The following is a 72,089-nucleotide window of genomic DNA, read 5'->3' on the forward strand; positions in this document are numbered from 1 at the left end:
GTGGAAGAAAGTACTAAGATTTGGAAGAAAGGGTAAGTTAAGCCCTAGGTTCATTGGCCCATATGAAGTCATTGAACATGTGGGACCAGTGGCCTATTGGCTAGCTTTACCACCAGAACTGGATAAGATCCATAATGTATTCCATGTGTCTATGCTAAGAAGATACTGCTCAAACCCTTCTCATGTCAATTGAAATCCAACCGGACTCGACATATGCAGAAGAACCCATACGAATCCTGGCTCAAGAAGTGAAGAAACTGAGAAATAAACAAATTCCACTGGTGAAAGTACTTTGGAGGCATCATAATACCGAGGAGGCAACTTGGGAAAGTGAAGAGACGATGAGGCAACAGTTCCCTCAATTGTTTGCATCAAGTAAATTTCAAGGACGAAATTTTAATTAGAGGGGAAGAGTTGTAATATCCTCACTTTAGCTAGTCCGTACAGTCTACTGTTCAAGTGACCAATGTCGATCCGGGTAGCTAGAATATTTGAAATTATAGTTAGACTAGAGTGAGGAGTTAGAAATAAACCAAATAATGATCAAAAAAATCAAGGAAAATTTTTAGGAATGAAATGCAGTAAGGTTAAATGAGCTGTAACCCCAGTGATGAGTAACCCAAAGGGGAAGTGACAGTGAAGGCCGTTAGCAACCCTAGACTCGAGAAAAACTTCATGAAATAATTTTTGGGACCTTAAGGAAGGATTATTGGGGTTCCAATGACAATAAAATGTTAAGAAAACACAAGGAAAATTTAATCAATTGGTACACACAATTTTAGCTTATTAAGCCAAACGGAGGGCATTTTGGTCATTTCTTCTTCAGAGATGATTTTTGACCAACTTTTTCATTTATGTAAGTGAATTATATGACATAAAATATGAACAAATATTAATGAAAAATTATTTAAAAATGAATAGCAAGAGAAAGAAAAGAAAATGGAAGTAAATTGGATTTATTACATAATGCTTATGTAAGCATGAGGTAATTAAATTCTTTGACCAATCAAAATAAAGAAACACAATTATAATACATAAAAACTGAAGAAAATAAGTCAAAAAATCTATAAAAAATAGTAGCCCTCTCTTTCTTCTTCAAGCCGCCCCATTGCTCCTCCATAGCCAAGTTTACCAAAGCTTAAATTTCCTTGGTTTTTCTCCAACAAAACCCTAAGTTGTCAACAAAAAATCTGGTTCTTTCATCTTGTTGAAGCTTTTGGGAGCAAAAATAAGTGTAAAGGAAGAGTTCTCACAAGTTTAGAAGTGACTCCATTAGAGGTTAGTGACCAAACTTAATCTCTCTCTTTTAATTCATGTTGAAGGAGTGGAGTGGAATGCAAATTTACAAGAAAATTAAAAAATATCATGTGTATGCCTTTCTTAAAATTTTGGCAACTTTGGGATAGGTAGGGTTTTGAAGATTTCTTGGAATGAAAGTGGTACTCTAGCTACCCCTAACACTAATCTATTGATTAGGATGGTGAAGTGCAAGTGAATGCAAAAATTAGAAATGGTAGGGCTAGGGTTTGGACCCAAATTTGAGACTTTGTTCAATTGTTGGTGAATGAAAGTTTAAATGGTCAATTAGTGACCATTTGGCTGTGTATGATGAGGAAATAAAGTGAGTCGTGGCTTGGTATTTGAGTTTGGGTGAGCTGCCTTGGCTGACCTACAGGATTGAGTATGAGTCCAGTTGGTTTGGGCAGCTCTAAATAGAGTTGTATAGGTTCAATTGGTGCAAGGCCAATTGGACATGAAATTAGACACATAATGGCATAACTTTGATGAAGAAACCCTGCCCAGAAAACCAAACTAAGTTGACCTAAAGATTACCCTCATCCGGGTGACCTGCATTCTGCCTTGGCAAAATAACTAAATGAATAGTATTTATTCATTTAGTTATAACTTGGTGTAGAAATGTCCAATTGACTTGAAACTTTACCATCAGAAAACTGAGACATAGACCTACAACTTTCATGAAGAAATCAAACCCAAAATTTGATCATAACATGTTCAAAAACTGACCTACAGTCAGTGTAAAAACACTGTAGATTTGGTTCTGTCCAGAAAATCTGGAAAGTTTGCAATCTGGCTAGTTATGGTGTTTAGGCCATAACTTAAGCTACAAAACTCCAAATGGAGTGATTCAAGAAAAAAAAAAAAAATATAACTAGACACAATAAGGAATAATTTTCATGAGGACAACTTGGCCAAATTCCTACTATACAAATGACTAATGGAACAATAAACATAATGCTTGAAATCTGAAAATTGTGAATAACTAACACTAAGTTTAGAAATAGCATTGGAAACCAATACCAACAACTTTAGAATGCAAAATGTGGTATGTTGGGGATATTAGAACCAATGTACCTATTGTCTATGCAAAAGTCAACATTTTAGTTGACTAATAAAATGAATAGTAATACTTAAACTTCAATTTCAAGAATTGTAAAATTTAAAAGTGTAACATGCCCTAGTACACCTAGTAAGATTGGTTTGGATAGGCTGGCATGCCAATGGGGTTCAGTTAGCAGTACTGCACATGGCATTATGCCATTCTGTGATTTTATGGCTTTTAGCCATTCTGATATCAGTGTGATACTTGGCCTTGTGCCCAATGTTTATTACAACTTATTAGCTGTTCTGTTGCACACCGGGAGACACAATGTGACCGATGGTGTGATGGTCCAAGGTACTTGGTACCCAGTGTCAGTTTACCCGTTTATCCAGTCCAATTGATTAGTATAGGTTACTCGGGCAATTAAAATAAATCTTACCAAATTTTAATCGAATAATACTGTAATAAATGCCAGAAATTAAGTCTACATAAAATATAAATATACATTTTGCATTTTTATTTTATTTTAGTTATTTTATTTTATATTGGCACCACTAAGCAGAATTACTTAGCGCGTCGCTTTTGCCACGCGCAGGTACTGGAGACATAGCTGGAGAGTCCAGCAGACCTCAGACCGGGTGAATTTTCAGATCTATACACGGAGTCTAGAGTCACCTCACATTTGCAGTGCATTGGTAGGACATTAGGTTATTTTTGGTATTTTGTATTTTGTAAACTTTTGTAATTAGACTTTTATTTTGCCATGTATATTATAAACTCATGTAATTATGTTTTGATATAATTTTCTATAAACCATGCTCAGTAATAAATTTGAGTATTTCTTATTGAGTTGAGTATGATACGAAACAAATTAAATTTTGAAATTATTGAAGTCATTGGAGAAATTGTGGAAATATGTTGGTGGTTGACTGAGATTGATAATATGATTATATTGGAAGTGTTTTTAATAGATTCAGAAGAACTATTTTTTCAATTTACAGCCGGCACTCTGCCGAATTTTCTATAAAATTTGCGGTAAATTCAAATTAATCAAAATTATAAGTAAATGAATTAAAAAGGGTAAATTGTAATGGAAATATGATTTGGTGCTCCGGCACACTCTGTGGCATATCTTGCTTGGCTACACTGTAGATGGGTAAGGGGTGTCACAGAAACTCACTATGCTAGCACTAACATATGAGTGGGTTGAACCCGTATCAAACAGTATAAATACATCTTGATCAGAGATAGAGAATGTACCGGCTATAACATCGGATGTCTTAGCCTCTTCCCACTGTCTCATCGTGTAAACCCTGGTTAGAGCACTCCCTTATGCTGACTGGCTAAGAGTACCCTGACTGCCAGAAACATTACCTTTACCTCTGCCTCTTCCTCTGCTAACCGGTTGTGAACCTCTGATAGCAAGACTCTAAACAAACCCTTCTGTAGTAGTAGGAGCTGGACTAAATCTAGGGGCATTGGTGCAGTCCTTAATGATATGGCCCTCGCCTCCTCAGTTAAAGCAAACTCTTGTTGCCCAATAGCATTCTCCCTCATGAATCTTGCCACAAGTCTCACAGGGGCGGGGAGGATGTGAACCCCTGGTCAACTGCTGACCAGATCTAGGGGGTCCCTATCCAGAGAATCTGCCCCTTCCAAACCTTCCACCTCTACCTCTGCTAAGTCTCCTAAATTTCTTCTTTTTTCTAGATGTACCACTGGGACTTTGTTCAACTGATTTTTCACCTTTTTCTTTCTCTGATTTTTCAGTCTTCTCAGCTTCTTCTTTCACTGGTGTTGCTTCTAATTTAATTCTTTCTAACTCAAGTGCCTGAGAGATGAGCTCTGAGAAGTTACTGTGTCTGAATCCCACTACTTACATCCGTAGGCTGGGCTTCAAACCCGTCTCAAATCTCTTGCACCTTTCTTTGCTGGTAGACAGGAGACTCCCAACATAGTGGCTTAAGCGGGAGAACTCCCTCTCATACTCTGCCACTGATCTGTTGCCTTGTTTCAGACTAAGAAATTCTTGCAGTTTCTGATCCACATATGCATCTGGGACATATTTCTGTCGGAACTCTCTAATGAATTCATCCCAGGTCAATACTGGCGGTTCAGCCAAGCTATGGGGGATGGTCTTCTACCAGTCATATGCATCCCCTTGCAACAAGGACACTGTGTATTCAAATTTTAGTTCATCTGGGCAGTGCAGCTTCTTGAACACTTGATCCATCCTCTCCAACTACTGCTCTGCCTCTAAAGGGTCTACTGTACCCTTAAATTCTGTTGCTCGATACTTCAACAGCTCGTCATACTGTCTGGCTGGAGGCTATGGTTGTACCACAGGTGTTTGAAGTAGAGCTTGAGTACGCATGCTTCCAGCCATTTGTTGAAACATTGCCGCCATCTGCTATGCGAATTGTGCAGGAAACTGCAGCATTTGTGGGCCTGGTGCCACCATCCCACTGATATTTTGGAGAGCTGGGGTTTCCTCTTGGGCCTCAGCCTTTACAAACTGCTCAACAGAGTGATCCCCTTTTTCCATTTCAAATTGGAGTTGAGATATCTCCTGAACAAATAACACAAAGAGATTCGCTCCGTTAGTTCATATTTATGATGTAAAGCACTGTATGTAACAAATAAGGACATTGAGCAGCAGTACTTAACAAAGAAAAGACACAAATTCACAAGTTAAAACATGCTTTAAAAATTTACACTGATACCACTAAAACATATTACACCTTACCCCTCTGTAAGGCATAACATGATCCCGTAGAATACCTAATAAACTACCGAACTTCACCTACCAATAAATCATTAAGTACCCTACAAGGGATTTTAAAAACCTTTTTCTTATTTTTTGGAAGTGGTGAGCATTTTCTTACATTTAATATAAGTTTAAAAGCTAGCTAAAATTTTGGTCCATTTTTATTTTTACACAAATTTTGGAAAAATTTCTGCAGAATGCCGTCTGTATTTTAAGCAAACAGTTCTTCAAAAATCTATAAAAACACTTCGAATAATTTATTTCATCAATTCAACAACCACCACAACAAACTTCAACATAATTTTTCAAACTCTAAAATTCAAATCAATAATTCACAACTCAATATTTCCATTCATTTTTCATTAAAGTAAAAACAAATTTCATTTATCAACCACTTTACATTAGCAAATCCAAAATGATATTATTACAATTTTATATAACTGCTAATTACCAATTTTTACATATACAAACAGTTACATACACAAATATAAACATTACATTGAGGGCATAAATTTATACCCGACAAAACTTCAAGAAAGGTGGCTCTAAGATCCTCAGCAGCTCATTCTACTGCTCCTCTAGTCTCTATATCTGCGACAGCAATAACAGCAATAACAGCCATCGCTAGTACTATGACTCGGTGGTGCACAACATACTAAAATAATATTTATGCATAATTTAAATCATACTTATTCAAACACATTGCTGAAAATGGAAGACATATGCAAAACATGATTTATAAACTTTTAGTCCAATAATTTCATTTAGGAATTCTCAAATCAATTTCATAAAAACACATAGTTATATCATGCCATTCAAAACATTTTCATCTCAATAGCCGGAGGCTTATGAGAAATCACAAGGCTAGCTAGCTCAAATATATGGATATCCATTCAAATTTCTTCTTCTATTGGCACACACCTCAACATTTCAGCCAGAGAAGGAAACAAAATTCAAAACTAATTTCCCCCACAAGTCATGCTAGTGAGGCATTCAAATATATGTTCATGACACTGTGGTTTCAAAACTGTCTTAGCAATTTAATAAACATTTATTGCCATTTCAAACACATACAAATAAACTTTCAATAATTTAAGTCAAAAGCATAATAAACATTTCAATACAATTAATTCACAATTTAATATCACAATTCGTTCAAAACAATTTGTAGAAGAAAATTTGCAAAAATTTCTATATTGTGCACAAACCTTATATGAGTCGCCTCCTGGCCTTGACTCGATGCTTCGGGTTCTTTCTCGGTATTCTTTTTCACTGAAACACACAATTTCACAGTGTTTTAGTACCATAAATTATCATAAGTCCAAAAATAATTTCAAATCTAACTTTAATATGCTTAATTTGATGTTCTTTGAAATTTGTATTTCAGGGTTACTATTCACGATACTATTCAAGTCAATTTGTTGACTTTTTAATGCTTAATAGGTATGGGAATTCTAATTTCACCCACATACCACATTTTGGTTACCTAATTTATTGGTTTTGGTTGTTTTCTCAAACTTTAAGTCCCTTAGGCACAAATTTCAAATTTTTAGTTTTGGTGTTCAGTTTTGCACTGTTCCATTGGTCATGTTGCTGTGATAATTTGACTAAGTTTTCTTCATAGAAGTTGTTCCTTATTGTCTTAAATTTATTTCTGTTTTTGAATCACTCCATTTGGAGTTTTGTAGCCTAAGTTATGGCCATTTGAACATGGCTGGTCAGATTTGGTGTTACCCAGAATTCTGGGCAAATTCTGGATTTTGGCAATTCTTTTGGTTAACTGCAGGTGGATTTTCAAATAGGTTATGGTTAAAATTTGGGTTTGTTTTCTTCATGAAAGTTGTAGGGCTATATCTCAGCTTTCTACTGGTAAAAATTCAGGTCATTTGGACCTTCCTAGATCAAGTTATGGTCATTTTTGTACAGGCTAGTATGCCAATTCCAGATTTGGCCTAATTGTTCACTAAGTTATGGTCACTTTCTGGGCATGGTTCCTTAATGAAAAATGTGTCATTTTGTGTCTAGTTTCATTCCCAATTAGCCTCAAACCAATTGGGTTCGTAAATTTTTAGTTTTAGATTACTAACCTTGTGTGAGGCTTTTCTATCCTTTTAATTCTTCAAATTTTCTTCTCTTTCTTGTGCCCAATCTCTTGTCCAAGCTTGATTATCAAAGTTATATTGAGAGAGCTACTAATTTTAGGGTGAGAGTTTAAGATTTGTAAGAGTTTTTAGGTTTATCAATGGTGGAACTAAGGAGAAAGAGAGAGGTAGAGAGAGATAGGCAGCTGATTTGCATGAAAAGAAGAAGTGTAATTTTTTTTCTAAGTTTTTATCTTTATTAATGTGTAATTATCCTTATATTTTCTTAAGTTAAAATTATAGTTTTAATGAGATCATGCTTATGTCATGCATGATGTCATAACCTTTGATTTTTGGATTTTTCATTTCTTTTCCTTTTACTTCTTTAATTCAATTCTTGATCCTGAAATTTTCTTTTCTCCGATTTTATTGGACAGTTAGGTCAGGAGTCAGCTCTATGGGTGAATTGACCAAATTGCCCCTCGCCGGTTCGATCCGGTTTGCAAGTAATTTAATATTTCTTTCGGATCTCTGACCTAATTATTTGACCTGCTTAACAACTCTTTTTTGTAATTTTCTCTTTTTCACTGTGTTCACAATGGTTCTAAGGACCGCAGCGTCACATTTTACGGTTCAAAATTTGAGTTTAGACTAACCTCGTAGTCATTCCCGAGAAGGTCACCCATCGTTGTGACTCCCGGCTCATTTAACTTTTTGTGTTCTGTTTTTCTTATTTATACTTAATGATTTGGCAATTACTAATTATTTGTGTTCAGGGCTTATCTAGGTGTCTTAGATGTGATTCTAATTTTCTTAATTGTCCGGACCGACATCTGTCACTGGAACAGTAAAATATACGAGGCTATGCAAATAGGGGTGTTACAAGAGGAGAAGAAGCTATGCTAGTCACCAAGCCCCAATCAGTTCCCTACATAGAGGCAACTGAGTAGGCCTTGGAGAGTTCATTCTAGGCATTGAAGTTTCAAGGAACCATTTTGAATGAAGGTGGAGCCACAGCCATGGTTGCAAAAGTGATGCTAAAAAATGGTTACAAAGAGGGCAAGGGATTAGGCACCACGCTACAAGGGATTGTTGATCATGTGGTGGCTACTCAGAGGAATGGCCATTTTGGGCTAGGATATGAGGAGGATGCTTTGACAGATGGAAGGTTCTAGATGAGAAACATGCTCCAGGATCGGAGATTTGATAGATAATTTGGGAAGGTGAAGAGCGTCCCTCAAATTGAAGATGTTTTCACCAGGACAATCATTGAAAATATAGGAGAAGAAGGTGAAGAATCTCTCGCGGAGCTGTCTTTCAATGTCTTACAGTCAAATCCTGTACCTGAGATGCTGATTTTGCTAAGCGCAGAAGACCAAGAGCTAGATAATTGGGAAGCTGAGGATATCCCTATACTATTCTTCGAGTAATGTATATTTTATTACCAACACTTGATCACTCTGTCTGTGGTGACAAGTGTGATTCTTTAAATGGACCTTTTTATTATGACAGAACATTAATAAATTAATAGCGCATTTTCCAAATTCTATGTCCAATTTGTTCTTTTAAAAGCCCATTGTTAAATTCCATCCTTTAACATACTCCATCTTTATTTCTTTAGGACTATTGATCAACTAAGACATAATAATTCAATTGACTCTGAAATTCCTTATGTTAACTTTAAAAGTCCCATAATTGCTACGAATATAAGTGATTTCGAAGAAGAGTTTTTACCTTTGAGAGAACAAATGGAAACAAATGAACCTTCTTTAGTGCCTTGTGGAGATGAGATAGGCATCTTAAATTTGAGGACTGAAGAAAACAAAAGGGAGTTCAAAATTGTAAATAATGAAGAGTTAGAAGACATGATCCAACTGTTGAAAGAATTCATTGACGTATTCTCACGGAGCTATGATGATATGCCAGGTTTGGATCCCTAAATAGTAACACATAAGATCCCCCTAATTCCTGGAACAGTTCCAGTAAAGCAGAACTGAGAAGAATAAACCCTAGCACTCTGCTCAAGGTTAGGGATGAAGTTAAAAAAATAGTATGATGCTGGATTTCTAGAGGTGGTGAAGTATCCTGAATGGATAGCTAATGTCGTCCCTGTAATGAAGAAAGATGGTAGGGTAAGAGTATGGGTTGACTGCAGGGACCTCAACAAGGTAAGTTTGAAGGATGATTTTCCTTTCCCCCATATAGATGTGCTAGTGTATAACGCAGCAGGATTGAAGAGATGCTCATGTATTGACGGAGCTTTGGGATATAATCAAATCTTAATGGATGAAGATGACAAGGTGAAGACTGCCTTTATCACTCGGTGGGGAGTATTTTACTCTTGAGTAATGCCCTTTGGATTGAAGAATGCTATAGCTACTTATCAATGCGCCATGGTCACATTATTCCATGAAACGATGCATAAAGATGTAGAAGTTTATGTGGATGATATGATCATTAAGTCCAGGGGGAGTGAAAGTCATGTACAAGTGCTAAGAAAGGTATTTCAGAGGCTAAGGAAGTACAAGCTAAAACTGAACCCGACAAAATGTGTGTTTGGGGCAAGATCAGGGAAATTGCTAAGATTCATAGTCAGTGAGAAAGGAATAGAAGTAGATACAGACAAAATTTAAGCCATTCAAGAAATGCCATCTCCGAAGACAGAAAGGGATGTGCATAGCTTTCAGGGAAAATTGAATTATATTTCAAGATTCATCTCTAATCTCACCACTAAAGCTGAACCCATTTTCAAATTGCTAAAGAAGAATAGTACTACAAAGTGGGATGAGGCTTGTCAAGAAGCCTTCGAAAAGATTAAGCAGTATTTGTCAAACCCACTTGTATTAGTTCCTCCAGTGACAGACAAACTATTATTTTATATATGGCAGTCCAGTGGAGCTCAATGGGTTGTGTTCTGGGGCAACATGATGACACCGGGAGAAAAGAAAGAGTCATTTATTGTTTACGCAAAAAGTTCAACGAACGCGAGTCGAGGTACTCATTCCTAAAAAAGACCTATTGTGCACTGGCATGGACAGTAAATCAGCTCAAGCACTATATGTTGAATCACAAAACATGGCTCATCTCCAGGATGGATCCGATTAAGTATGTGTTTCAAAGCCCATTCATACCTGGAAGAATAGCAAAGTGGCAAGTCATGCTTTCATAATATGGTATTGTCTATATGACCAGGAAGACGGTAAAAGGAAGCGTAATAGCAGATCTCCTGGCAAAAAGCCCAATTGATGATTATGAGGCTTTAGATTTCTAATTCCCAGACGAACATATTGATATAGTGAGCAGCGATGCTGAGAGGCAAGGCAATGTATGGAGATGTATTTTAACGGGGCAGTCAATCTATCCAGTAATGGGATTGGGGCGGTACTAGTATCCCCAGATGGGAAACACTTCCCAGTAGCTATCAAGTTAAAATTTGACTGTACTAATAACGTGGCAGAGTATGAAGCTTGCATGAGTGGTTTACAGGCTGCCATTAGAATGAAGGTAAAGAAATTGGAAGTGTATGGTGATTCAGCTCTGATCATTTATCAAGTCAAGAGAGAATGGTCGACTAGAGATCCAAAACTGATTCTGTACCAGAAATATCTCCTTGAGCTGATCAAGGAATTTGAAGAAATCTCCTTTACTCACCTGAGCTGTGACAAGAACCAATTCGCTAATGCTTTAGCCACTCTAGCTGTGATGACTCAGATGGAGGAAGGGCAGATAATGCAATTATTACAAATTAAGTTAAGAAGCGAACCAGCATACTGCTCTTTGATTAGAGAAAAAATAGACGGTAAGCCCTGGCATCATGACATTCAGGTGTACATCAAAGCTGGAGAATATCCTTCAGGGGCAAGTAGAAATGAGAAAAGGATGATCAGAAGATTAGCATTAGGATTGTAACACCCCTCACCTGACTACAGTGTAGCTAAGCAAGGCATGCTACATTCGATGCTGGAGCACCCTATCTTACCTTACTTTATTCCTTTAATCATTTTCAAGTTATTATCTTTTAATATCAATTATTTTTCGACTGAGAAACTAATAAAGTTTCTCCTATTTTATTAACGTTTGATGTGTTTCACTATTAACCTGTTTGAAAATTCCAATAATATTTTAAAATAAAAATTTCATCATTTCATGCATCATCTATATATTTCAATTCCGTATTCAAATCTATACAATTTCATTCATATCCATTTCCATACATTCCCATTCATGCTCAACTCATATATGAAAATTTTCAATCTTCATTAATTTACATGATATACAATTTAATCACATATAAATTAACCCATTTATTAATTTACATCACATACCTATTAATTACATTTTCATAATTTACATTACAATACTATAACTAAGCATTTTATACAACATACAAATTATGACCTATAAGGGCCCTATCTATATGCATTGCTGAAGAGGTAACAACTTTGAATACTTCAGACACTTCTGCAGATCAGAACTCCAAAATCTCTGTTTAATATTCACTGGGCTTTACCTTTAGCACCTGCGCAAAGGAAATAAATCCATCGCGCTAAGCATTTCTGCTTAGTGGTGCAATAATATAACAAAGAAAATAATATATACAAAATATAGATGGAAATAAAACATAATTTACGTAATCAAGAATTATTTTCATTTCATATAGAATTCCTAATATTAATTATCTTTTATCATATTATATTGTTCTTTGGAATCACTTGTTTCCTAAATTTATCATAGTGATATACAAAATACGAAATATATCAGTATATTACATTTCTATTCATGTTATTTCAGAAGATGCAGTTGTAATTATTTATTTAAATGATATCTATTTTGCTAATCTTTTTATCCTTTCACTCAACATTTCCTAGGTGTTTGAATCATTTCATAGTAAATAAAATTTTAAAACTAATTTTAGTTTCTTTCTTTTTCATTCATTTAATTCACATTATTCTTAACAAATTTCACTGCCTAAGTAACCTATGAAAGGCTGACTAAACTAGATAACGGGTCGTTGGCACTGGACACCTCAGTGCTTCGGGCTGTCATACCATGGGATTCAGAACGTCAACCACACATGCAATCAGAATGGCTAAAAAACCATGATAACACATAATCGGGCTTAAAAGCCATGAGTGTGGGCATAAAGCCATGAATATAGTCATAAAGTCTTTTGCAGTGCTGCTAAACAATACCCTATTGGCATGCCAATCTATCCAATCTGACACACGTGCCTAGACAATATATGAGCACATAGTACCATTAAATGTTCATAAGTTTCATTATTTCATTATAGGTTCTAATTATAATTTCTAGCATTTTAATCTTTTTCATAATAGAAACATAAATCTCTAAGTTTGATATTTACATAATTTATGCATTCATCGTAACTTATATAATCATTATGTTATCCATAATGATTACAATTCAAAACAATGGTTCTCATACACCATTGTACTCAAAATACTTTTTCTTGTCCTTTCTCCAATAATTGGAACTAAAGTCTTATTTATACATTCATATTCCAAGTAGTCCATGAATATTTCATGGATTTCAAATTTAGCTAAATTTTCCTTAAATCCTAGTGTCACTCAAATTAAAAAATTTAAATCAACTATTTACATAATGTAACACCCCTCACCCGACTACAGTGTAACCGATCAAGGTGTGCTATAATCGGTTCCAGAGCACCCTAACTTATCTTACTTTATTTCTTTAATCATTTTCAAGTTATTATCTTTTAATATCAATTATCTTTCTATGGAGAAACCAGCGGAGTTTCTCCTATTTTATTATTGTTTGGCGTATTTTAATATTCACCTGTTTGAAATTCAACAATATTTTAAAAATAAAATCTTATCCATGCTAATCATAATTATCTCATCAATCATTCTCATTATTCACATCTCATTCATATATCTCAATTTCATATTCATTTCCATGCATTTCCATTCATGTACAATTTATATATATAAGTTCTCAAGTTTCATTAATTTACATGATTTACAGATTGATTACTTAAATTCATAATTTACATGATTTACAGATTAATTACAGTTCCATAATCTATATTTCAACATACAATTCATAGTTTACATTATAAATAATAACTAATTATAATGTACAAAATACATAATATGATCTATATGGGCCCTATCTACATGTATTGCTGAGGAGGTGACAACCTTGAACACTCTGCAGTTCAGACTCCAAAATCTCTGTTTGGGATTCGCTAGGCTTTAACTTCAGTATCTGCGGGAGGAAACAAATCCACCGCGCTAAGCATTACTGCTTAGTGGTGCAATAATATAATAAGAAAATAATATAACAAGTAAAAATAATTGGAGCATATTTTCTATACTCATGAATTTTACTGGGTTCATATGAAATTTGCCATACAGTACATTTTTATTTTATTTTATGTAGTACATTTTTTTTTTGTCATTTATGTTGCTCTCTAGAATCACTTCTTTCATAAGTTTACAATAATCATTTATATAATGTATAAATAAATCTAAAATTTATACTTATATTCTTATGAAAGTCACATTTGTAATATTATTTAAGTTATAATTCTTCTACTAGTCTTTTTATCACTTCCTTGATACTTTCTAAGTTGTTTACAATCATTTCGTAATATTTAAAATTTTTAGAACTAGTTTAATTTACTTCAAATCATTCTAAGGAATAAATTTTTGGAGCTAATCTAATTTATTTCAAAATTTCTTCTTATTTAATTACTTTTTAGCATTTTTAATTGCTAATATTCATAACTTATTTTAAAAAATTAAACTGCCCAAGTAACCTATGACAGGCTGACTAAACTGGATAACCGGTAGTTGGCACTGGAAACCATGGTGCCTCGGGCCGTCATACCATGGGACGCAGAACGTCAACCACGTGTGCAGTCAGTATGGCTAAAAAGCCATGATAACACATAATTGGGTATAAAAACCATGAATGTTGGCATAAAGCCATGAATGTTGGCATAAAACCATGAATACGGGCATAAAGCCATGAATATAGGGATAAAGCCTTTCACAGCACTGCTATAACAATACCCTATTGGCATACCAAACTATTCAATCTGACATACATGCCTAGGCAATACAAGGGCACATAATATCATTAAATATTAATATATTGAGTTTTATGACTTCATTATTTTATGATAAATTTCAATTATAATTTATACATTCATTTGATTATTTATATGATCACAATTCATATTAATTATCCTTTTATACCGTTGTACTTAAAGTACTTTTCCTTTCTACAATAATGAGAACTAATGTCTCATTCATACATTAATATGGTTCATTTATTCATTCATTATGTTATTCATATTGATCATAATTTTAAACAATGGTTCACATGTACCATTGTATTCAAAATATTTTTCCTTTCTCTCTTTATGGGAACTTAAATCCCAAATGGCACTTTTATCTCATTTAAACATTCAACAATCCATTCATGTAAAGAACATTTCATACTTCAATTTGTTTTGCTAATATATTATAAATTCCACTGGTGTTGGGAGCATAAATCTCAATTACCTATTCCAAGTAATCCATAAACATTTCATGGATTTCAAATTTCATGCCTTAATTTCCTCTACCAATTTAGTTCTTACACTTTGTGTCTTTGTATTACTATTCACCTTACTATTCACTCAAATTATTGACTTTTTAATACATAATGAATTTATTGAACCTAAGTTCACCAAGATACCACATTTTGCATTCTAAAGTTGTTAGTATTGGTTGCCAATACCATTTCAAAGCTTAGTGTTAGTTATTCACAATTTTCAGATTTCAAGCACTAAGTTTACTGTTCCATTGGTTATTTGTACAGTAGGAATTTGATAAATTTGTCTTCATGAAAGTTGTTCCTTATTGTGTCTAGTTACATTTCTTTTTTTTTTAAACCACTCCATTTGGAGTTTTGTAGCTCAAGTTACAGTCATTTTACCATAACTGGCCAGACTGACCTGTACCCAAAATTTCTAGGCAATTTGGTTCTGCCAGATTTGGTGACCTAAATTTGGTTGGCAATTTGACTAGGTTATGGTCAGAATTTGGATTTATGTTCCCCATGAAAGTTGTAGGGCTATATCTCAACTTTCTGCTGGTAAAATTTCAGATCAATTGAACTTATCTACACTGAGTTATGACCATTTGAACAAATACTATTCATTTGGTCATTTTCCAGGGACAGCATGTTGGTCACCCGGATTAGGGTAATTTTTAGGTCAACTTGGTTTAGTTTTCTGAGCAGGGTTTCTTCACCAAAGTTGTGCCATTATGTCTTATAAAAATTTTTCCATTGGTTTCATTGCATTTGGATTTTTTTAGACCAAGTTATGGCCATTTTACCAAAACTGGTCGGGTGAGCTTTAGTCTAGGAAATTCTGGGCAGAATGATTTTGGTCAGTTTGGTGATCTCACTTGGGCCAGCAATTTCATTTGGTTAGAGGCATTTCTGGGCTTGGTGTTCTCAATGAAAGTTATAGTCCTATGTATAATCTTTCCAATGACACAAAATTAGGTCATTTGGACCTGTCTAGAGGAAATTATGGCCAAATGAACATATATACTATTCATTTGGTCAATTTTCTGGGTTCAATGTTTGGATTTCTGGATTGAGATAGTAAAGTGGTCAAGATTTGGACAGAATTTGGGCATGGTTTCTTCATGAAAAATGGGGTATTTTGTCCTAGGTTTCATCTCCAATTAGCCTCATACCAATTGGAGTCACACAACTTCAGTTATAGGTCAAACAAGACCTTGGACTCACAGGTTTGAATTTCCTACATATGAAACATCACTTCTAATATTCCATCCTCCTTACTCCCAACTACAATTTATCACTCATAACACTTGAAATGATAAAAAAATAGCCTCAACAATATCAATCTCAAGCCATATCACTAAGGTAACAAAATTAACTCAAACCCTAACTCCAATTTCCAAAATCAACTCTCATGTAAATTCATACCAACCAAGGGTATCAATCATATATATATATCCTTATCTAAGCTTGTATTCAAGTTTTAATTCAACAAAACACATCAATTCCTCCTCTTATGGATGCTACCCAAATTTCACCTCTCACTTTTATACATGATTTCTTTCAATCTCTTAATCATTTGCTCATATGTAAGCTAACATTCAAGGAATAAACAAGATTTAAAGGTTAATACGCACTAACCTCCATTGAAGAAATTCTCAAGCATGCCAACCCCACTTTCTCTCTTTCCTTTTCCTGTCCAAGTCTTGCTCTAGGTGTGAGGATAAATTTTTATGAAGGGAGGATGAGGTTTTATGGTGGTTTTGGGTGGAAAACATGCTTGGGATCAAGGCTTCCATGGAGGTTTTCTCTATTCTCTCACTTTTCCTATGTTGCCGACTGGTTTGGGCATGAAGGAGCAGATTTGTGTTTCATTTTTGTCTTAATTTATCCCTTGTTATTTGATTTATAATGGCTTATTGAGTTGTGATTGGTGGAGTGCATTTTAATGACATCATGGTGATGTCATAAGTCCCATTTAATTCATTTTCTTTTCTTTTCTTTTCTACTTATTTTTAATTTAATTTTTAGCAATATTTATTTATATTTTAGATCATAATAATTAATTACTTAACTGGACAAGTGGGCCAAAAATCACCTCTGAAGGCGAAATGACCAAAATGCCCTTCGTTTGGCTTATTTAGCCAAAATCGTCTGTACCAATTGAAAATTTTTTCTAAGCATTTTCTTAGCATTCTAATGCCATATAACCCTCAATGAATATTCTCTAGAGTCTCAAAAATTATTTCATTAATTTTCTCCCAAGTCTGGGGTCGGTAACTATCTTTACCGATACTTCCCCGTACGATCACCCATTACTAGGGCACCGGCTCATTTAACCTGGTTGTATTTCATTTCTAAAATTTTTCCTATATTTTTCTTGTTAATATTTGAGTTAATTATAGTTCCTCACTTTAGTTTAAATATTTTTCCAGACGTTCTAGCTATCCAGACTGACACCGGTCACCGGAACAGTATAATGTATGGAATGGTTACAGTGAGGGTGTTACACATAATTTAGTGGTATTATTCATTTTACTATTTAGGTCAAATTATTGACTTTCCAATGCATAATGGTTACATGAGTCCTAATCATATAAATTTACCACATTTTGGTTCCCAAAAGTGTTGGCATTAGTTGCCAATCCATACTTCTAACCGATGGAGAATAAATCAGAAATTTCAGTTTTGGGTGCTAGAGTTCACTGTTCTATTAGGCCATTCTACAGTGAGAATTTGGCCAAGTGTTCTTGATCAAAGTTGTTCTTTATTGCGTCTAGTTACATTTCACTTTTTGAATCACCCCATTTGGAGTTTTCTAGCTCAAGTTATGGCCATTTTACCATAACTGGCCGGATTGACCTGTACCTAGAATTTCTGGGCAATCCTGGTTCTGCTAGATTTGGTATCTTGACTTTGGTGGGCAATTCCATTAAGTTCTTGTCAAAATTTGGAATTATGTTCTTCATGAAAGTTGTTCTAAATTGTCTAATCTTTCCATTGATACAAAATTTAGGTTATTTGGACTTTTCTACTCTGAGTTATGGCTAAATGAATAAACACTGTTCATTTGGTCAATTTCCAGGACCAGCAAGTTGGTTACCTAGATTTGGTCAATTTTTAGGGTATCCTAAGTTTATTTTCTGAGCAAGGTTTCTTCATTGAAGTTGTGTCATTATGTGTCTAGTTTCATGTCCAATTGGCCTTGCACCAATTGAACCTTCACAACCCAAGTTATAGTTGCCCAAACATGGTGGACTCACATCCAGACCTGCAGGTCACTCAAGGCAGTACCTCTAACCTCATTTCCCATAGCACAATTCACTTCATTTCCTACTCAAACACAACCAAATGGTCACTAATTGACCATTAGAAGTTCCTTTCACCACTACATGAGCAAAATCATAAATTTGTTGCCCAAACCCTAACCCTAAATTTTCAATTTTTCCTACTCATGCATAACACTTGGACTTCAACCTCTAATCCATACACACTCCTCAAACACCATCATTAAACCAATTTAATTCAGATTAAATCATCAAAATAATCACTCACTTAAAGCTGCCAAAATTCATGATTGGTTATACATACATATTTTCTTTTATTCTTCAACAAATTGAACTCAATTTAGCGTTCTAAACAAAAGATAGGAAGGAAGGAAAGAAGTATATGCACTAACCTTGTTTGATGGAATTTATAAGCTTCTAAAACTCTTTCTTTTTCTATTCCTTTTTGCTGCCTCAAGCTTGCTCTAGTTGTAAGGATCAATTTTAGTGAAGCAAGCTAGTGATTTTATGGTGAAATGGAGAGGTAAATGGAGCTTTGGTTGAGAATTAATGGAGGGAGAGAGAAGTAAGGTTTCGGCAACTTTGAAGAAGGAAGATGAAAAGTGGTTTTTTTTTCTTTCTTTCATTTCTGCCCATTTAACTCATTTTAAGTGAGTTATAGCCATGTATCTCAATGTGATTGGGTGGGAGTGCTTTAGTGACATAAACATGAGGTAAAAATTACAATTTTAATTCATTTTCTATTCTTTTCTTTTCTACTCAATTTTAATTTAATTTTTAGCAATATTTATTCACATTTTATATCATAATAATTATTTACTTAATTGGATAAGTTGGTCAAAAATCAATTTTGAAGATGAAATGACCAAAATGCCCTCCGTTTGGCTTATCGAGCCAAAATCGTCTGTACCGATCTAAAAATTTTTCTAAGCCTTTTCTTGGCATTCTAATGCCATAGAAACCTCAATGACTGTTCTCTAGAGTCCCAAAAATTATTTTATGAATTTTCTCCTGGGTTTAGGGCTTCTAGTTGCTAGGACCACAACTTTCCACTGGGTTACCCATCGCTAGGGCACCAGCTCATTTAACTTGGTTGTATTTTATTTCTAAAATTTTTTCTAAATTTTTCTTACTATTGTTTGAGTTATTTATGACTCCTCACTCTAGTCTAAATATTTTTCTAGATGTTCTAGCTGTCCGGACTGACACCGATCACTAGAACAGTAGAATGTATGGAATGGCTACAGTGAGGGTGTTACAACTCTTCCCCTTTAATTTAAATTTCATCCTCGAAATTTACCCGTTGTAAATAATCAAGGAGCTATTACTTCCTTATTTCTTCACCTTACTAGAGAAAATAGATCTGCATTAGTGTCACCTCGACTCATATGAATGCAATGCATGTTATGCACACTATTCCTTTCCATCTATCTATGCCTAGGAACGCCTAAACCATGCTCTGATATCAATAAATGTAACACCCCTCACCCGACTACAGTGTAGCCGAGCAAGGCATGCTACATTCGGTGCCGGAGCACCCTATCTTACCTTACTTTATTCCTTTAATCATTTTCAAGTTATTATCTTTTAATATCAATTATTTTTCGACGGAGAAACTAATGGAGTTTCCCCTATTTTATTAACATTTGACGTGTTTTACTATTCACCTGTTTGAAAATTCCAATAATATTTTAAAATAAAAATTTTATCATTTCATGCATCATTTATATATTTCAATTCCGTATTCAAATCTATACAATTTCATTCATATCCATTTCCATACATTCCCATTCATGCTCAAATCATATATGAAAATTTTCAATCTTCATTAATTTAGATGATATACAATTTAATCACATATAAATTAACCCATTTATTAATTTACATTGCATACCTATTAATTACATTTTCATAATTTACATTACAATACTATAACTAAGCATTTTATACAACATACAAATTATGACCTATATGGGTCCTATCTACATGCATTGCTGAAGAGGTGACAACCTTGAATACTTCACATACTTATGCAGATCAGAACTCCAAAATCTCTGTTTAATATTCGCTAGGCTTTACCTTTAGTACTTACGCGAAGGAAACAAATCCATCGCGCTAAGCATTTCTGCTTAGTGGTGCAATAATATAACAAAGAAAATAATATATACAAAATACAGATGGAAATAAAGCCTAATTTGTGCAATCAAGAATTATTTTCATTTCATATGGAATTTTTAATACTAATTATCTTTTATCATATTATATTATTCTTTGGAATCGCTTGTTTTCTAAATTTACTATTGTGATATACAAAATACGAAATATATTAGTATATTACATTTCTATTCATGTTATTTCAGATGATGCAGCTATAATTATTTATTTAAATGATATCTATTTTGCTAATCTTTTTATCCTTGCACTCAACATTTCCTAGGTGTTTGAATCATTTCATAGTAAATAAAATTTTAAAACTAATTCTAGTTTCTTTTTTATTCATTCATTTAATTCACATTATTCTTAACAAATTTCACTACCCAAGTAACCTATGAAAGGCTGACTAAATTGGATAACGGGTCATTGGCACTGGACACCGCGGTGCCTCGGGCCGTCATACCATGGGGCGCAGAACGTCAACCATGTATGTAATCAAACTGGCTAAAAAGCCATGATAACACATAATCGGGCTTAAAAGCCATGAGTGCGGGCATAAAGCCATGAGTACGGGCATAAAGCCATGAGTGTGGGCATAAAGCCATGAATACAGGTATAAAGCCTTTTGCAGTACTGCTAAACAATACCCTATTAGCATGCCAATCTATCCAATCTGACACACGTGTCTAGGCAATACATGGGCACATAGTACCATTAAATATTCATAAGTTTCATTATTTCATTATAGGTTCTAATTATAATTTCTAGCATTTTAATCTTTTTCATAATAGAAACATAAATCTCTAAGTTTGATATTTACATAATTTATGCATTCATCGTAACTTATATATTTATTATGTTATCCATAATGATTACAATTCAAAACAATGGTTCTCATGCACCATTATACTCAATACTTTTTCTTGTCCTTTCTCCAATAATTGGAGCTAAAGTCTTATTTATACATTCATATTCCAAGTAGTCCATGAATATTTTATGGATTTCAAATTTAGCTAAATTTTCCTTAAATCCTAGTGTCACCCAAATTCAAAAATTTAAATCAATTATTTATATAATTTAGTGTTATTATTCATTTTACTATTTAGGTCAAATTATTGACTTTCCAATGCATAATGGTTACATGAGTCCTAATCACATAAATTTACCACATTTTGGTTCCCAAAAGTATTGGCATTAGTTGTCAATCCATACTTCTAACCAATGGAGAATAAATCAGAAATTTTAGTTTTGGGTTCTAGAGTTCACTGTTCTATTAGGCCATTCTACAATGAGAATTTGGCCAAGTGTTCTTGATCAAAGTTGTTTTTTATTGTGTCTAGTTACATTTCACTTTTTAAATCACCCCATTTGGAGTTTTCTAGCTCAAGTTATGGCCATTTTACCATAGCTGGCTGGATTGACCTGTACCTAGAATTTCTGGGCAATCCTGATTCTGCCAGATTTGGTATCTTGAATTTGGTGGACAATTCCATTAAGTTCTTGTCAAAATTTGGAATTATGTTCTGCATGAAAGTTGTTCTAAATTGTCTAATCTTTCCATTAATATAAAATTTAGGTCATTTGGACATTTCTGCGCTGAGTTATGGCTGTTCATTTGGACAATTTCCAGGACCAGCAAGTTGGCTACCCGGATTTGGTCAATTTTTAGGGTATCTTAAGTTTGTTTTCTGAGCAAAGTTTCTTCATTGAAGTTATGCCATTATCTATCTAGTTTCATGTCCAATTGGCCTTCCACCAATTAAACCTTCACAACCCAAGTTATAGCTGCCCAAACATGCTGGACTCACATCCAGACCTGCATGTCACTCAAGGTAGCACCTCTAACCTCATTTCCCATGGCACAATTCACTTCATTTCCTACTAAAAAACAACCAAATGGTCACTAATTGACCATTAGAACATCCTTTCACCACTACATGAGCAAAATCATAAATTTGTTGCCCAAACCCTAACCCTAAATTTTCAATTTTTCCTACTCATGCATAACACTTGGACTTCAACCTCTAATCCATACACACTCCTCAAACACCATCATTAAACCAATTTAATTCAATTTAAATCATCAAAATCATCACTCACTTAAAGCTGCCAAAATTCATGATTGGTTATACATACATATTTTCTTTTATTCTTCAACAAATTGAACTCAATTTAGCTTTCTAAACAAAAGATAGGAAGGAAGGAAAGAAGTATATGCACTAACCTTGTTTGATGTAATTTCTAAGCTTCTAAAACTCTTTCCTTTCTCTTCCTTTTTGCTGCCTCAAGCTTGCTCTAGTTGCAAGGATCAATTTTAGTGAAGAAAGCTAGTGATTTTATGGTGAAATGGAGAGGTAAATGGAGCTTTGGTTGAGAATCAATGGAGGGAGAGAGAAGTAAGGTTTCGGCAACTTTGAAGAAGGAAGATGAAAATTAGTTTTTTTTTTTTCTTTCATTTCTGCCCATTTAACTCGTTTTAAGTGAGTTATAGCCATGTGTCACAATGTGCTTGGGTGGGAGTGCTTTAGTGACATAAGCATGAGGTAAAAATTGTAATTTTATTTCATTTTCTTTTCTACTAAGTTTTAATTTTATTTTTAGCAATATTTATTCACATTTTATGTCATAATAATTATTTACATAATTGGACAAGTTGGCAAAAAATCATCTCTGAAGATGAAATGACCAAAATGTCCTCCGTTTGGCTTATCGAGCCAAAATCGTCTGTACCGATCTAAAAATTTTTCTAAGCCTTTTCTTGGCATTCTAATGCCATAGAAAGCTCAATGACTCTTCTCTGGAGTTTCAAAAATTATTTTATGAATTTTCTCCCGGGTTTAGGGCTTTTAGCTGCGAGGACCGCAACTTTCCACTGGGTTACCCATCATTAGGGCACCAGCTCATTTAACTTGGTTGTATTTTATTTCTAAAATTTTTCCTAAATTTTTCTTATCAATATTTGAGTTATTTATGACTCCTCACTCTAGTCTAAATATTTTTACAGATGTTCTAGCTGTCCAAACTAGCACCGGTCACCGGAATAGTAGAATGTATAGAATGGTTACAGTGAGGGTGTTACAAGGATACTTCCCCAATGGCGAAATCTTATACAAGAGAAGCTTTAATGGTTAATTATTGAGGTGCGTGGTTGCGAAAGAGGCAAAGAGGATTCTTTTTAAAATCCATGAAGGGAACCTTGCCACTCATAGTAATGGACATATAATGGCCAAGCAAATCTTATGGCGAGGTTACTTTTAAACTGCTTTGGAAAAAGATTGCATTGAGTATTTTTGGAATGCCACAAATGCCAAATCTATGCTGAACGGATAAACGTCCCCCCTTACCAAATCTATAATGTCATTGCTCCGTGGTCGTTCGCAATGTGGGGCATTGATGTTATTGGTCCAATCAATCCAAAGGCTTTCAATGGCCACAGGTTCATTTTGGTGGCCATTGATTATTTTACTAAATGGGTTGAAGCTACCTCGTATACTCACATCACTCAAAATACATTTCTGAATTTCCTCAAGAATACCATCATCTGTAGATACGGCCTTCCCAGTGAGATCGTTACTGACAATGATAAAAATTTAAATGGCCCGAATGTTCAAAAGTTGTGTGATCAGTATAAGATACGGCATCTCAACTCATCACCTTACCAACCGCAGATGAATAGAGCTGTGGAAGCCACCGACAAAAATCTCACATGAATAGTTGAAAAGATGACCGTCACTTATAAAGATTAGCACGATATGCTTCCATTTGCCCTTCATGCCTATCGGACTATAGTGAGAACATCAACCAGGGAAACTCCATACTCTTTAGTCTACGGAATAGAAGCTGTCTTACTTATAGAGGTGGAAATTCCCTCTTTGAGAATTTTAAAGGAGGCAGGGTTAGATTAGACTGAATGGGTTCAACCAATGATAGATCAGCTGAATCTGATTAATGAGAAAATATTAGTAGCAGTATGCTACGGGCAGCTGTACCAAGGTAGGATGGCCAGAGCATTTGACAAGAATGTACGGCCGCGTGAATTCCAACTAGGAGATTTAGTTTTGAAGAAGATACTCCCAAGTCAGAGTGACCCTCGGGGCAAATGGTCACCAACTTATGAGGGGCCTTACGTGGTTAAGAAGACGTTTTCTAGCGGTGCGCTGATCCTGACTTACATGGATGGGGATGAATTGTGACACCCCTTATCCATCTACAGTGTAGCCGAGCAAGTTATGCCACTCAGTGTGCCGGAGCACCAATTTATGTTTCTATTACAATTTATCCCTTTTAATTCATTTATTTTTAATTTTTGATAAATCTCAATTTTTCCGCAAATTTTATCGCAGAGTGCTGGCTGTAAATTGGAAAAACAGTTCTTCCAAACCTGTTTAGAAACACTTCCAATATAATTTCCAAATCCAAACTCCATTATACAATTTTCAAATCAATCTCAAAATCTCAATCTCAAATCACAACATTATTTTCATAATTTTTTTTCTTTTCACATCATTACTTGAAGCATATTCATAAATATTTCTCAACATTTCATTTTTCTTCTGACCTCATTTGTATTTCTGACAGGCTTCCATTCCATCACTGCTTTTATCTTTTTGGGATCCACTCTATTCCCCTTTGCTGATACTATGTGTCCAAGAAAAGAGATTTCACTCATCCAGAAGTCACATTTGGACAGCTTAGCATACAGCTTCTTTTCTCGCAGGGTTTGTAAAACAATCCTCAAATGTTCATCATATTCTTCCCTGGTCTTAGAATACACCAGAATATCATCAATAAAGACCACTACAAACCGATATAAGTATGGATGGAAGATACGGTTCATAAGGTCCATAAATGCTACTGGTGCATTTGTTAACCCAAACGGCACCACTAGAAATTCATAGTGCCCATACCGGGTTCTGAATGCAATTTTTGACACATCTGCATCCTTTATCCTCAACTGATGATACCCTGATCTGAGATCAATTTTTGAAAATACACCGGCTCCCTTCAACTAATCAAACAGATCGTCAATTCTGGGCAATGGATATTTATTATTCATAGTTACTTTATTCAACTGTCGGTAATCAATATACAATCTCAAGGTTCCATCCTTCTTCTTCACAAACAGCACCGGAGCTCCCCATGGTGACACACTGGGGCATATGAACCCCTTATCGAGTAACTCCTGCAACTAAGTTTTCAACTCCTTTAATTCAGTGGGTGCCATCCTATAAGGAGCAATTGAAATTGGTGCTGTACCCGGCATTACCTCAATAGCAAACTCGATTTCCCTTTCTGGTGGTAAACCAGGCAACTCTTCAGGAAATACATCTGGGAAGTCTCTTACTGTGGGGATATCACACAAGTTTGACTTAGCTTGCCTAGTATCAACCAAGTGTGCTAGGTAAGCTTCATAGCCTTTTCTCATCAATTTTCTTGCAACTGTGGCTAAGATAACATTGGACAGGAAATTTGTCCTTTCATCCACAACAGTAATCTCATTACCCTCAGAAGTTTTCAGAGAAATCCTCTTCAGTTTGTAATCAATTATTGCCTGATGACGTGACAACCAGTCCATTCCCAAAATCACGTCAAACTCGTGGAAGGGTAATTCAATTAGGTTTACCGAGAATTCATACCCCTGAATCCTCAATGAGCAACCTTTATACACCTTATTTACTACCACACTGTGGCTTAGTGGATTTGTGACCAGAATATCTTGATCACTCTCCTCTACTGGAACTTCCCTCTCTACGGGTAGTTTGATGCAAATGTAGGATGAGTGGATCCTGGATCCGCCAATGCATGCATAGAAGTGTTGTAGAGGGAAAACGTACCCCTGATGACATCCGGGGCATCTTGCTCCTCCTGAGCTCTAATGGCATAGGCCCTGGCAGGTACTCTAGCGTCTGGCCTTTTAACTGACTCAGATGCAGGCCTCAGTGATGGACCAGCTACCTCAGATTTACCGGGCTTCCTACCCCTTTGTGGTACAGGAGTAGGTCTATCAGCTTGTGTTGGAGCAACTATAGTAGTCCTCTTCGGACAATTCTTGATCTGATGTTCTGTAGATCCACACCATAAGCATGCACCGGTCACTCGGCAATAATCCCCTTATGCCACCTTTGATAGTACTGACAGGCAGAAGATGCTGGGGCTGGTCCCCTAAACACCGTCCTTGGAGAGCTACCCACTGATGGTGTGGACTGGCCTTTCCTAGGTGTGAACTGTGGTATGGCCCCTGAGACTAACTCTGACCCTGTGGTGGTCCTGAACTCTGAGCAGGAGGACCCTTACTCTTCTTACTGGGAGTAGAAAATGTACTGGACTGACATGGACCCCTCTTCTGCTGTCTTTCACTTCTATTTTGTTCATTTATTCAGACTCTTTCCACTTTTGATGTAGCATCTACTAATTTAGCAAAATCCGTAATCTCCAATGCTATGATCATGACTTTGATGTTGTCATTGAGCCCTTCTTCAAACCGTCTGCACCTCTCTGCCTCTGTAGGGACTATCTCCCTCCCATACTGGCTCAGTCTGACAAACTCACATTCATACTCAACCACTGACAATTGCCTCTGTCTCAGACTAATAAACTCTCTTCTTCACTCTTCTAAATACACTTTGCTAACATATTTCTTCCAGAACTCTGTGAGGAAGAATTCCCAGGTGATCCATTCCAGTTGCACCTCACTGGTTACTGTGTCCCACCACTGATATGCATCGTCTTGAAGTAGGGACACAGCACCCACCAGGTTCTGCTCGGGGGTGGAGTTAAGCTATTTCAGCACTCTGATGGTTCTATCCAACCACTTTTCTGCTGTCATGGGATCATCCTCCCTCTTCCCAAAGAAGTCCACAGCCCCATGCTTTCACAGTTTCTCCAGATGAGATTTCTGTGGTACTGGTGGAGGTTGTGGCTGTGGTTGTGGTGGTTGAATTGCCCCCATCATTTGCCGATATAATTCGGTCATTTGCTGAAATAGAGAAAACTGAGGTTGGGCAAGTGCCTCAGCTGCCGGTGGAGCAAATTCTCCCCTGCCCCAGATTCAGCCCTTGGTGGAGCACGACTCTCCACCTATTCATCAACTGCTCTTTACGAAGTAGTATCCATATCCTATTCAAAATAAGAAAACAAACAGATCTGCATCAGTGTCACCTCAACACTTACAAATGCAATGCAATGGTATGCACTCTATCTAGGCCCAGAAACGCCTAAACCAATGCTCAGATACCACTAAATGTGACACCCCTTACCCGTCTACAGTGTAGCCGAGCAAGATATGCCACTCAGTATGCCGGAGCATCAATTTATGTTTTTATCACAATTTATCCCTTAATTCATTTATTTTTAATTTTTGATAAATCTAAATTTTTCCGCAAATTTTATAGAAAATCTGACAGAGTGCCGGCTGTAAATTGGAAAAATAGTTCTTCCGAACCTGTTTAAAAACACTTCCAATATAATTTCCAAATCCAAACTCTATTATACACATTTCAAATCAATCTCAAAATCTCAATCTCAAATCACAACATTATTTTCAGAATTTTTTTTCTTTTCACTTCATTACTTGAAGTATATTCATAAATATTTCTCAACATTTCATTTATCAACATACATTATACAAAAATTTTCAATAACATGAAATTTCATATATTTACATTATTACATGATCACAAGAGTTTATAGTTACAATCTCAAAGCTAATACAAAATACAAAATACAAAATGCTACCCAAAATCCTAATGTCCTACCATATGCACTACAAAGGTTAGGTGACTCTGGACTCCGGATGCAGCTCTGAATGCTCACCCTGTCTGATGTCTGCTGGGCTCCTCAGCTAGGTCTCCAGTACCTGCGCGTGGCAAAAGCAACGCGCTAAGCAATTCTGCTTAGTGGTGACAATATAAAATAAAATGAAATAAAATAAAAATAAAAATAAGTATGCAAAATGTATATTTACATTTTTGGGTAGACTTAATTTCTGATATTTTTTTTGTAGTATTATTTGATTAAAATTTGGTATTATTTATTATCATTGCCCGAGTAACCCATACTAGTCGATTGGACTGGATAAATGGGTAAACTGGCACTGGGTACTAAGTACCTCAAACCATTACACCATCGGTTACATTGTGTCTCCAGGTGTGCAACAGAACAGCTAATAAGCTGTAATAATTATCAGGGTTAAAACCCAAGTATATCAACTCAAATAATATAGCCAAAGGCTTTTATGTCACAGAATGGCATGGGAAGCTATGAAACACAGAATGGCATGAAGCCATATGTAGTACTGCTAACAAAACCCTATTGGCATGCCAAGCTATCCAAACCAATCTTGTTAGGTATACTAGGGCATACTACACTTTTAAATTTCACAATTTTTAAATTTCAAGTTTGAATGTTACTATTCATTCATTAGTCAACTAAAATGTTGACTTTTGCATTTACAATAGGTATATTGGTTTAAATATCATCAACATACCACATTTTGCATTTTAAACTTGTTGGTATTGGTTGCCAGTACCATTTCTAAGCTTAATGCTAATTGGACAGAATTTTTAGTTTTCATGCTTTGTTTTTACTATTCCATTAGTCATTTTTGCAGTGGGAATTTGGCAAACTGATCAACATGAAAGTTGTTCCTTATTTTGTCTAGTTGCATTTCCTTTTTTTAATCACTCCATTTACAGTTTTGTAGATCTAGTTATAGCCCAAAAACCACAACTGGCCGGATTGAAATTTTGTCCAAAATTTCTGGATTGACCAAATCTACAATGTTAGGAACAGTGACTGTAACTCACCTTTTGAATATGTTTTGTTCGTAATTTGAGTTAGGTTTCTGCATGAAAGTTGTTGTTCTATATCTTAGCTTATTGCTGGTAAAATTTTAAGTCAATTGGACCTTTCTACACTGAGTTATGGCCAAATGACCAAACATTGTTCATTTAGTCATTTTTCCTAGGCAGACTGCAGGTCACTCGGATTAGGGCAATCTTTTAGTCCACTTGGTTTGGTTTTTTGAGCATGGTTTCTTCACCAAAGTTGTGCCATTATGTGTCTAGTTTCATGTCCAATTAGCCTTGCACTAATTTGACCTCTATAATTCAAGTTATTGCTGCCCAAACCTACTGGACTCATGTCCAATTCTGTAGGTCACCAAGGGCAGCCACACCAAACCCAAATCTCACTACTCAACACACTTCATTTTTTATTTCAACAGAATCAAATGGTCACTAATTGACCATTAAAACCTATTTTCATCATCACATGTTCAAAGTCCCATTTTTCCACCCCAAACACTAACTCAAACATTACAACCCATGCATTTTCATTTCATTTCATCAATTCACTTAGTAGATACATATTGTGGGCAGCCATACAAGATGTTAACTCCATAAAACTCATCACAATCATACCCTACCAAGGCTGCCTAAATTTAGGGTTAGCATACCAATGGTATTTCATGAAATTTTCTTTGTAATTTACACTCACTTAAGGTCCTTAAACATGAATTCAAAGTAAAAACCAAGGTTAGGTCACTAACCTCTATGGAGTGAGATTTCCCACTCACTAGAGTTGCTCTTTTCCTTTTCTTTTTGCTCCCAAAAGAATCACCAAGATGCAAGAATACTTTTTTGTGTTGGGAGTATAGGGTTTAGTGGGGTGAGAGCTAAGGAAATCAAGCTTTGAAAAAGCTTACTATGGTTGGCAATGGTGGATAGGTCACGGCAAGGAAGAGACGAGGAAGAAGAGTTCTGATTTTCTTTTGTTTTTCAGCCCATTTGGTCTCTTTTAAACAAAGTTATGCCATGTGTCCACATTGGGTTGGTTGGGAAAACTTTAATGACATCACTATGATGTCATAATGCCATTTTCTTTCATTTTCTCTCCATTTCTTGTCTAATTAATTTCAATTAAATTTTTAAGAACATTTATTCATATTTTATGTTATATAAATTATTTATTTAACTGTACAAGTTGGCCAAAAATCATCTCTGAAGACGAAATGACCAAAATGCCCTCTGTTTGGCTTAACGAGCCAAAATTGTCTGTACTGATTGAAAATTTTTTCTAAGCATTTTCGTAGCATTCTAATGCTATAAGAACCTCAATGACCCTTCTCTGGAGTCCCAAAAATTATTTTATAATTTTTTCCCCAGGTCTAGGGCTCCTAGTTGCGAGAACCGCAACTTCTCACTAGGTTACCTGTCGCTACGGCACCGGCTCATTTAGCTTGGTTGTATTTTATTTCTAAATTTTTTTCCTAAATTTTTCTTATTAATATTTGAGTTGATTATGGTTCCTCACTTTAGTTTAAATATTTTTCCGAATGTTCTAGCTGTCCAAACCGACACTGGTCACCGGAATAGTAGAATGTACGGAGTTGCTACAAGGAGGATGTTACAACTCTTCCCCTCTAATAAAAATTTCGTCCTCAAAATTTACTTGATGCAAACAGTTGAGGGAACTGTTGCCTCATCGTCTCTTCACTTTCCTAAGTTGCCTCTTCAGTGTTGTGGTGCCTCCAAAGCACTTTCACCAGTGGAATTTGTTTATTTCTCAGTTCCTTGACTTCCCAAGCTAGGATCTGTATAGGTTCTTTTGTATATGTCAAGTCTAGTTGGATTTCAATCTCTTCCATGGAAATGACATGTGAAGGGTTTGAGCGATATCTTTTCAGCATAGAAACATGGAATAAATTATGGATTTTATCCAGTTCTGGTGGTAAAGCTAGCCGATAGGCCACTGGTCCCACACGTTCAATGACTTCATATGGGCCAATGAACCTAGGCATTAACTTACCCTTCCTTCCAAATCTCAGTACTTTCTTCCATGGTGAGACTTTGAGAAACACTTTATCACCAACTGCATACTCTATCTCTTTTCTCTTCAAGTCAGCGTATGATTTTTGTCTATCTGAGGCAACCTTCAGGTTAGCTTTGATTATCTTCACTTTCTCCTCAGTCTGTTTCACTAGGTCTGGTCCTCCCAGCTTATCTTCATCCAATTCAGTCCAACACACTGGGGTTCTACATTTCCTCCCATACAGTGCTACATATGGAGCCATTTGAATGCTAGCTTGGTAGCTATTGTTATATGCGAATTCTGCTAGTGGGAGGTATCTATCCCAACTCCCCTCAAACTCAATGACACAACTCCTTAGCATATCCTCCAGGATCTATCACATAATTCATATTGTCACAATCATTTCAATTTATTAACTATGAAAATTCAAATAGTTCTTAGGTTTACCTGGATTACTCATTCTGACTGTCCATCCGTCTGGGGATGAAAAGCCGTGCTAAAGCAGAGTTGTGTGCCCAAGGCTTCTTATAACTTTTTCCAGAATCTCGATGTAAACCTTGGGTCTCGGTCAGATATGATGAAAAGTGGGATTCCGTGCAGTCTAATTATCTCACTGATATACAATTCTGCTAGCTTCTCCAGTGATTAGTCAGTCCTAACTGGCAGAAAATGTGCTGACTTCATCAATCTATCCACTATCACCCACACTGCATCATGCTTCCTTTGGGTGAGAGGTAGACCCTTAACAAAATCCATAGGGACCCGGTCCCATTTCTATTCAGGTATTCTTATAGGCTGTAGCAATCCTGATGGAACTTGATGTTCTGCTTAAACTTGCTAACATGTCAAACACTTAGTCACATAGTCAGCTATATCTCTCTTCATACCAGGCCACCAATAATGAGGCTTCAAATCTTTATACATTTTTGTGCTTCCCAGGTGCATAGCATAAACACTAGTGTGTGCTTCTTTCAGAATACTAGTCTTCAGTTCCCCATCATCGGGTACACACACTCTTCCTCTGTAGTACAGACACCCATCTGCTTTCACCTCATATTCAGTTTCCTTTTCCCCTGAAATTTTACCCACAATGGCTATTAATTTTTCATTTGTCTTCTGCCCATCCTATATCTGCTGTAGTAGAGTTGGCCTCACTTGTAACTCAGCCAAAATAGGTCTATCTTGAGCTAAGGACAGATAGGCATTGAGTGATCTTAAAGCTGTGATGGACTTCCTGCTTAAAGCATCAGCAACTACATTTGCCTTCCCAGGATGGTAATCTAGCACACAATTAGGAACTCAATCCATCGCCTCTGTCTAAGATTGAGCTCCTTCTAGGTTGGCAAATATTTTAGACTCTTATGGTTTGTATAGATGTAGCATTTTTCACCATATAGGTAATGCCTCCACATCTTCAGTGCGAAGATAATTGCTGCTAACTCCAGGTCATGAGTAGGGTAGTTTTGTTCATGTGGCCTTAACTGCCTGGAAGTATAGGCGACCATTTTCCCCTCTTGCATTAACACACACCCTAGCCCATTATGAGAGGCATCACTGTAGACCACAAAGTCTTTTCCTGACACTGGTTGTGTTAACATTGGTGCTTCTGTCAACATAGTCTTTAGCCTCTTAAAACTGGCTTGGCACTTGTCGTTCCAGCCAAATTTCACATTCTTGTGCAACAACATGGTCATTGGAGCAGCTATAAGAGAGAACCCCTTCACAAATCTTCTGTAATACCCAGCTAGCCCCAAGAAACTTCTGACCTCAGTTGTATTTCTGACAGGCTTCCATTCCATCACTGCTTTTATCTTTTTGTGATCCACTCTAATCCCCTCTGCTGATACTATGTGTCCAAGAAAGGAGATTTCACTCATCCAGAAGTCACACTTAGACAGCTTAGCATACAGCTTCTTTTCTCGCAGGGTTTGCAGAACAATCCTCAAATGTTCATCATGTTCTTTCCTGGTCTTAGAATACACCAGAATATCATCAATAAAGACCACTACAAACTGATCTAAGTATCGATGGAAGATACGGTTCATAAGGTCCATAAATGCTGTTGGTACATTTGTTAACCCAAACGGCATCACTAGAAATTCATAGTGCCCATACCGGGTTCTGAATGCAGTTTTTGATATATCTGCATCCTTTACCCTCAACTGATGATACCTTAATCTGAAATCAATTTTTGAAAATACACCGGCTCCCTACAACTGATCAAACAGATCGTCAATTCTGGTCAATGGATATTTACTCTTCACAGTTACTTTATTCAACTGCCGGTAATTAATACACAATCTCAAGGTTCCATCCTTCTTCTTCATAAACAGCACCAGAGCTCCCCATGGTGACACACTGGGGCGAATGAACCCCTTATCAAGTAACTCCTGCAATTGAGTTTTCAACTCCTTCAATTCAGTGGGTGCCATCCTATAAGGAGCAATTGAAATTGGTGCTGTACCCGGCATTACCTCAATAGCAAACTCAACTTCCCTTTCTGGTGGTAAACCAGGCAACTCTTCAGGAAATACATCTGGGAAGTCTCTTACTGTGGGTATATCACACAATTTTGGCTTAGCTTGCTTAGTATCAACCACGTGTGCTAGGTAAGCTTCACAGCCTTTTCTCATTAATTTTCTTGCAACTGTGGCTGAGATAACATTGGACAGGAAATCTGTCCTTTCACCCACAACAGTAATCTCATTACCCTCAGAAGTTTTCAGAGAAATCCTCTTCAGTTTGCAATCAACTATTGCCTGATGACATGATAACCAGTCCATTCCCAAAATCACGTCAAACTCGTGGAAGGGTAATTCAATTAGGTCTGCCGAGAATTCTTACCCCTGAATCCTCAATGGACAACCTTTATATACCTTATTCACTGCCACACTGTGGCCTAGTAGATTTGTGACCAGAATGTCTTGATCACTCTCCTCTACTGGAACTCCCCTCTCTATGGGTAGTTTGATGCAAATGTAGGAATGATGGATCCTGGATCCACCAATGCATGCACAGAAGTGTTGTAGAGGGAAAACATACCCCTGATGACATCCGGGGCATCTTGCTCCTCCTGAGCTCTGATGGCATAGGCCCTGGTAAGTACTCTAGTGTCTGGCCTCAGTGATGGACCAGCTGCCTCAGATTTACTAGGCTTCCTACCCCTTTGTGATACAGGAGCAGGTCTGTCAGCTTCAGTTGGAGCAACTGTAGTAGTCATCTTCGGACAATTCTTGATCTGATGTTCTGTAGATCCACACCGTAAGCATGCACGGGTCACTCGCCAATAATCCCCCTTATGCCACTTTTGATAGTACTGACAGGCAGAAGATGTTGGGGCTGGTCCCCTAAACACCATCCCTGGAAAGCTGCCCATTGATGGTGTGGACTGGCCTCTCCTAGGTGTGAACGTGGTGCAGGCCCCCGAGACCGACTCACCTCGTGGTGGTCCTGAACTCTGAGCAGGAGGACCCTTACTCTTCTTACTGGGAGCAGAAAATGTACTGGACTGACCCGAACCCCTCTTCTGCTGTCTTTCACTTCTATTTTGTTCATTTATTCGGACCCTTTCCACTTTTGATGCAACATCTACTAATTTAGCAAAATCTATAATCTCCAATGCTGTGATCATGACTTTGATGTTGTCATTGAGCCCTTCTTCAAACCGTCTGCACCTCTCTGCCTCTGTAGGGACTATCTCCCTCCCATACCAGCTCAGTCTGACAAACTCACGTTCATACTCAACCACTGACAATTGCCTCTGTCTCAGACTGATAAACTCTCTTCTTCGCTCTTCTAAATACACTTTGCTAACATATTTCTTCCTGAACTCTGTGAGGAAGAATTCCTAGGTGATTCGTTCCGATTGCACCTCACTGGTTACTGTGTCCCACCACTGATATGCATCGTCCTGAAGTAGGGACACACCACCCACCAGGTTCTGCTCGGGGGTGAAGTTAAGCAGTTTCTGCACTCTGATGGTTCTATCCAACCAGTTTTCTGTTGTCATGGGATCATCCTCCCTCTTCCCAAAGAAGTCCACAGCCCCATGCTTACTCAGTTTCTCCAGATGAGATTTCTGTGGTACTGGTGGAGGTTGTGGCTGTGTTTGTGGTGGTGGAATTGCCCCCATCATTTGCCGATAGAATTTGGTCATTTGCTGAAATAGAGCAAACTGAGGTTGGGCAGGTGCCTCAGCTACTGGTGGAGCAGATTCTCCCTTACCCCCAGATTCAGTGCTTGGTGGAGCACGACTCTCCACCATTTCATCAACTGCTCTTTGCGAAGAAGGATCCATATCCTATTCAAAATAAGAAACAAACAGATCAGCATCAGTGTCACCTCAACACTTACAAATGCAATGCACTGGTATGCACTCTATCTAGGCCAAGAAACGCCTAAACCGATGCTCTGATACCACTAAATGTGACACCCCTTTTCGGTTTATAGTGTAGTCGAGCAAGTTATGCCACTCAGTGTGCCGGAGCACCAATTTATGTTTCTATTACAATTTATCCCTTTTAATTCTTTTATTTTTAATTTTTGATAAATATGAATTTTTCTGCAAATTTTATAGAAATTCCGGCAGAGTGCCGACTGTAAATTGGAAAAACAGTTCTTCCGAACCTGTTTAAAAACACTTCCTATATAATTTCCAAATCCAAACTCTATTATACACATTTCAAATCAATCTCAAAATCTCAATCTCAAATCACAACATTATTTTCAGAATTTTTTTTCTTTTCACTTCATTACTTGAAGTATATTCATAAATATTTCTCAACATTTCATTTATCAACATGCATTATACAAAAATTTTCAATAACATGAAATTTCATATATTTACATTATTACATGATTACAAGAGTTTATAGTTACAATCCCAAAACTAATACAAAATACAAAATACAAAATGCTACCCAAAATCCTAATGTCCTACCATATGCGCTGTAGAGGTGAGGTGACTCTGGACTCCGGATGCAGCTCTGAATGCTCACCCTGTCTGATGTCTGCTGGGCTCCCCAGCTAGGTCTCCAGTACCTACGCGTGGCAAAAGCGAAGCGCTAAGCAATTCTGCTTAGTGGTGACAATATAAAATAAAATGAAATAAAATAAAAATAAAAATAAGTATGCAAAATGTATATTTAAATTTTTGGGTAGACTAAATTTCTGATATTTTTTTTGTAGTATTATTTGATTAAAATTTGGTATTATTTATTATCATTATCCGAGTAACCTATACTAGTCGACTGGACTGGATAAACGGGTAAACTAGCACTGGGTACTAAGTACCTTGGACCATCACACCATCAGTCACATTGTGTCTCTCGGTGTGCAATAGAACAGCCAATAAGCTGTAATAATTATCAGGATTAAAACCCAAGTATATCAACTCAAATAACATAGCCAAAGGCTTTTATGTCACAGAATGGCATGGGAAGCCATGAAACACAAAATGGCATGGGAAGCCATGAAACACAAAATGGCATGAAGCCATATGCAGTACTGCTAACAGAACCCTATTGGCATGCCAAGCTATCCAAACCAATCTTGTTAGGTATACTAGGGCATATTACACTTTTAAATTTGACAATTTTTAAATTTCAAGTTTGAATGTTACTATTCATTTCATTAGTCAACTAAAATGCTGACTTTTGCATCGAAAATAGGTATATTGGTTTAAATATCATCAACATACCACATTTTGCATTTTAAACTTATTGGTATTGTTTGCCAATACCATTTCTAAGCTTAATGCTAATTGGACAGAATTTTCAGTTTTCATGCTTTGTTTTTACTGTTCCATTAGTCATTTTTGCAGTGGGAATTTGGCAAACTGATCAACATGAAAGTTTTTTTATTTTTTTGTCTAGTTGCATTTCCTTTTTTGAATCACTCCGTTTGGAGTTTTGTAGCTCTAGTTATGGCCCAAAAACCACAACTGGCCGGATTGAAATTTTGTCCTGAATTTCTGGACTGACCAAATCTACAGTGTTAGGAATAGTGATTGCAACTCACCTTTTGAATATGTTTTGGTCATAATTTGGGTTTGGTTTCTTCATGAAAGTTGTTGGTCTATATTTCAGCTTGTTGTTGGTAAAATTTCAGGTCAATTGGACCTTTCTACACTGAGTTATGGCCAAATGACCAAATACTATTCATTTGGTCATTTTGCCCAGGCAGACTGCAGGTCACTCGGATTAAGGCAATCTTTTGGTCTGCTTGGTTTGGTTTTATGGGCATGATTTATTCACCAAAGTTGTTGCATTATGTGTCTAGTTTCATGTCCAATTGGCCTTGCACCAATTGGACCTCTATAATTCAAGTTATTGCTGCCCAAACCTACTGGACTCATGTCCAATTCTACAGGTCACCAAGGGTAGCCACACCAAACCCCAATCCCACTACTCAACACACTTCATTTTTTATTTAAATAGAACCAAATGGTCACTAATTGACCATTAAAACCTATTTTCATCATCACATGGTCAAAGTCCCATTTTTCCGCCCCAAACCCTAACTCAAACATTATAACCCATGCATTTTCATTTCATTTCATCAATCCACTTAGTAGATACATATTGTGGGCAGCCATACAAGCATGTTAACTCCATAAAACTCATCACAACCATACCCTACCAAGGCTGCCGAAATTTAGGGTTAGCATACTAATGGTATTTCATCAAATTTTCTTTGTAATTTACACTCACTTAAGGTCCTTAAACATGAATTCAAAGTAAAAACCAAGGTTAGGTCACTAACCTCTATGGAGTGAGATTTCCCACTCGCTAGAGTTGCTCTTTTTCTTTTCTTTTTGCTCCCAAAAGAATCACCAAGATGCAATAATACTTTTTTGTGTTGGGAGTATAGGGTTTAGTGGGGTGAGAGCTAAGGAAATCAAGCTTTGAAAAAGCTTGCTATGGTTGGCAATGGTGGATAGGTCACGGCAAGGAAGAGATGAGGAAGAAGAGTTCTGATTTTCTTTTGTTTTTCAGCCTATTTGGTCTCTTTTAAACAAAGTTATGCCATGTGTCCACATTGGGTTGGTTGGGAAAACTTTAATGACATCACTATGATGTCATAATGCCATTTTCTTTCATTTTCTCTCCATTTCTTGTCTAATTAATTTCAATTAAATTTTTAAGAACATTTATTCATATTTTATGCTATATAAATTATTTATTTAACTGGAAAAGTTGGCCAAAAATCATCTCTGAAGACGAAATGACCAAAATGCCCTCTGTTTGGCTTAACGAGCCAAAATTGTCTGTATCGAATGAAAATTTTTTCTAAGCATTTTCTTGGCATTCTAATGCCATAAGAACCTCAATGACCCTTCTTTGGAGTCCCAAAAATTATTTTATAATTTTTTCCCCAGGTCTAGAGCTCCTAGTTGCGAGAACCGCAACTTCTCACTAGGTTACCCATCTCTAGGGCACCGGCTCATTTAACTTGGTTGTATTTTATTTCTAAATTTTTTTTCTAAATTTTTCTTATTAATATTTGAGTTAATTATGGTTCCTCACTTTAGTTTAAATATTTTTCCGGACGTTCTAGCTGTCCAAACCGACACTGGTCACCAGAACAATAGAATGTACATAGTTGCTACAAGGAGGATGTTACAACTATTCCCCTCTAATAAAAATTTCATCCTCAAAATTTACTTGATGCAAATAGTTGAGAGAACTGTTGCCTCATCGTCTCTTCACTTTCCTAAGTTGCCTCTTCAATGTTGTGGTGCCTCCAAAGCACTTTCACCAGTGGAATTTGTTTATTTCTCAGTTCCTTCACTTCCCAAGCTAGGATTTGTATAGGTTCTTTTGTATATGTCAAGTCCGATTGGATTTCAATCTCTTCCATGGAAATGACATGTGAAGGGTCTGAGCGATATCCTTTCAGCATGGAAACATGGAATACATTATGAATTTTATCCAGTTCTGGTGGTAAAGCTAGCCGATAGGCCACTGGCCCCACACGTTTAATGACTTCATATGGGCCAATGAACCTAGGGCTTAACTTACCCTTCCTTCCAAACCTCAGTACTTTCTTCCACGGTGAGACTTTGAGAAACACTTTATCACTAACTGCATACTCTATCTCTTTTCTCTTCAAGTCGGCATATGATTTCTGTCTATCTGAGGCAACCTTCAGGCTAGCTTTGATTATCTTCACTTTCTCCTTGGTCTGTTTCACCAGGTCTGGTCCTACAAGCTTATCTTAGCCCAATTCAGTCCAACACACTTGGGTTCTACATTTCCTCCCATACAGTGCTTCATACGGAGCCATTTGAATCCTAGCTTGGTAGCTATTGTTATATGCGAATTCTGCCAGTGGGAGGTATCTATCCCAACTCCCCTTAAACTCAATGACACAACTCCTTAGCATATCCTCCAGGATCTATCACATAATTCATATTGTTATAATCATTTCAATTTATTAACTATGAAAATTCAAATAGTTCTTAGGTTTACCTGGATTACTCGTTCTGACTGTCCATCCGTCTGGGGATGAAAAGTCGTGCTAAAGTAGAGTTGTGTGCCCAAGGCTTCTTACAACTTTTTCCAGAATCTCGATGTAAACCTTGGGTCTCGGTCAGATATGATGAAAAGTGGGATTCCGTGCAGTCTAATTATCTCACTGATATACAATTCTGCTAGCTTCTTCAGTGATTAGTCAGTCCTAACTGGCAGAAAATGTGCTGACTTTGTCAATCTATCCACTATCACCCACACTGCATCATGCTTCCTTTGGGTGAGAGGTAGACCCCTAACAAAATCCATAGTGACCCGGTCCCATTTCTATTCAGGTATGCTTATAGACTGTAGCAATCCTGATGGAACTTGATGTTCTGCTTTAACTTGCTAACATGTCAAACACTTAGTCACATAGTCAGCTATATCTCTCTTCATACCAGGCCACCAATACTGAGGCTTCAAATCTTTATACATTTTTGTGCTTCCTGGGTGCATAGCATAAACACTAGTGTGTGCTTCTTTCAGAATACTAGTCTTCAGTTCCCCATCATCGGGTACACACACTCTTCCTCTGTAGTACAGACACCCATCTGCTTTCACCTCATATTTAGTTTCCTTTTCCCTTGAAATTTTACCCACAATGGCTATTAATTTTTCATTTTTCTTCTGCCCATCCTATATCTGCTGTAGCAGAGTTGGCCTCACTTGTAACTCAGCCCAAATAGCTCCATCTTGAGCTAAGGATAGACAGGCATTGAGTGATCTTAAAGCTGTGATGGACTTCCTGCTTAAAGCATCAGCAACTACATTTGCCTTCCCAGGATGGTAATCTAGCACATAATCATAGTCCTTTAGGAACTCAATCCATCGCCTCTGTCTAAGAATGAGCTCCTTTTGGGTTGGCAAATATTTTAGACTCTTGTGGTCTGTATAGATGTAGCATTTTTCACCATATAGGTAATGCCTCCATATCTTCAGTGCGAAGATAATTGCTGCTAACTCCAGGTCATGAGTAAGGTAGTTTTGTTCATGTGGCCTTGACTGCCTGGAAGCATAGGCGACCATTTTCCCCTCTTGCATTAACACACACCCTAGCCCATTATGCAAGGCATCACTGCAGACCACAAAGTCTTTTCCTGACACTGGCTGTGTTAACATTGGTGCTTCTGTCAACATAGCCTTTAGCCTCTTAAAACTAGCTTGGCACTTGTCGCTCCTGCCAAATTTTACATTCTTGTGCAACAACTTGGTCATTGGAGCAGCTATAAGAGAGAACTCCTTCACAAATCTTCTGTAATACCCAGCTAGCCCCAAGAAACTTCTGACCTCAGTTGTATTTCTGGGAGGCTTCCATTCCATCACTGCTTTTATCTTTTTGTGATCCACTCTAATCCTCTCTGCTGATACTATGTGTCCAAGAAAGGAGATTTCACTCATCCAGAAGTCACACTTAGACAGCTTAGCATACAGCTTCTTTTCTCGCAGGGTTTGCAGAATAATCCTCAAATGTTCATCATGTTCTTCCTTGGTCTTAGAATACACCAGAATATCATCAATAAAGATCACTACAAACCGATCTAAGTATGGATGGAAGATACAGCTCATAAGGTCCATAAATGCTGCTGGTGCATTTGTTAACCCAAACGGCATCACTAGAAATTCATAGTGCCTATACCGGGTTCTGAATGCAGTTTTTGACATATCTGCATCCTTTACCCTCAACTGATGATACCCTAATTGTAACACCCCTAAGTTCGGTAGTGCGTTCTGCTGTTCCAGTGACCAGTGCTGTCCGGACAGCTAGGATGCCTAGAACCACACTTCAATGAGAGTGAGGAGACATAAAATAATGAAATACAAGAAAAGAAAGTACAAGAAAAACAAAGGAAAAATGATAGCAAAGAAATGTGATCAAGTTAAACGAGCCGGGAAACCTAGCGATGGGTGACCGCACCGGGAAGTCACGGCGTGGACAGTTGACTGGCCCTGGACTGCGGGGAACCCTAGAAAACATTTTTAGGACATAAATAGACCCTTATTGAAGTATAAATCTCATTAGAAAGATTAAAGAAAAATTAAATAATTAGTACAAAGAAAAGTGAGAAATCGAAAAACAGACAAAACCCGGTAATACCGAAAAATCGAGAATGCCACCTGAACAGGGGCATTATGGTCATTTGACATCCCGAAGTGTCTTTTGACCTAAATTTCCATTAAAAATAAATAATATTACACTTAGAAAATGAAATGAAAAATTAATTTGGTGGTACCTAAAGTAAATAGCTAAAATCATGGGTTAATGTGGGATTAAGTGAAAGTTTAACTTATAATATGATTTAATTTTTTAGTGGACCACTAAGGGAATTAATTAAACACATAGTGGGACATGTGTACACTTAATATGCAGCTGAAACTCCATCTTCTCCACATGAATTCAACATTGCTGTGAATGAAGGTGAGAGGAAACTCCATAGCCATTTTTCATGCAAGCTTTCTTAACTCTCCATTTTCAACTCCAACCTCTTAGGTTTCTTCATTAAACTTTGTCTACACATCACAAGGAAGATATTGATACCAATTTTGAGAAGTTTGGTGAAGGTTTAGCAAGTTACAATCAAAGGTAAGTTTACATTTTTTTGAGAATTCCTTTGTTAAGTTTTGTGTGCATGTTATGGGTGTTGGTTTGGTGAAAGAAAATTTTGAGTTTGAAGAGTTATTGTTGTTTTCATTTTGGACAGCCATGAGTCACGTTTTTGATGAGATATTTGTGCATATAATTGATGAGAAATAATGTTGATCATGGTGATATAGTAACCTAGTGAATTATTTCATGTTTATATGGTGATTTATGCACTTGGATGGGAATTGGTAACTTGACGGCACTTTGATGTTGAAGAAGATTTGCGGCAGCTTGGGAACACTTGAGTAAATGTATATATTGAAGGAAGTGTAGGCAGAATATTGACCTAGAAGGATTGATGATATGTATGTAGATTGATATTGTAAAGTGTATGTAAAATTGGTAATGCTTAGGTGTGTATGTAAGGGTACTTAGAAATTGTAAATGTGAATTACATTTGGTGTGTTGAGGGTAATGGTAATCTGCCCAAAGTAATGTTAATGTAATGTAGAAAATGCTTTTGGTAATGTACCAAAACAGATTGGTAGGTAAGTAAACAAATTGCAAAGGTAAATGTGTGTTTGAAGTGGGGTGTGAAAGGCATATTGAGGGCAGTGTACATTTTAGCCTATAACCTTAAATGTGTAACCTCAATTGGTATGAGACCAATTTGAGGTGAAACTAGGCACAAAATGTGCCAACTTTCATTGAGAAAACATACCAAAATTCTTCTTGCAAGGTGACCTAAGAAAATGACCAATTCGGATTAGGTACAATTAGGACCTGAAAAATGACCAATTGGGCAGCAGTGAGTGTTTAGGCCATAACTCACTCAAAACAGGTCCAATTGACCTGAAATTTTAACCATGAATAGTTAAGACCCATACCTAAAAGTCTTATGAAGACACCAAAGCCCAGAAATGACCATAAGCAAGTCAAACAACTTGCACAAGTTCGGGTCCAAAAACTGGCCGAACCAGAGTTGACCAAATTGACCAAAAATTGACCTAATTGGTACCATTTGACCAGCAATAGTATAATGACCATAACTTGGTCTACTTCACTCGGATTGACCTGAAATTTTGCCCCGCGTGCAATAAGACCTAGATCTACAAGTTTTTAGTTTTGACCGAAACCCGAAAACCGAGGGAACTAGGCCGTCCGGCTAGGTCAAACTAGTATCCCGGAATCCAGCAATTTGCATTAAAGTGCACTAAGCAAGGAAATGACTTTGGTAAAACATACCAAATCTAAAACCCTATCGAATGTGACATATTAACGACACTAAAACCTAATTTACCTAAAACGCAACGAGGGTCGGTATATTAGGTGATTAAGTGAATAATTGAGTTCAGTGCATTATTTACCAAACACCATCGATAGAAACAATTTAATTTAGTACTGAAACACTTCAAATTGTGTTTCTCAGTTAACAAGGACTCAACAAAAGGGAAAGAAACACTGAGTCCAGACCAGGGAGGCAGTCATCAGAGGTTTGTGCACAACTAGTTTTCAACTGATTTTGTTCTGAATAATATTTCATATGATTAATTATATGTTATTGTTTTAAATTGTGTTTGTGCACAACAACTATTTCTCTTGAATTTTTCAATTGAAATAAATATTGACTATTTGTATATTATTGTTTTAAATTTTGGAAATGTGTTTGATGAACACTTATTGATTGAAAAACATGGTGAATGGTTTGAAACTGTGAAAAATTATTTGAATGATATTGATGGATACTTATTGATTGAAAAGCACTGTAAATGGTTTTTGTGGAAATTGAAGTGAATTACGAATTGTGTTGCCATTTTGTGAATGGAATTATAACTTTGGAAATTTATTGGATTCTTACGGATCATTTGAATAAAATGTTTGGAATTGTTTTGACTCATAATTGGCATGACACTGATACTATGTTCCTCCTCCTTTAATGGGGTGAGTGTGATTATTCCTCCCTCTTCGACTTATCAGTCTGGGGTGAGTATGATTATGTTCCTCCCTCTTTGACTTCCCAGTCTGAGGTGAGTATGGATGAGTACTCATTAGATAGCTAGCTTCCTCCCTCATTGATTTCGATTATTGGGGTGAGTATGTCTTGTCGTGTGTACAACACGACATATATAGAAAAATTTGTGTCATGACCTAAATTGTGTTATTGATTGGCAACATTGTATTATTCAGTTATTTGATCGAATTGTGTTATCGATTTGCAAAACGATATTATTCAGTTATTTGATCGAATTGTGTTATTGATTTGCAAAACGATATTATTCAGTTATTTAAAGCGAATTGTGTTATTGATTTGCAAAAAGGTATTATTCAGTTATTTGATCAAATTGTGTCATTGATTGGAAAAACTGTGTTATTCAGTAATTTGATCAAATTGTGTATGAATTGGCAATACGGTATTCTTAAGCTATTTGACTAAATTGTGTTATTATGAATTTTGATAATTTGTGAATTGGAGTTTAAATTCCTTATGACATTCATTGTCTTGAATTTAACTATGGTTTTAAGTATCCACTATTGATATGATTTATGAATTGTGATTTAAAATTGTATTTGGTTAATGTTGTGCACCATTGAGACATTGTCTCAGCGATAGCTTTTTATTGCTGTCGCAGGTACAGAGATAGACAGGGCAGCAGACTAGGCTGCTAGTACCGCCAGCGAGAGATTTTTGGGTATAGTGAGTATACCGCATTTTGTATTTTGTAATGTAATGTATATTCACTGTATGTATATTTTGTTTTTGGTTTTGGGCAGTTGCAAATTCAAATTGTACCTTGAAGTTGTAAATTAATTATGAGCTATTTGACTTGTAAAAACTGTATTATATTTCCTTATCTCAGACTTTGAAAAATTTCTATGGAATTGAGTTGATAAATTGTTGTGTTGAGAAATGTATTGGAGTTGAGATTTGGAAAATTATTGAAGTGTCTTTTTACAGGTTTTCTGAAGAACTATTTTATCCAAAATACAGATGGCACTCTGCCAAAATTTTTACAGAAATTCCAAATAAATCAAATGAGTTAATTGTTTCACTTCAGTTCACAAAAGTTTTTAACACCTGTAAATAGTGCTCACCACTGTAAAAGAAGTAAGAAAAGTTTTTTAAAATCCCTTGTAGTGTACTTAATGGGTTATCAGTAGACGAAGTTGGTAATTCATTAGGTATACTACGGGATCATGTTATGCCTTACAGAGGGGTAGGGTGTGACACTAATCTGAAATCAATTTTTGAAAATACACCGGTTCCCTTCAACTGATCAAACAGATTGTCAATTCTGGGCAATGGATATTTATTCTTTACAGTTACTTTATTCAACTGCCGGTAATTAATACACAATCTCAAGGTTCCATCCTTTTTCTTCATAAACAGCACCGGAGCTCCCCATGGTGACACCCTGGGGCATATGAACCCCTTATCGAGTAACTCCTGCAACTGAGTTTTCAACTCCTTCAATTCAGTGGGTGTCATCCTATAAGGAGCAACTGAAATTGGTGTTGTACCCGGCATTACCTCAATAGCAAACTCGACTTACCTTTCTGGTGGTAAACCAGGCAACTCTTTAGGAAATAAATCTGGGAAGTCTCTTACTGTGGGTATATCACACGAGTTTGGCTTAGCTTGCCTAATATCAACCACGTGTGCTAGGCAAGCTTCACAGCCTTTTCTCATCAATTTTCTTACAACTGTGGTTGAGATAACATTGGACAGGAAATCTGTCCTTTCACCCACAACAGTAATCTCATTACCCTCAGAAGTTTTCAGAGAAATCCTCTTCAATTTGCAATCAATTATTGCCTGATGACGTGACAACCAGTCAATTCCCAAAATCACGTCAAACTCATGAAAGGGCAATTCAATTAGGTCTGCTGAGAATTCATACCCCTGAATCCTCAACGGGCAACCTTTATACACCTTATTCACTACCATACTGTGGCCTAGTGGATTTGTGACCAGAATGTCTTGATCACTCTCCTCTACTGGAACTCCCCTCTCTACGGGTAGTTTGATGCAAATGTCGGAATGCGTGGATCCTGGATCCACCAATGCATGCACAGAAGTGTTGTAGAGGGAAAACGTACCCCTGATGACATTCGAGGCATCTTGCTCCTCCTGAGCTCTGATGGCATAGGCCCTGGTAGGTACTCTAGTGTTTGGCCTCTCAACTGACTCAGATGCAGGCCTTAGTGATGGACCAGCTGCCTCAGATTTATCGGGCTTCCTACCCCTTTGTGGTATAGGAGCAGGTCTGTCATCTTGTGTTAGAGCAACTGTAGTAGTCCTCTTCGGACAATTCTTGATCTAATGTTCTGTAGATCCACACCATAAGCATGTACCGGTCACTCGCCAACAATCCCCCTTATGCCACTTTTGACAGTACTGATAGGTAGAAGATGCTGGGGCTGGTCCCCTAAACACCATCCCTGGAAAGCTGCCCACTGATGGTGTGGACTGGCCTCTCCTAGGTGTGAACTGTGGTCTGGGCCCCTAAGACTGACCCTAACCCTGTGGTGGTCCTGAACTCTGAGCAGGAGGACCCTTACTCTTCTTATTGGGAGCAGAAAATGTACTAGATTGACCCGGACCATTCTTCTGCTGTCTTTCACTTCTATTTTGTTCATCTATTCAGACCCTTTCCACTTTTGATGCAGCATCTACTAATTTAGCAAAATCCGTAATCTCCAATGCTGTGATCATGACTTTGATGTTGTCATTGAGCCCTTCTTCAAACCGTCTGCACCTCTCTGCCTCTGTAGGGACTATCTCCCTCCCATACCGGCTCAGTCTGACAAACTCATGTTCATACTCAACCACTGACAATTGCCTCTATCTCAAACTGATAAACTCTCTTCTTCGCTCTTCTAAATACACTTTGCTAACATATTTCTTCCTGAACTCTGTGAGGAAAAATTCCCAGGTGATCCATTCCGGTTGCAACTCATTGGTTACTGTGTCCCACCACTGATATGCATCGTCCTGAAGTAGGGACACAGCACCTACCAGGTTCTACTCGGGGGTGAAGTTAAGCTATTTCAGCACTCTGATGGTTCTATCCAACCAGTTTTCTGCTGTCATGGGATCATCCTTCCTCTTCCCAAAAAAGTCCACAGCCCCATGCTTTCGCAGTTTCTCCAGATGAGTTTTCTATGGTACTGGTGGAGGTTATGGCTGTGGTTGTGGTGGTGGAATTGCCCCCATCGATCATTTGCTAAAATAGAGCAAACTGAGGTTGGGCAGGTGCCTCAGCTGCTGGTGGAGCAGATTCTCCCCTGCCCACAGATTCAGCGCTTGGTGGAGCACGACTCTCCACCTCTTCATCAACTGCTCTTTGCGAAGCAGGATCCATATCCTATTCAAAATAAGAAAACAAACAGATCTGCATCAGTGTCACCTCAACACTTACAAATGCAATGCAATGGTATGCACTCTATCTAGGCCCAGAAACACCTAAACCGATGCTCTGATACCACTAAATGTGACACCCCTTACCGGTCTATAGTGTAGCCGAGCAAGTTATACCACTCAGTGTGCCGGAGCACCAATTTATGTTTCTATTACAATTTATCCCTTTTAATTCATCTATTTTTAATTTTTGATAAATCTGAATTTCTCTGCAAATTTTATAGAAAATCCGGCAGAGTGCCAGCTGTAAATTGGAAAAACAGGTCTTCAGAACCTGTTTAAAAACACTTCTAATATAATTTCTAAATCCAAACTCCATTATACACATTTCAAATCAATCTCAAAATCTCAATCTCAAATCACAACATTATTTTCACAATTTTTTTTCTTTTCACTTCATTACTTGAAGTATATTCATAAATATTTCTCAACATTTCATTTATCAACATACATTACACAAAAAATTTCGATAACATGAAATTTCATATATTTACATTATTAAATTATTACAAGAGTTCATAGTTACAATCCCAAAACTAATACAAAATACAAAATACAAAATCCTACCCAAAATCCTAATGTCCTACCATATGCACTGCAGAGGTGAGGTGACTCTAGACTCGGATGCACTCAATGCTCACTGTCTCGATGTCTGCTGGCTCCCACCTAGGTCTCGAAGACTGCGCATGGCAAAAGCGACGCGCTAAGCAATTCTGCTTAGTGGTGACAGTATAAAATAAAATGAAATAAAATAAAAATAAAAATAAGTATGCAAAATGTATATTTACATTTTTGGGTAGACTTAATTTCTGATATTTTTTTACAGTATTATTTGATTAAAATTTGGTATTATTTATTATTATTACCTGAGTAACCCATACTAGTCGACTGGACTGGATAAACGGGTAAACTAGCACTGGGTACTAAGTACCTCGGACCATCACACCATCAGTCATATTGTGTCTCCCGATGTGCAACAGAACAGCTAATAGGCTGTAATAATTATCAGGATTAAAACCTAAGTATATTAACTCAAATAACATAGCCAAAGGCTTTTATGTCACAGAATGGCATGGGAAGCCATGAAACACAAAATGGTATGAAGCCATATGCAGTACTGCTAACAGATCCCTATTGGCATGCCAAGCTATCCAAACCAATCTTGTTAGGTATACTAGGGCATATTACACTTTTAAATTTCACAATTTTTAAATTTCAAGTTTGAATGTTACTATTCATTTTATTAGTCAACTAAAATGTTGACTTTTGCATTGACTATAGGTATATTGGTTTAAATATCATCAACATACCACATTTCGCATTTTAAACTTGTTGGTATTGGTTGCCAATACCATTTCTAAGCTTAATGCTAATTGGACAGAATTTTCAGTTTTCATGCTTTGTCTTTATTGTTCCATTAGTTATTTTTGCAGTTGGAATTTGGCAAACTGATCAACATGAAAGTTGTTCCTTATTTTGTCTAGTTGCATTTCCTTTTTGAATCACTCCGTTTGGAGTTTTGTAGCTCTAGTTATGGCCGAAAAACCACAACTAGCCGGATTGAAATTTTGTCCAGAATTTCTGGACTGACCAAATCTACAGTGTTAGGAACAGTGATTGCAACTCACCTTTTGAATATGTTCTGGTCATAATTTGGTTTGGTTTCTTCACAAAATTTGTTGTTCTATATCTCAGCTTGTTGCTGGTAAAATTTCAGGTCAATTGGACCTTTCTACACTGAGTTATGGCCAAATGACCAAATACTGTTTATTTGATCATTTTGCCCAGGCAGACTACAGGTCACCCGGATTAGGGCAATCTTTTGGTCTACTTGGTTTGGTTTATGGGCATGATTTCTTCACTAAAGTTGTGCCATTATGTGTCTAGTTTCATGTCCAATTGGCCTTGCACCAATTGGACCTCTATAATTCAAGTTATTGCTGCCCAAACCTGCTAGACTCATGTCCAATTCTGTAAGTCACCAAGGGCAGCCACGCCAAACCCAAATCCCACTACTCAACACACTTCATTTTTTATTTAAACAGAACCAAATGGTCACTAATTGACCATTAAAACCTATTTTCATCATCACATGGTCAAAGTCCCATTTTTCCACCCCAAACCCTAACTCAAACATTACAACCCATGCATTTTCATTTCATTTCATCAATCCACTTAGTAGATACATATTGTGGGCAGCCATACAAGCATGTTAACTCCATAAAACTCATCACAATCATACCCTACCAAGGCTGCCAAAATTTAGGGTTAGCATACCAATGGTATTTCATCAAATTTTCTTTGTAATTTACACTCACTTAAGGTCCTTAAACATGAATTCAAAGTAAAAACCAAGGTTAGGTCACTAACCTCTATGGAGTGAGATTTCCCACTTGCTAGAGTTGCTCTTTTCCTTTTTCTTTTTGCTCCCAAAAGAATCACCAAGATGCATGAGCACTTTTTTGTGTTGGGAGTATAGGGTTTAGTGGGGTGAGAGCTAAGGAAATCAAACTTTGAAAAAGCTTGCTATGGTTTGCAATGGTGGATAGGTCACGGCAAGGAAGAGATGAGGAAGAAGAGTTCTGATTTTCTTTTGTTTTCCAGCCCATTTGGTCTCTTTTAAACAAAGTTATGCCATGTGTCTACATTGGGTTGGTTGGGAAAACTTTAATGACATCACTATGATGTCATAATGTCATTTTCTTTCATTTTCTCTCCATTTCTTGTCTAATTAATTTCAATTAAATTTTTAACAACATTTATTCATATTTTATGCCATATAAATTATTTATTTAACTGGACAAGTTGGCCAAAAATCATTCCTGAAGACAAAATGACCAAAATGCCCTCCGTTTGGCTTAACGAGCCAAAATTATCTGTACCGATTGAAAATTTTTTCTAAGCATTTCTTAGCATTCTAATGCCATAAGAACCTCAATGACCCTTCTTTGCAGTCCCAAAAATTATTTTATAATTTTTCCTCCAGGTCTAGGGCTCCTAGTTGCGAGAACCGCAACTTCTCACTAGGTTACCCATTGCTAGGGCACCAGCACATTTAACTTAATTGTATTTTTTTTCTAAATTTTTTTCCTAAATTTTTCTTATTAATATTTGAGTTAATTATGGTTACTCACTTTAGTTTAAATATTTTTTCGGACGTTCTAGCTGTCCGAACCGACACTGGTCACCAGAATAGTAGAATGTATAGAGTTGCTACAAGGAGGGTGTTACATGAATTGCCTAGACCAGTGAATGTAAATGCTATGAAAAGATATTACACATAAAAAAAAGCTTGTAGGAGTGAAAACCCAAAAAGGCACTCCTAGCAAAATGTGAGAAAGAAGGCGAAAACCCGTAAGGGCGCTTTCTACAAAATGAGCGAGGGGTGAAAAACCAGAAGGGCGCCCTAAAATAGAGAGGTTCAAAAAAAAAATTCAGGGTTGAAAACCTGAAAGGGCGCTCGCAGTGAGAGATAATAGAGAAATAAGGGGGCTTAAAGTTAAGAGGCAATAAGTTACCATAACGCGAAGACTCTTTTAAGGGTTGTTTGAAACGTTGGCAATTGAGGGACTTAAAAGTTAACTAAGAAGAATTTGCAAGATTTGTCCTTGTACCCTTATCTTTTGAAATTGTATCTTTATTCCTTTAACCATTAAACCATAGTATGAATATCTCCCTATTCTATGCACAATTCATTTCTAGTTCGTTTACTTTAGTTTATGCACTATTAATTTATCAAAGTTTTATCATAAGATATAGATTTAAACATAGGTAACTCTATATACTTTGCTTTGAGATTTGCAGGGGGGTAAATAATTAGCAGGCGATCAGCACACCTACATCCAAAGATTTAATGCGTAAAAAAAATAAAAAAAAAGGCCTGTAGGAGTGAAAACCTGAAAGGGTGCTCCTAGCAAAATATGAGAAAAAAAGCGAAAACCTGTAAGGGCACTTTCTGCAAGATGAGCGAAGGGTGAAAACCCAGAAGGGCGCCCTGAAATAGAGAGGTTCAATAAAAAAAAATTCGAGGAGCAAAAAGGGCGCTCTGAAAAAGTCATTCGATGCTTCTGAATAATAAGGTCAAAATAGCTAATGAGCCATGTCTTTGGATTCATTCTTCTTTCGTCAATTATTCAGTTTCGAGATCAAGTTAAGTAAACTTTAATTGGATGAGCGTCTCACACCAAGTTTGCTTTGTATTCTGGGCATCCAGGTACATTTATAAAACTTTTTCATAACAGTCGATTTTTTATTCAAGGTTCAAGTTAATTAGTAGTTTAAATTCCTATTATCAACCTCTGGATCCAAGATCCAAGTTGATTTTTAATTTTTAGCAATTTAAATTTCAGTTATCAACCTCTGGATTCAAGATACATGTTGATTTTAAATTTTCCATTATCAACTTCTCGATTCAAGATCCATGTTGATTTTAAATTTCCTATCATCAACCTCTGGATTCAAGATCCAAGTTGATTTTAAATTTACAGCAATTTAAATTTCCTATCATCAACCTTTGAATTCAAGATCCATATTGATTTTCCTATCATTAACCTCTAGATTCAAGATCCATGTTGATTTTAAATTTCCTATCATCAACCTCTGGATTCAAGATCCATTTTGATTTTTCCTATCATCAACCTCTATATTCAAGATCCAAGTTGATTTTAAATTTTCAGCAATTTAAATTTCCCATCATCAACCTCTAGATTCAAGTTGATTTTCAATTTTCAGCAATTTAAATTTTCTGTTATCAACCTCTGGATCCAAGATCCATGTTGATTTTAAATTTCCTATCATCAACCTCTGAATTCAAGATCCAAGTTGATTTGAATTTCAACATCCCGTCCGCCCAAAATATGGTTCTAAATCTTTACATGATTCCTATATAACAGAATTTCATCCTCTTTAATAGCAAACATGTAAAGAGGGGCAGCTATAGATACTATATTTTGGTCGACCCTTAAATACATAACTTGTGTAATTAATATACAATTTTCTTTTAAGGCTGTAAATTAGTTTCAAATACTTCTTGAATGGATCTCCCATCTTAATGTTATCTGAGCTCAACTAATTACCTGGCCATAGGTCATTTTCTCTAGACTGGTAATAATCCAAGTTATCTCCCAGATGAATAACAAATTATTCAACCTTAAGCACACTCAAGTTAGGTTGTTTTTCGATCTCTTTGTCTTTATTTGGCCTGTTCAGATCGATGTCTAATCTTTGGACCACCCATTCTTACATTCTGTTATTTTTCGATCTCGTCGTGTCCAAATACTTCAAAATTCCAAATTACGGTTAGTTTTGTGATCAGGTATCTCGCTCGAATTGTTCAAACATTTCTTAACAAAGTTAATGTTTTATCTGATCTCTAAATAATTGTCCCGATCCTAATAAGGTATTCCAATTATGACTCGATCTCAAGTCATTTTTCTAATTTTACAAATCGCTCTTCAAGTGTTCCAAAGTTTCAATCGATATCCAGTCACAAGGCCTTCCGATCTCATGTTCGTGTGCAATGATTTTCTAATCTTTTTTAGTCGTTTTATATTTTATGATTGATAACCGATCTCAGGTTATGTGTTGAATCGATTAGGAGTTAATTCCATTCAACACTCACGTGAACTTGGTTTGATATTTTTGATCTCATCAAGAAAATTGATCATAAAAAGAGTTAATTCATTTGATAAGAAACGATTACAAAGTTATTCAGCGGGAGGGTCTTCCCCTTTAACACCCCAAATCTCCGAGCTCTGAATAGTATCATTTTTTGTCTGTGACTTATACTATTTAAAGACACCTTGAGGACCAAAAATGAAATGAAAATTTATTGAAATAGACACAATAAAAATTCAAGTGACCCAAAAATATAAGGACTCACTAGGTATATTAAAAAAGAGGGATTATGACCCGATGAGGGGGCACTTTGGTCAATTCACCTCAAGAGTTGACTTTTGACCAAAATGTTAATTAATTTAAGTGAAATTAATGAATTGAATTATGAAATAATTTTTTTTTAGGAAAATAATTCAAGTATAAAGTGAAAGGAAAATAAAAGAAACAAAAATCTAGAATTTTAAGTCCATTTTGACCCAATTAAAATTTTAGGACCAATGGGTTTTGGACAACTCAATTAAAATTAATTAAATAAATCAAAAATTGGGATAAGTATAAAAGGAAGCCATCTTCCTCTCTCCCTCATTTAGTTGCCCCCCCCCCCCCCCCCACACACACACACACACCTCCTCTCCCTCTCTTTTCTTTCTTCTTTCTTCATTCTTCCACTTATAACCTCTCTCAACCCTTGATTTTCCCCACTTTTTCTCCATGGGTTTTCTATCTAATTGGTAGAAAACATCAAATTTATCTTTGATTGAGAGATTAAAAGCTAAGAGAATAAAAGAGTTGGAAGAAATTGAAGATTATAAGTGGTCACTTGAGGTAAGTTTCTTTTCATGTTAGATTAGTTGTATAAGCTTTGAATGAAGTTAATTTATGATGAAATTTTATGAGAAATTGAAAGGAAACATGCATGGAACCTAAACTAGGGTTTTAGCTGATTTGGGAAAAATTAGGGTTTGATGTATTTTAATGAAATCAAGCTTAGTTGAAGTAGTGTGCATGATTGGGGTAAAGAAATTGCATGAGATTTTCATAAATTGAAATATGAAAGATTAGGGTTCATGCGAAAATTGGAACTTTGGTGCTAAAGAGTGAAATTGGTGTGTGTAGTGTTAAATTATGATCATTTGAGGTTCATTTAGTTTGAATTGACATTGGGTTTATGAATGGAAGTAATGGAATGGCATAAATTAGGGACAATAGCAAACTTGGATGTTGGAAAATTTGACACTTTTGTCCTATGAGTGTTATGGATGTGTCAATGCTAAATTATAGTCATTTGGGGTGAATTAAATGTGAATTGAGGTTGGTTAGTGGGAGTAATTGAAGAAATGAAAATTTGAACCTAGGGCTGAATTTTGCACATTGAGTTCAGTGTGTTTGACAGCCCATAAATTGAGCTACATAACTCCAATTGGTGTGAAACCAATTGGAAATGAAACTTAAGACATGGGGCTAGAATTTTCATGAAGAGACCTAACCCAGAAGCTGCCCAAAAATTACCTAAAACTTGGCTTGAACTTGGAGATAAAATTCTGGAACCTGCAGAATTAGGTACATGAACAGTAAATTTTGCATGGCCATAACTCTCTCTAGAAAACTCCAATTTAGTCAATTCTTAAACCGATGGAAATCTAAAACAAAGTATAACATTTCATATGAAGAACTTGAGGCCAAATTATGGATTTAACCCAATCAAATTGCTAAGCAAAATTTGAGTCACCAAATCTGCAGAAAATTTGGAAATCTGCAAATTGACCATATAAACAATAAAATTTGCAAGGCTATAACCCTCTCTAGAAAACTCTAATTTAGGTAATTCTTGATCTAATAGAAACTTAAAACATAGTATAACATTTCGTATGCAGAACTTGAAGCCTAATTATGAACTTAACCTAACCAAATTGCTGAGTAAAGTTGAGTTGATAAATCTGCCAGAGCAGTGAACAGTAACATAAATAGTAAACTTTAAACAGCCATAACTCTCTATAGAAAGCTCCGATTTAGGTGATTAATGAACCAATAGAAACTTAAAACATAGTAGAACATTTTATATGAAGAACTCAGAGCCAAATTATGAACTTAACCCAATCAAATTGTTAGCTAAAATTAAGTCACCAAAGCTACCACAATCAGCCCCATGTGAACAGTAAAATTCATTTAACTATAACTTTGGCTACACAACTCCAAATGAGGTGATTCAAAAAGGAAATAAAGATGAGACCTAGAGCAACAATTTTCATGAGGAACACCTCATTAAATTATTATTGAAACTAGGTAAAAATTGGATTCAAAGTTCAATGTACCAAGCTGCTAGAAAACCAAAACTTTCTAAAATTTGCAAAGCTAACTTGGGATGCATTAGACATTCATGAAATGAGTTCTTGGCAGCAATTGAGATGACTATTGAGGTATTCTATTTGCGAGTTTTTAGTATAAAAGGAAGTTGGAATGGAAAAGGAGAAGTAAGTAACAAAAAAAGGAGAATTATTGAAGGTTTGTGCACAACTAACATTTTCTTCGTTTTTAAACTTGTAAATTATTTGGAATGTGTTTATTTGAATGAGTTTTCTTTGTAAAAGTTTACTTTGACTAAAATATAATTTTTCTCTTGCATTTGAGAAATTTGGGTGTTGCCATATCTATATGCATATTATGATGATTTGAATGTGTTTACTGGTTTATAAATGTGATTGTTGAGTGGAAAACTTTTGAAAACTGTTTGAAACTATAGTTAGCATGATAGTCCCTTTCAGAACTCCCCAGTAGTAACGACTACTTGGGGTTGATAATGGATATTAATTGTGTCTCCTATTAATAACGGTTAGTGGGGTAAGACTACATGAGTACTCATTAGCTAGCTAGCCCTTCCCTCATTAATAACGGTTAGTGAGGTTGAGATTGCTTTGTCGTGGTGTACAACATGGCACTAATTGTGAAATTTTGTGTCATGGCCTAAACTGTGCGCTTGATGGTGGCAACACTAATGCTTTGTGAATTATGATTTATGAAGTGTGATTTCTCATTTGAAATGTTATTCCAATAAATGGCTCTTATGGACTTAGAACTATGGTGAAGTTTTCATGCTTAAGAAATATGTGATTTATTATGCTTTAACAAGTTGTATTTTACCTTAAGTTTTAGAATTTTAGTTGTGCACCACTGAGTGTTATACTCAGCGATAGCTTCTTTATGCTATCGCAGGTAAGGGAAAGGAGAAGGCTACTGAGTGAGAGACTTGAAAGCAGCATTTTGGGTATTGATTGTGGGTATTTACGTTAGGTATACCCTTGATTCCTTTTGATGTATTTTGTATCTATATGTATGGATGTACAGACATTGAGCAGTTTGTATTAAAAAACACTGCATTACTAAAGTATTTTGAGTTTGTAACGATTTGTATTTTATTTTGAGACTTATGGAAATGTAACCTTTGCAATATTTAGTCTATCATTATTTCCAATTAATGTTTACATTGAATTTTAACTATTCCTATGTAGTTTTCCGCAAAAAAATTGATAAGATAAAAAGCTATGATTTGTTGAAAATCCCTTGTAGCATAAGTAATGGGTTATCGGTAGGTGTAGTTCGGTAATTCATTAGGTATGCTACGGGAACATGTCATGCCTTACAAGGGATAAGGTGTAACATGTTTTAGTGGTATTAAAGCTATGATTTTATAGAAGTTTTGAAATTGCATATTTGAAAATTTTTTATAAGTACAACTGCTCAACTGTCATTAATTGATACATATAGTGCATTACATCATAAATATGGATTAATGGAGGGAAATCTCCTTATGTTGGTTGTCCGGGGAGTATAATTCTTTGTGATTCAGTATGGAAGAGGGGGATCACACAGTAGAGCAATCAGTAGCAACTGAGATACAGGGGGAGGCCCCAGCTCCTCAGAATGCCAGTGGATCAGCTGGACCCTTCCCGCCCATGTAATTTTGTGCTCAGTTCGCTCAGCAGATGGCTGTACTATTTCAGCAAATGGCTGGCAATATACCAGTCCAAGCTCCTGTGCAAGCACCTCCAGTGTAACCACCATCCCCAGCTAGGTAATATGACAAGTTAATGAAGTATGGGCCAATAGAGTTCAAGGGTACAGTGGACCCATTGGAAGCTGAGCAATGGTTAGAATGGATGGAGAGGGTATTCAAGAAACTGCACTACACCAATGATTTGAAGTTTGAATACTCAGTTTCCCTACTACATGTAGATGCATATGAGTGGTGAAAGACCATTCCCCACAGTTTGGCTGAGCCTCCAGTGTTGACATGGGATGACTTTCTAAGGGAGTTTAGACAGAAGTATGTTCCTGATACCAATGTGGATATGAAGCTACAGGAGTTTCTGAGCCTACAGTAGGGTAATAAGACAATGGCCGAGTATGAGAGGGACTTTTCTCGCCTCAGCCACTATGATGGAAGCCTACTCACTACTAGCAGGGACAGATGCAAACGATTTGAGGTTGGGTTGAGGCCTAGCATATAATTACAGGTGGTTGGTTTTAGACATGGGAACTTCTCTGAGTTGATATCATAGGCCCTTGAGCTGGAAAGGATAGAAATGGAAGGGGCATCTGAGAAGGTAACCATTGAAAAAAAGAAGAGCAGTAAGCCTACAGGTCAAAGTCCAAGTAGCAATCCGGGTAAAAGGAAGAGCTTTGGGGGACCAAGTAACAGAGGATCTAATAGGAAAAGATTCTCAGGGCAGAGGTCACCTAGATCCGAACAGCAGACATCTAGGGGTTCCTTTCCTGCTCATACCTGTGAAACCTGTGGCAGGAATCATGGAGGAGTATGTTATAAGGGCATAAGAGCCTGTTACAACTGTGGTGGAAGTGGGCATTTTGCTAGAGATTGCACTAGTGCCCACAGGTCTAGGCCGCCTACCACCACTGAGGGATCTGTTCAAGGTTCTGCTTCTAGAGGACAACAAACATTTAGTAGAGGCCGAGGCCGAGGTAGAGGTAACACTTCTGGTAGCCAGGGCACAGTGAGCCAACAAGAGCAGAGTGGTGCATCAGCCAGGGTGTACACCATGTGCCAGAGAGATGAAGCTGAGACATTAGATGTTGTGACTAGTGCTTTTTCCATCTTTGGTAGAGATTTATATGTGCTGTTTGACCCTGGTTCTACACATTCTTATGCTAGTGCCAGTATTGCATGTTATGTTGCTATTCCTTGTGTGAAATTGGATTATGATGTGCTAGTGACTAGTCTTTTAAGACAAGAGGTTAGGGTGAACAAATTATATGAAGATTGTCCTTTGGTGATCCAAGGACATACATTCCAATCAGACTTAATTAAAATGCCCTTCCAAGATTATGATATCATCCTAGGCATGGATTGGTTAGCTAGGCATCACGTCATGATTGACTGTAGATTGAAATAGTCACTTTTGGTCTTCCTGAGTATGCAGAAGTAGTGATACACAGGGAGAGGCAGTTATTGCCATCCAACATCATTTCAGCTGCACTTGCTAGAAAGATTATTAAAAAGAGATGTGAAGTTTATCTAGCTCATGTGATAGAAACCCAGGTGGGGAGTCCAGATCTTAAAGATATTCCTACAGTATGGGATTTTTCAGATGTTTTTTTAAGAAGAATTGCCTAGATTGCCTCCAGAAAAAGAGGTGCAGTTTGAAATAGAGACTATGCCTGGTGTGGAGCCAATCTCCATCACTCCTTATAGGATGACACCTGCTAAGTTGAAAGAATTGAAGGTTCAATTGCAGGAATTGCTAGATAAGAGTTTCATCTGCCCTAGCGTGTCACCTTGGGGAGCACCAGTATTATTGGTAAAGAAGAAGGATGGTACTCTCCGTCTATGCATAGACTACAGATATTTGAATAAGGTGACCATAAAGAATAGATATCCTCTGCCATGGATTGATGATCTATTTGATCAGTTGAAGGATGCAACTGTATTCTCCAAGATTGACTTGAGATCAGGCTACTATCAGTTGAGGGTGCAGGAGCAGAGTTTTCCTAAAACTACCTTTAGGACTCGGTATGGCCATTATGAGTTCTTGGTGATGCCATTTAGGTTGACTAATGCTCCAGCTGCTTTTATGGGCCTGATGAACACTATCTTCAGGCCATATATGGATCAGTTTGTAGTGGTGTTCATTGATGATATTTTGGTGTACTCAAAGAATGCAGAGGAACATGACAAGCACTTGAGGATAGTATTACAAACTTTGAGGGAGAAACAGTTGTATGCCAAACTATCAAAATGTGAGTTTTGGCTAAAGGAGATTACATTTTTGGGGCATATTGTATCTGCAGAGGGTATCCAGGTGGATCCTAGCAAAGTAGAAGTTATTCTTAATTGGAAGCCTCCCAGAAATGTCACAGAAGTTCATAGTTTCCTTGGTTTAGCCTGGTATTACCGAAGGTTTTTGAAGGGATTCTCCATGTCAACATCTCCACTGACTAAGCTACTTACGAAGGATGTGATATTTTAGTGGATCAATCAGTGCCAGGAAATTTTTGATGAGTTGAAGAGGTGTTTAACTGAGGCTCCAGTCTTAACTTTGCCCACTTTGGGTAAAGAGTACACCATATACAGTGATGCTTCTCATAATGGATTAGGCTGTGTGTTAATGCAAGATAAAAATGTCATTACCTATGCGTCTCGCTAGCTTAAACCGCATGAGAGGAATTATCCTACACATGACTTGGAGCTGGCAGCCATTATCTTTGCCTTAAAGATCTGGAAACATTACTTGTATGGGGAGAGATGTTATATATACACAGATCATAAAAGTTTGAAGTACTTGGGCACACAGAAGGAGTTGAATTTGAGATAGAGGAGATCGTTAGAGCTGATAAAAGATTATAATTGCTTTATAGACTATCAGATTGGAAAGGCAAATGTTGTAGTTGATGCTTTAAGTCGCAAGACTATGGCTTGTTTGAGGGTTTCTCCATTGTCCATGGTGCTTGAGTTAAGGGTATTGCATGCTAATCTAGAGATTGATGAAGATGGGCAGATGGTAGCTATTTAGCAAGTGAAGCCAATGTTGACAGAACAAATTAAAGCAGCTGCACAGAATGATGATAAGCATGTGAAGTTGATGGAAGAGGCTCGGGATGGTAAGAAACCGGAGTTGTCAATAAATGACAAGGGCTTGTTGTTATATCTAGGCAGAATGTGCATTCCTGATAATGTTGAACTGAGGCAAATCATTTTAAAGGAAGCACATGATTCACCTTTTGTGATGCACCCTGGTGGAACCAAAATATACAGAACTGTGAAAGAGCACTATTGGTAGAGGGGAATGAAGAAAGACATTGCAGAATATGTTGCCAAATGCCTAACTTGTCGGCAAGTAAAGGCAAAACACCAAGTGCCTGCAGGGTTGTTACAACTATTGTCAATTCCCGAGTGGAAATGGGAGAGAATCACTATAGATTTTGTGACAGAACTTCCACGTACACAAAAGAATCATGATGCAATTTAGGTTATTGTTGATAGATTGACCAAGTCTGCACACTTTTTACCAGTGATGATGGATTACAGCTTGGAAAGATTGGCCAAACTGTAATTGATGATGTGGTGAGGTTGCTTGGAGTGCTAGTGTCAATTGTGTCTGATAGAGACCCAAGGTTTACTTCTAGATTCTGGGATAGTCTCCAAAAAGCTTTGGGAAGTAGATTGAATTTCAGTACAGTATTCCATCCATAGACAGATGGCCAGTCTAAAAGGATTATTCAGATTTTGGAGGACATGCTTCGGGCTTGTGTGATTGAATTTAAGGGAAGTTGGGACTCACACTTGCCTTTGATTGAATTTTCCTACAACAACAGTTATCAGTCAAGCATTGGGATGCCTCCATATGAAGCACTTTATGGCATAAAGTGTAGAACTCCCTTGTGTTGGGATGAAGTGGGCGAGAGGAAGTTGATTGACCCAGAATTAGTGCAGCAGACAGAAGAAAAGGTTAAGATCATTAGAGACAGACTCAAAGTTGCATCGGATAGAAAGAACTCCTACATTGATTTGAAGAGAAGAGATATTCAGTATAGTGTGGGTGACAAGGTGTTCTTGAAAGTTTCTCCATGGAAGAGGATCATGAGATTCGGTAGGAAGGGGAAACTGAGTCCTCGCTTCATTGGGCCATGTGAGTTTCTGGAAAGAGTGGGTCCATTGGCATATAGACTTGCATTGCCCCCGAAGTTGGAAAAGATTCATAATGTCTTCCATGTCTCCATGTTGAGGAGGTATAGATCATACCCCTCTCTTATTTTAACAGTAGAGGAGATTGAGGTAAATCCATACCTGACGTATGATGAAGAGCCCATAAAGATCTTGGCATATAAGGCAAAGTAGTTGAGGAACAAGCAGATACCCCTGGTAAAAGTGCTGTGGAACCATCATTCAGGCCAAAAGACTAAATGGGAGTGTGAGGAGGACATAAGGAGGCAGCAACCACAGCTATTTAGAGAATGAGACCAGGTAAATTTTGATGACAAAATTTTATTTTTGAGGAGGGGAGAATTGTAACACCCCAAACCTCTGAGCTTTGAATAGTATCATTTTTAGTCTATGACTTGTACTATTCAAAGACACCTTGAGGACTAAAAATAAAATGAAAATTTATTGAAATAGACACAATAAAAATTCAAGTGACTAAAAAATATAAGGACTCACCGGGTATATTGAAAAAGAGAGATTATGACCCGATGAGTGGCATTTTGGTCAATTCACTTCAAGAGTTGACTTTTGACCAAAATGTTAATTAATTTAAGTGAAATTAATGAATAGAATTATGGAATAATTTTTTTTTTTAGGAAAAGAATTCAATTATAAAGTGAAAGGAAAATAAAAGAAACAAAAATATAGAATTTTAAGTCCATTTTGACCCAATCAAAAATGTTAGGACCAATAGGCTTTGGACAACTCAATTAAAATTAATTAAATAAATCGAAAATTGGGATAAGCATAAAAGGAAGCTATCTTCCTCCCTCCCTCATTTAGTTGCCACCCCACACACCTCCTCTCCCTCTCTTTTCTTTCTTCTTTCTTCATTCTTTCACTTACAACCTCTCTCAACCCTTGATTTTCCCCACTTTTTCTCCATGGGCTTTCCATCTAATTGGTAGAAAACATCAAATTTATCTTTGATTGAGAGATTAAAAGATAAGAAATCAAAAGAGTTGGAAGAAATTAAAGATTAGAAGTGGTCACTTGAGGTAAGTTTCTTTTCATGTTAGACTAGTTGTATAAGCTTTGAATGAAGTTAATTTATGATAAAATTTCATAAGGAATTGAAAGGAAACATGCATGGAACCTAAACTAGGGTTTTGGCTAATTTGTGGAAAATTAGGGTTTGATGTATTTTAATGAAATTGATGATGAAATCAAGCTTAGTTGAAGTAGTGTGCATGATTGGGGTAAAGAAATTGCATGAGATTTGCATAAATTGAAATATGGAAGATTAAGGTTAATGGAAAAATTGGAGCTTTGGTACTAGAGAGTGAAATTGGTATGTGTAGTGTTAAATTATGGTCATTTGAGATTCCTTTAGTTTGAATTGACATTGAGTTTATGAATAGAAGTAATGGAATGGCATAGATTAGGGACAATTGCAAACTTGGGTGTTGGAAATTTTTGAATTTTTGTGCTATGAGTGCTATGGATGTGTCAATGCTAAATTATAGTCATTTGGGGTGAATTAAATGTGAATTGAGGTTAGTTAGTGGGAGTAATTGAAGAAATAAAAATTTAAACCTAGGGCAGAATTTTTTACACTGAGTTCAATGTGTTTAACAGCCCATAAATTGAGCTACACAACTCCAATTGGTAGAAACCATTTGGAAATGAAACTTAAGATATGGGGCTACAATTTTCATGAAGAAACCTAACCCAGAAATTGCCTAAAACTTGGTTTGAACTTGGAGATAAAATTATGGAACCTGCAGAATTAGGTATGTGAATAGTAAATTTTACATGGCCATGACTCTCTCTAGAAAACTCCGATTTAGGCGATTCTTAAACCAATGGAAACTTGAAACATAGTAGAACATTTCATATGAAGAACTTGAGGCAAAATTAAGGACTTAACCCAATCAAATTGCTAAGCAAAGTTGAGTCACCAAATTTGTAGCAAATCTAGAAATCTGCAAATTGACCATATGAACAGTAAAATTTGCAAGGCTATAACTCTCTCTAGAAAACCCTGATTTAGGTTATTTTTGAACCGATAGAAACTTAAAACATAGTAGAACATTTCGTATGAAGAACTTGAAGCCTAATTATGAACTTAACCTAACCAAATTGCTGAGTAAAACTAAGTTGATAAATCTGCTAGAGCAGCGAATAGTAACATAAACAGTAAACTTTAAACAGCCATAACTCTCTATAGAAAGCTTCGATTTATGTGATTCTTGAACCAATAGAAACTTAAAACATATTAGAACATTTTATATGAGGAATTTGAAGCCAAATTATGAACTTAACCCAATCAAATTGTTAGCTAGAGGGATAATTTTCATGAAGAACATCTCATCAAGTTATGCTTGAAACTAGGTAAAAATTGGGTTCAAAGTTCAATATACTAAGCTGCTAGAAAACCAAAACTTTCTAAAATTTACAAAGCTAACTTGGGATGTATTAGACATTCATGTAATGAGTTCTTGGTAGAAATTGAGATGAGTATTGAGGTATTCTATTTGCATGTTTTCAGTAGAAAAAGAAGTTGGAACGAACAAGGAGAAGTAAGTAACAAAAAAAGGAGAATTATTGAAGGTTTGTGCACAACTAACATTTTCTTCATTTTTAAACTTGTAAATTATTTGGAATGTGTTTATTTGAATGAGTTTGCTTTGCACAAGTTTACTTTGATTAAAATATGAATTTTCTCTTGCATTTGAGAAATTTGGGTGTTGCCACCTCTATGTGGATATTATATTGATTTGAATGTGTTTATTGGTTTATAAATGTGATTGTTGAGTGAAAAACTTTTGAAAACTATTTTGAAACCACAGTTAGCATGACAGTCCCTTTCGGAACTCCCCAGTAGTAATGGCTACTTGGAGTTGATGATGGATATTGATTGTGTCTCCCATTAATAACGGTTAGTGGAGTAACTCTCTTATATATGTTTCGTCAATTCATCTAAAACTAATGTAAAAAGTTAAGGGCTTATGGCTGATCCTTGGTGTAATCCAATTAAGATTGGAAAATCTCTTGTGTCCCCTCCAACTGTGCGCTCAATAGTAGTTGCTCCTTCATACATATCTTTCAATACTTATATGTACCTAATAGATACCCTCTTTTGTTTTAACACATTCCATAAGACATCTCTTGGAACACTATCATAAGCCTTCTCCAAATCAATAAAAACCATGTGTAGATCTTTCTTCACATCTCTATATTTCTCCATCAAGCTTCTAATAAGAAAGATCGCTTCCATAGTTGAACGACCAGGCATGAAACCAAATTGATTGAGAGAGATAGAAGTATCATAACGTAGTCGATGCTCCACAACTCTCTCCCACAATTTCATAGTATGGCTCATGAGTTTAATTTCATAGTATGGCTCATTTGGCTTTCTCTGCCTTTCAGGGTAGGGTAGGCAATTCTTATTGGCTTTCTGATTAGGCGTGGGGCTGCTCTCCCTCATTGCTTATTTTGATATGGATAGTTTTTTAGTTTAGTTTTACAAGTGCTATGAAAGGTGAGAGGTTTTCTTTGGATCCCTGTATTAGCTTGAGTGATAGCTAGCCAACGATGTTTCTGTAATGGGAGGACGGTGGTTTGTAAAGGAGTCCATCAAAATTGCTCACAAATGTTGATCCAAGGCTACAACAAACTGAACGCCTTGGATGCAATACCCCAAATTTTTAAATAATTATTTTATGTATAATATATGAGTTTTGCCTATTTTTGGAGGCCCAAGGAGGGACCATATGATATTGATGGGATATGGATTGAGATGTATGATTTAGAAGTGTTATTTAAACCCTTTTGAAGGTTGGGTAGGTCCTAAATATAGGGAAAATTCTGCCAAATTTTTGGTAAAACCTAAGTTGTCTTTGACTCTTTCAAAGTTTTATTTTAAGTAAATATTAATCAGTTTGTAATGTAATTGTTTAGGTGAGTCGAGCCAGCTTTTCTTCTCTGCCCAGCTGCTGCAGTGACTTGTGAAGTACTGTGAGTAGATATTGATTTATTTATAATTTCAATATTATTATTATTATATGTCATAATATACCCATGCATCACTTATAGATATATGTATTAGCTACTATAGGCACGCTTTGTGCTGCATCTCTACTTGATGGTTTGATGTGGGTGTCGCCTGGGGTAATTTGGAGCTGTGTGCATGTGTTGGTGTGTTGTGGTGTATTGGTGGTGGATATGGGTAGGACAGGCAAATTGGCTTGAGCTAGTCTAGCTTAGGGCTCAGTCCTTTTGTGATAAGTCGGGGTAAGTATGGCTTTAAGTTGATTTCGCTGACCCCCGCATTTGGATTGTAAGAAAAAGCCAGGATCGAGTTGATCTCACTAGCAGGCCTTGGATTAAAAGAGTTGTATAGGGGATCAGCTCCCATATGGTATTTATACTGGTACGACACATGAGTGTGTGGGTGCTCTAAATTATTTTTTATGCGAGTATTGTTAAAATTGTTTGAAATTGCCGATCTATGCTGCATTTCATCCTTAAAGATGCACTAATACTAGATAGTTATAGAAATTATATATAGAATCAATATCTTACTCTATGAGTCGAATGCTCACTCCTATTCACTCTATTTTTCGAGGTTATAGGAGATATTTTCTTTGTCATTAACCTGCTTTCTTCCTTGCAGGTCCATTAGTTACTATTTCCATATTTTGTGTTGTTTATTTTAAAATCTAGATCTCCACATGTATTAGAAATATTTTATTTGGTATGGAACTGTAAAAGAATATTTATTTTGGAATTGTAAACTTATTAATCTATGTATGTGTAAATGTGTGGATGAATGTTCACCTTGGGTGAGGGAGCTGAGCTCCCATTTGATTTATATTGGGAATGGTGAGGGTGAGTTGAGCTCTCCGAATATATGTATTATGTGATTACAGGTCGGGCAAGCTAAAATTTCTCTTTTGGATGGTCCAAGTTAGGGCCTAACTCTATCCGGCTGATTTCTTGAAATGGACTTGTATATGGGCTTCAAGGTTGAGCTAATGAATAGTTAGGCTTACTACGGGCTTTGGGGGCCTTATGCTGACCCAAGTCCTAGTGTCGGTCCGACTCGTGGGATCAGGTCATGACAATAATAGTATTAGAGCTTAGGCTCTAGATTCATGGAAAAGAGTATAATTAGGAGTGTTAAAGGAGTCCTTTTAGGATGTCATATGCAGAGTATAGGATCCTATTTCATCTTCTTCTGTAAATCCTTATTTCTAGCTTTGCATTGTACCTCAAGTAATATAAGAGTGCTTCAGTTATTATCTTGATTTTCATGAAGTACATAGAGATGTAAAATAGAGTTAGCAGACGTATTGAGGCCTACCATGGGAATACGTACTCTAAAGAATGCTGCATTTTTATTAGTATGGGGCTAGATGGCGTGCCTATCTAGAACGAGGCATGAGAATAGAAAGGTGGGTTATGACAGTATAGCTGTCCTAAATAGGGGTAAGGATATCACTTTTGGCAATCGTGTTAGTAGTATGCCCTAGAGCATATCATTTAGTATGTATATTGTACATGTTTTATTAATAAAAAGGAATTTTCACTTTTCCATTTACATAACATATTCATGTGTAATAGAAAAGGTCCATTGATATTTTGTTAGAAATTCTATTCTTAAGTTGTTAAGAATATGATTGACAGTATTTCTAGCACAAAGTATCATAAATTGGTTCACAATTGAGGATACTTCACAATAAGGACATGACTTATCCAGAAAGATTGTAATCATGTTTGTTCCCAAGTTATTTATATGAGATGTAAATAAGATGGAAATGTGAGTCTCATGTCATATAACAAACATGATAGGCACTTATGCATGATAAGTAGGCCGAACCAGTGACACTTATGACAAGCACGTGGAGTTTACTCTTGTCAATGCATTGTCATAAATCATATCAGTGCATATAATCTTTAGACTTGAGATAACACTGTCACACCCTACTCCCCGTAAGATATAACATGCTCCCGTAGTACACCTAATGAATTACCGTACTTCGTCTACTGGTAACCCATTAAATATACTACAAGGGTCATTCATTTTTAAATTGGTGGGTAAAAATTTTTTTCTTTTTTTTTCAGATTTTAAAAAAACCTTTATTTAAAGTCCAAACATAATTTAAATTTTTTACATATTTAAAATCTCCGCAATTTTTACAAAAATTTCGGCAGAGTGCCGTCTGTATTTTGAGAAAATAGTTCTTCAAATACCTGTAAAAAGCACTTCCAATAATTTTTCTCAACAATTTCAACAACTCCACAACAATTCCAACCAACTTCTCAAGTTTCAAAATTCAACAAAATACTATCAATCAATTTCATTCAAATTAAATAAAATATTTCCATTCATATTTCATTAAAGATAAAACAATTTATATACATCATTACAAAAATTTACATTAAAAGAAATTCAAACTAAAATTTATTACAAACTTTGTACAAGCTGCTCAAGACCAATTTTACATGTCCATACATTTACGTGCATTACATACATCAAAATAAATTTCTACAATCAGGGTATAAAATATACCTAATATAACTTCAAGCAGGTAGCTCCTCTGTCCTTACATCTCAATCTGCTGCTCCTCTAGTCTCTAAATCTGTGACAGCAATAATAGCCATCGCTGAGTACTAGGACTCAGTGGTGCACAAACTAATAATTTAAAACTTAATACAAGTTATGCTTGATAATTCATAACAAATAAAAATTTAAAATTTCTAAATTCTTCAAAATTCATAACATTCAGAAATCAATATTTTCATTCATGCAAATTATTCATTTGAATAACGTTTTGATCAAATAGTAACTATTTGTCTACATTTCTTTTAAATCTCGAAACAATACGAAAATATTTTGAATCACTGACAAATTATTTTTTTCAACCACAATTTATCAAACTATGCATAATTTAAAGGGTGTTGCCAACTATTCACACAGTTGAACCCATGACCCAAAATTCAAATAGATGCCGTGTTGTACACCATGACATTTCACACTCTCCCAATAACCGAGGCTAAAAGGGAGAAACAAATACTAGCTAGTATATATGAGTACTCATTCAAACTCTTCCCCAACTGGCAAGTCAGAGAGGAAGAAACTCACCCCATCTAGTGGAGGAGATATCTCACTAGACAAGCTAATGAGAATTCACAACAAATTTTGCCATGTAAACTGTGGTTTCAAATCATATTCAAAATAATTTCTATTTACAAAGTATTTACAAATCATCAACATATTTAATCATCATAAATTCATGCTCAAGGTTGGCAACACATCAAACTTAAAATTTACAATCCTCAAAACCATGCAATAAATCCTTAAATGCACAAGAAAATTTATATTTAATTTATACAATTTCATTCAATAAATTAAAATCCTCAACACAACAAAATTATAAATCATAAAATAAACTTGTTCAAATCAATTTAGAAGTGAAAAGTAACAAAATAGTTAGTTGTGCATAAACCTTAAGCGAGTCGCCTCTTGGCCTTGACTCGATTCCTCGGGTTCTTTCCCGTTGTTCTTTTCAGCTGAAACACACAGTTTCATAGTGTTTCAGTATCATAACTCATTGTAAATCCAAAAATAAATTCAAATTCACTTATACCTAGCTTTAATATGCTAAACTTGGAGTTCTTTAAATTTTGTATTTCAAGGTTACTATTCACGACACTATTCAAGTCAATTTGTTGACTTTCTAAGGCTTAATAGGTATGAGAATTCCAACTTCACCCACATACCACACTTTGGTCACTAAATTTGTTGGTTTTGGTTGTTTTCTCAAATTCTAAGTCTGTTAGGCAAATTTGCAAATTTTCAGTTTTGGTGTCCTAAGTTGCACTATTCCATTGGTCATTTTTCTGTTAGAATTTGGTAAAACTTTCTTCATAGAAAATGTTCCCTATTGTCTTAACTTTATTCTTCTTTTTGAATCACTCCAATTGGAGTTTTGTAACTCAAGTTATATCCATTTGAACCATAGCTGCCTGATTTGACTTAACCCAGATTTCTGGGCAAATTCTGGTTCTGGCAAGTTTAATGTCACCAATTTGGGTGGCCAAATGACTTGGTTAAGGGCATAATTTGGATTTTTGTTCTTCATGAAATTTAGGTCTATATCTCATCTATCTACTGGCAAAATTTCAAGTCATTTAGACCTGCCTAGCTCAAGTTATGGCCAAATGAACAAATACTATTCATTTGGTCAGTTTGTAGGTCAGACTGAGAATTTTCGGATTTGGTCAATTTTTTTACTAGGTTTTGGTCACTTTTTGGGCATGCTTCCTAAATTAAAAATGTGTCATTTTGTGTCTATTTTCATGCCCAATTGGTCTCATACCAATTGGACTTGTAAATTTTTAGTTTTAGCTCCTCAAAGGGACCTTGGTCCTGCTGCCAACAGCATGACCACATTCAATCCGAATTTAAATTCAACTCCAACACTTCCAACACACTTCATTTGGTCACAAATGACCATTTCTCACCTCAAACTAGGTTAAACACATCATTTCACCATTTCTCCAATTTTGTCTCCCAAACCCTAGGTCCAAAACCCTAGTTCACCAATTCATTACATTTAACTAATTCAAGGCATTTAATCGTAATCATTCAACACAATTAGGCTCACATACACTTTGAAATCCACCAAATTCATGCATACATATATCAAAACCCTAGTTGACCAAATTTTCCTCTAGTCCTCCAACAATTGTTTTCTATTTGATTTTACACAATTTCTAAGTTATTTTCACTTGTTCAATGTTAATTCTATAAGCATAAATCAATTTAAGTTAGGAGAGAGATTTACCTCATATGGAACTTCTCAATTCTCCAATTTTTCTTTTCCTTCTTGCTCTCAAAGAGTTTATCTAGGTCTAAGAGTGAGATTTAGTGTTGGGATTTGGGGGATTTATGGAGGGGAAACAAAGAAATTTAAGCTTTTTATTCTTTAACAATGGTGGAAGATGAAGGAAGAGAGGGAGATGAGAAAGTGACGGAAAAGTGGGAATGGAAGATAATAAATTTTTTTTTTTTTATGTGTATTTATCTCTTAATTTGACTTAGTCAAATTAAGTAATTAAATTAAAATTAAATATGAAGTCATGCATGATGTCATCTTGATGAGGTCATTAATTTATTTTCTTTTCTTTTTATCTTATTTTTCTCATACTTCTTTAATTTAATCCTATATTTCAGAATTTTCATTTCTCAGATTTTATTTGACAGTCAGGTCAGGAGTCAGCTCTCGGGGTCATTTGACCAAATTGCCCTTCGCCGGTTCAACCCGGTCTGAAAATAATTCAATATTTCTTTCGGATCCCTGACCTAATTATTTGACTGGCTTAACAGTTCTTTTTCGTGATTTTCTCTTTTCCACTGTGTTCGCAATAGTCCTAAGGACCGCGGCGTCACATTTTCTGGTTCGAAATTTGAGTTACGATTGACCTCGCAATCATTTCCCGAGAAGGTCACCCATCGCTGTGACTCTCGGCTCATTTAACCTTTTATGTTCTGTTTTTCTTATTTTTACTTTTCTAATTGGCAATTACTAATTATTTGTGTTTATAGCTTATCTAGTTGTCTTAAGTGTGGTTCTAATCATCTTAATTGTCCGGACCGACTCCGGTCACCGGAACAGTGAAATATACCAGGCTATGCAAATAGGGGTGTTACAATTCTCCCCCCTTAAAATAATTTCGTCCTCGAAATTTTACCTGGTATTAGTCTCTGAACAGTTGTGAGTGCTATCTCCTCATGTCCTATTCACGCTCCTAAGTAGCTTCCTGGCCTGAATGATGGTTCCTTAGCACTTTAACCAATACTATTTACTCATCAATTGCTCACCTCGTGTGTCAAGTTTCTTATGAGCTTCTGTCATAAGTTAGATTCAAATTCAATTCAATTTTAGAGGTAAGCAAATCTGTGTGCTAGTGGATCCACTCTTTTTAGGACCTCGTATGATCCTATGGGTGAGAACTTAGTTTTACTCTTTTCTTATCAAATCTCTTGATCATTTGATATAACTTTCAATTTAGTTTAGAATAGTTTAGTCTTTTCTTGTTGTTGTTTTAGCAATTATTTTCCTTTGTAGACTTTTTTTTTTTAAATGACCTTGTTGGTCATATATGAATTGCTTATCTCTTTATTAGCCATAGGTCCATAACCATTATCTTACCATCTTCATTTATGACCAAGGCCTATGTGTCATTTTGCACTATCTTATTTGCTTTTGTTTAACTTATTTCTTTCTTGATAAAATAGTTCGGGATATCGTTACGCATCTTAAGTAGGTTGTTTGCCCTGGTGGCAATTCCTCATCTAGTGTTTTTCTCATTTCTTACTATTCTATTTGTTTTGTTTTTTTTTTCACAGTTTAACTTTAATTATTTTATTCCTCAATCTTATCTTCTTCCTTAATTTGACTGTCGAGTCATGATTTAGCACCTCTTATAATCCCTAATAAATCCACTATACTTCAATATTACTTTGATTTGGTCCTCTGACCATTCTAGTCAGCACTTTAACTAATATTCATAACGTTTCTTTATTACATTCGCACTAACTATTCTAATTTTTACTTCCACAACTCTTTCATCAATCAATATTCTATAACTTATTTTCCGCTGGTTTGCGATCATTACCCTTTCTTTTTTTTCAACCATAAACAATTCTTTAATCTTAAGAAGGGAGTCTACCGGACTCTCCTGTTTCCCATGCTATTCAAAAGTTTCGCTTTAATTATAATCTTATCC

Source organism: Hevea brasiliensis, chromosome 10 (genome assembly GCF_030052815.1).
Source record: "Hevea brasiliensis isolate MT/VB/25A 57/8 chromosome 10, ASM3005281v1, whole genome shotgun sequence".
NCBI classification, from domain to species: Eukaryota; Viridiplantae; Streptophyta; class Magnoliopsida; order Malpighiales; family Euphorbiaceae; genus Hevea; species Hevea brasiliensis.